General features: G+C 40.5%; 1 pseudogene; it reads right to left on the reverse strand.

The window, feature by feature from the left end:
• Window positions 1-21,621: 21,621 nt before the first annotated feature.
• Window positions 21,622-33,297, reverse strand: LOC148146130 (uncharacterized; annotated as a pseudogene).
• Window positions 33,298-72,089: the final 38,792 nt, after the last annotated feature.

Raw genomic sequence — 72,089 nt, forward strand, 5'->3', positions numbered from 1 at the left:
ATAGAAGATCGGTTGTCTGACAGAAAGCAGAGTGGGGATAAAAGGGTCCTTCTCAGAATGGCAGTGGGTGACAATTGGTATTCCACAAGGGTCAGTGTTGCACCACAAACGTTTCACTTTTATACATTAATAATCTAGCTGAAGGAGCTGAGGGCATTCTGGCTAAGTTTGCAGATGATACAAAGATAGGTGGAGGGACATGTATTATTGAGGAGGCAGGGAGGCTGCAGAAAAATTTAGACAGGATAGGAGAGTGGGCAAAGAAGTGGCAGATGGAGTACAATGTGGGAAAATGTGATGTCATGCACTTTTCCAGGAAGCATAGACATCTTTCTAAATGGGTAGAAAGCTCAGAAATCCGAAGTGCAAAGGGACTTGGGAGTCCTAGTCCAGGATTTTCTTAAGGTAAACTTACAGATGGAGTTGGCAGTTAGGAAGGCAAATACAATGTTGGCATTTATTTTGACAGAACTAGAATATAAAAGCAGGGGTGTACTCCAGAGGCTTTATAAGGATCTGGTGAGACCACATTTAGAATATTGTGAGCAATGTTGGGCCCCATATCACAGCATGGAGAAGGTCCAGAGGAGGTTCACTAGAATGGTCCCAGGAATGAAAGGCTTAACATATGAGAAATATTTGAGGACTCTGGGTCTATACTTGATGGAGTTTAGAAGGATGAGGGGATATCTAAGAAAAACTTACAGAACACTGAACAGCCTTGACAGAGTGGACGTTGGGAAGATGTTTCCATTGGTAGGAGAGACTAGGAACTAAGAGCACAGCTTTGTAGTAAGGGGACAACCCTTTAGAATGGAGATGAGGAGAAACTTCTTCAGCCAGAGTGGTGAATCTGTGGAATTCATTGCCACACAAGGCTGTGGAGGCCAAGTCATTGAGTATGTTTAAGACTGAGATAGATAGGTACTTGATTATCAAGGGGATCATATGTTATGAGGACAAAGCAGGAGAATGAGATTGAGAAACCTATCAGCCAAGATTGAACAGCAATTGGGCAAATTGGCCTAATATCTGCTCCTCTGTCTTGTGGTCTTCTGAATGACAAGGGCAACAAATGCACGGGACCAACGCCTGTAAAACTTCTCCAGAGTACTCACCAGCCTGATTTGGAAAAGTCTCACTTCTTCAATGTCATTGGGCCCCAATGCTTGACTTCCCTCCCTAACAATATTGTGCGCATTCATACACTTGCTGTCTCCTTAAAGGCAATTATGCAAGCCCAGTCTGTGAAATATACATTCCCTGAATGAAAGAATAGAAAGTCTTATGTAAGGCAGTGACCTGAATAATCCACACCATCTAGAGATAATGCAATCTAAAAGGAATAACCTCATCAGTGGGGCCCAGGATAATACCTCAAGTGCCCATACCAAATGGTAGTCTAATCCACCAGGCTTGATCAACTAAATGATGTATCAGTGAAAATAGATCAATTCAATTAACATTTATTGCTAAAAGAGGGATGTTTTAACTCGATGTGATGAGATTTAATTTCATATTAATTGTGTTTAATTGTATGCAGATGGTGGCCATTAAGTGAGAATTGACATGTGACCTTAAACTAGACCCAAACTGAAATTGTAATTGTTAGGCTAGGTTCGTGTTTGACATATAATTTGCAGCTACATGAATAAATACTTCAAAAATTTGTATAAAATATTCTCTCTGCTTCTCTTACCAAATGGCTTTTTGGAATAACAATTGCTATTTAAGGAGTTTAGTGTGTACCTGTATGCAAATAAAGCAATTTCATTGTACTCCGTGTAATTCAAATATAGACAGGAAGATGTTGTTTTTGTATGTGCATTGGAGCAATTGGACAAGATTAATTCAAACAAATGCATCTTGTATGAACTTGTTGTATTTACACAAAAGTAACAACCAAGTCTGCTAAATTTAACAGAACCCAAGTCCTTTTGTTGGAAAGTAAGCTCAATTTTGCAACTTGCCATATGCTGGACTGCTAAATCAGGACCTTTGCCATCAAATTATTGGCTTGGAGTGTTACAATTTCCTCAAATACAGGAATAATGAATGTACTTGGTTTAAATCTCAGGTAGTTGAATCTGTACTTGTTCAGACAGATTCTTGACAAAAAAAATACTGAAAAAAACACTTCATGTGCTGAGTATCATTCGATAGATAATATTTATGATTTGGATTATTAGTCCAGTGATGAAACTTTACATTCCTGTCAGTATGAACAACCGCACTGGGTGAGTCTTCAATTCTGGTGTTAAATTGTTGTTATTGTTTGGATGATTTCTTGAACTTTAAATGCCTCCATGCCCCTGCCACACTTCTGATGCAGCTCTTTAAAAAAAATGGTATTTCCTCTGTCTGTGACAAAGATAAACCAAAAAATAGAAAAAATAATTGGCCAGATAATTCTGCACAGGCATTTTGAATAAGGTGTAAATAAAAAGAGAGAAGTTTTCCTTTTCCATTGTTAAGTTCCTAGCTCGATGTCTTTTGAGGGGTGGCACATGGTGTCTCGTGTTCTCGATGCCTTTAGAGAGAAATAGCCACCACGGGCAGATACAATTCTTTATTTTTCTCTCCAACTCCAATTTGGTTTAGTTCCCTCTCACTCTCCCTCCCTCCCCCTCACTTTTGATGGTTTGCATTGCAACTAATGAGCTTTGCTTGTAAATATGTCATTGGCTACATGGGTGTTTTACAGGTGACAATTCGTAGTTTAAGAAAAAGGTCATGGTGATTTGGTGGAGGCAAAATCACTCAGTTGAGACACTTCTGGGTATAAAAAGAAAAGAAAAAAAGCAGAGGGAATTTTTGCCTGCCCCGCTCAGTTTTGTTGGTTTACATTAACCATAATGGGCTTTGCAGGTAAACTTCTAACTGGCTACACAAGTACTTTATTGGTGATGGTTAATGCTTGCAAAAAAAAAAGTCATGTGATTTGGTGGTGGAAAAGCTATTTGGTTTGGTTGTGTGTGATAACACTACTGGATACACGAAAGAAACAAAGGTGGGAAGTTAGAACTCTTGTGGCGCAGTGTTAGTGTCCCTACTTCTGACGTAGGAGACCGTGGTTCATGTCCTAGAGGTTGATTTTCAGAGGATGAAAGTTAATAGAAGGGACACAGTTGGACTGAAAAATAAATTTATGCTTATCTTGAAGATCCTGGAAACTCCTATGCCTAATTTAAATTCGCCAGACAGGTGTGTTCCCTCCCAGGTGACCCGAAGATGCGAGTGTCCATCCTCCAGGTAGACCGTGGGATATGCAACAATGCAGAGTGACTGAACAGAGGCAGATAGCAAAGTTAAGTACCCATGATGGGAGCCTCAACCAGAACCTTTGGTTCATGTCATACTACAGGTGACTCCACTACACCATACGCACACACTCTTACATACTCACGCAGACCCTCTCACATGCACATGCTCTCTCTCAGACACACACACATCCCCCACACTCACATCCATATACTCCGTCGCACTCATGCACAGACTCTAGCACTCTCTCTCTCATACACACACACATAAGTCTGTGGGGTGAATTTGCATGTACAGAATTGTATTTGCAAATACATTGTATTTTTTTGCTCAAAAAGCACACAACCTGCAGGCAGTCAATCCATGTAACATTTTATAAATTCCTACTTTGGAAATACAACCGGTCTGCTTCAAAATTGGGATAACGGCAGACTCTAATCTCACACGTTTAATACATTGTTTGAGCTGAGATGTCACTTTTTTTGTAGTAAATCTTAAGTTATCTTGAGAATGTGACTTAAAACAAGTTCTGGGATTTACATATTAATGAACCAAAATCTGCAATCCACTCTGAAAGATGAAAGACTTAATAGAAATCTAGGTTTGTCCAATATATTGTTTTAATTGTATGATACTGTTACCTTTTACCATAAACTCTGTGTCTTATGATCCTGGATTAGTGGTGCTGGAAGAGCACAGCAATTCAGGCAGCATCCGAGGACAGGCAAAATCGACGTTTCGGGCAAAAGCCCTTCATCAGGAATAAAAAAGCGTCGATTTTGCCTGTCCTCGGATGCTGCCTGAATTGCTGTGCTCTTCCAGCACCACTAATCCAGAATCTGGTTTCCAGCATCTGCAGTCATTGTTTTTACCTCGTCTTATGATCCTGCCTGAGTTACCCTGATGGAGGAGCAGCATTCTAAAAGCTAGCACTTCCAAATAAACCTGTTGGACCATAACCTGGTGTTGTGAGATTTTTAATTTTACTTTAGTTTACGAACTGGCCAAATCTAGAAATGAAAAGCCGATTTCTTATTTTACTTTGAAAAGGGTAGCTACCATATACAGAAAATGTACATGATCCACTAAGAATCAACTGGAATAAGTGTGGACCAATCTTTTTTTTTATTCAAAGTGTGAGCATTAATGTATCATTTGCTTCCAACAGGATGTTTTACCTGATATGGCAATGTTATTGTTCATGGTATTGAAGAATCCAACAGACATTATATACAATTTAACTATTACATTCAATCAAAAGATTACAAGTGAGCAGTATGTTTTGAGGAAAGTCACGTGGTGATTTGATTGCTGCAGGATTCGTAGCCCCCGATCTGCTTTATAGCTATCGAATTTATGGCTAGTCCAGTTCAGTTTCTGGCCAATACTAAACCTCCCCACCTACCCAAAGATGTTGATAACAGGAGAGGCAGGAGTGTGGTAGAATATCAGTGATTTCAATGCCATTGGAATCCAATGGGTGGTGTTAGATTTTCTTTTGTTGGAGACAATCATTGCCTGGTACTCATGTGATGGTGTGAATATTACTTGCCAATTTTCAGTCATTGTCCTAGTTTTGCTGCATATGGCCACAGACTGCTGAAGAGTCATTCATGGTGCTAAGCATTGTACAGTGAAGATCTCGATTTCTGAACTGATGATGGAATGATAGATAATCGATACCTGAAGATATTTGGGCCTAGAATTTGATCATGAGGAATTCCTGCAGAATTAAGTATTTGGCTAAAATTGGTCTCCAAAATCCACAACAGTCATCCATCATGCTAGCTATGACTGCATACAGTCCCTTTATTCTCATCCCATGTTCCTATTGACTTCAGTTTTTCTTGATACTAGAAATCTTGATATTGGAAATCAAGAGTTGAATAGTCCTGGCAGAATTTAGGTTGAGCAACAGTTAGTAGGTTATCATTGAGCAAATGATGCTTGAGAACATTTTTGACAACCTGTCCCATCAATTTGTGAATGATCCAGAGTAGACTGATTGAATGTTCATTGTCTGGGCTGGATTTGACTTGCTTTGAGATGAGGAAACACAGGGACTATTTTCCACTTGGCCGGTATTGTAGCTGTTCGGGAACAGCTTAGCTATGGTGTGGCTAGTTCCTGAGCACAAGTCCTCAATATTGTTGCCATAACATGGTCAGTGCTCCCACATCACCTTTGTACCATGCAGAACCTTCAACCATTCCTTTATATTAAAGTGGAGTGACTGAAATTGGATAAAAAATGATGTATGTTGCTGGGGGCCTCCAGAAGTGAGGTATACTATTCATTGGACACTCTTGACTGAAAATATGTGAAAATGTTCAAAACATTTAGTCTTTCTTTTTGGACAGATATGCTAAATTCTTGCACCAGTGACGATGGGGAAAAGGACATTTGTATAGCCACTTCCTTCTGAGAATTGCTTACTTCCACACATATCACAGGAAGATTTGGCAGGGCTTTGGTGTAATCCATTATTTGCGGAACTATTTCTCTATTATATGTTACATCCATTGGTTGCCATGCAAATGGTCCTATCTTGCAATTTCACCAGTTTAGCGCTTCAATTTTAGATAGATCTACTCCTAGTATACTCTCCATTGAACTAGGGTTGCTCTCCAGACTTGATGGTACAATATGCAGTTTCTGTGACAGTGTATAAAGCTATGATTTTGTTGTGGATAGGTAGGTGGTGTTTTATTTTCCTAGCTTTGTCAGTCTTTTCTTCCTCCCCATTCCTCATTATTCATTCATGGGATGAAGGCATTACTGGCTAGGTCAGTATTTATTGCCCTAATTACCCATAGTAGACAGGTAGGAGGCTGGAAGAACACAGTGTCAGGAGGTGAAGAAGTCACCGTTTCAGATGTAAATCTTCAGGACTGGGGGACGCTGCAGGTAACGGGAGATGGTGGGGGCAGGGTGGTGAAGTAGGGAAGGTGAAGATAGAGCATGATGCTAGAAAGGTGCAACAGGTCAGGCAACATCCGAGAGCTAGAGAATTGACATTTTGGGAAAAAGCTCTTCATCAGGAATGAAGGGCTTTTGTCTGAGACGTCTATTCTCCTGCTCCTCGGATGTTGCCTGACCTGCTGTGCCTTTCCAGCACCACACTCTTGACTCTAATCTCCAGCATCTGCAGTCCTCACTTTCTCATAGGTGACGATAGGTAGACGGTAAAACCTGGTTGGTCAATGGGAAGAATGAATCTAGTAGATGGCTGGGAGGAGTGGAAGGGAGAGGGAGGGGATGGGAAGGGAAGGGAATCAAGGGAAGAGAAGGGAGATCATTTGAAATTGGAGAACTCAATGTTGAGTCCTCCGGGCTGTAGGCTGCCTAGGCGGGAGTTGAGGTGTCATTCCTCCAATTTGTGGTTTGGTTCAGTGTAGAAATGGAAGAGGGCAATGATGGTCATATTGGAAAGGGAATGGGAAGGATGAGATGTTCGGCAATCCATTCCCTAAGTTTACGTTTGGTCTCCCCAGTGTAGAGGAGACCACATCAGGAGCACCTGATACAGTAAACTAGGTTGGAAGAGAGGCAGGTGACCCTCTGTCTCACCTGGAAGGACTGTCTGTGGTGCTGGATGGAAGTGGGTGGGGTGGTGTACCAGCAGGTTTTGCATCCTTCCCGGTTGCAGGGGAAGGTACCTGGAGGTTTGGTGGTGGTAGTAGTGAGTGGGAACAGTCCTTGAGGTAGCCAGAGAGGGGTGGGAAGGGTAAGATGTTTTTTGGTGGTGGAAGGCAGTTAAGAATCAACCACATTGCAGTGGGGCTGGAGGTATATGTACGCCAGACCAGGTAAGGATGGCAGTTTCCTTCCTTAAAGGATGTTCGTGACATTATGGTCATCATTAGATCCCATTCCAGATTCTTATTTCATTCAAATTTCACATCTGCCATGGCGGGATTCAAACCTGGGACCCCAGATATGACTTGGATTTCTGGATTAACAGTCCAGCGATAAATCCACTAGACTATCGCCTTTCCCAGAGTCTCCACCAGCCCACAAGATGCACAAGGGCCGGGAGCCAATGATGGTTCAAGGCTAGAAAACGCCAACAAATGCATTCAGATAGTGATAGAAAGATGATATCACAGGGAAAAAGTGCAATTGATTGGCTGATGGGCATTTTGGTCATATTGTTGGAACTCAGAAATTTTAAGCATTATAATTTTTTTTTAATTGTGTAACAGATGATTAATATACTAATTTATTGTGAGTAATAGATTTCATTATTTTTGTTAATTTAGAACTGCAGGATATGGAAGTTCCTAATCCCTAATGTTCCAGAATGAGCACAGCTTTCCTACTTGTGTGTAGCTCAAATAGGTTTGGCTCGGAATTTGAGCAGAAAAATCAGCATGTAGACATTGATGTATCAGGGAGGGGAGAAATGAACTGAATATTTCATTCTAAGAATGATAGGGTCTTCTGATTTGGTTCATAGTCATGGACAGAAGGTTGTGAATACCTAATGCAAGTCTGGAGACCCAAAAAGTTGAGATGGGGGAACCTCAGTATTTGTAATTGTCCAGCAAGTTCATCAATCATCTCAGCATTATTTTCTGAGCCACGAGCAAGTAGGAATAGGCAAATTAAGATTAGAGTGATGACATGTGTGGCTCAAACATTTGTGTGACAGGAGTGGATGCTGATTCTTACAGCTTTGGAGAGACAGCTATACCATTGGGATAGCCTACACTTGAACTATGGTGGAAGCAGTGCTTTGGCCAATCACATAATTAAGGTTCTAGATATCAACCTAAATATTTGTGGAGCAGGCAGGTCAGGAAAGGAGATCATGTGAGCAGAGACATAGTACATGGTGGCTCAATGGTTAGCACACTGACTTGGTGTCAGGAACTGGATTCAATTACAGCTTTGGTTGACTGTGGTGTTCACACATGTTTCCATGAGGTGATTTGGTTTCCTTCCACAGCCCAAAGATGTGCAGGTTAGCTAGACTAAATTGTCCCCATTATACAGGTGAGTGGGTTACCTATGGTAAATGTGGTGAATGGGGGAAAATTACATCTGTTATTTCATAGAATCAGTGAAATTTACAACCCCAAAAAGTGTGCTGGATGCTGGGACATTGAGTAAATTTAAAGTGTAGACAGACAGATTTCTAACTAGTAATGAATTGAAATGAAGAGTGGGCTGGAAAGTGGAGTTGAGGCCAGATGAGAACAGCTGTGATTGTATCAAATGGTTCAAGGGACTGAATTGGTTACTCCTACTCCAAACTCTTCCAGTCCTTAAGGAAAGTATCAAAATAATCATGGTGACTTTAACCTACATGTGGATTGTAATAACCTGATAGGCAAAGGTGGCTTGGAAAGAGACATTCTAGTGTCTGCAGGACAATTCCATATGGTATGCTCTCACAGTAGTCACGACATGTCAGATCAGTTTGAAAGAATAATGTGGACCGTTGACTAGTTAGGTATGAAAGTAGAGCTGACTAAGGCAAACCAGGTAACAAGGTTAATAAGGTAGATTGATACAGATGGTGGCAACTTTAATCTGATAAACATTCGTTGTTCAATAAAAAAAAGAATGTGTACACAGTATTCCAGGTGTGGCCTCAACAAAGCCCTGTCAAATTGCAGCAAGTTATCCCTGTTGCTGCACTCAAATCCTCTGCACTCAACAGGGGATGTTCTTATGGTATTCACTCTGTTCAGTTCCTTGGATCTTTACCATTTCAATAAGATCGCCTCTCACCCTTCCAAACCCAATGTTTAAAGGTTATTCATTTAATCATTTTCAGCAAAGATTATCCCAGTCTGAAAGAAAGATGATACAGCCTTCTCAAAGCTTGCGGCTAAATAAGGAAGTTAAGAATAAGATTAAGGTGGGCGGCACAGTGGTTAGCACTGCTGCCTCACAGCGCCAGAGACCCGGGTTCATTTCCTGCCTCAGGCAACTGACTGTGTGGAGTTTGCACATTCTCCCAGTGTCTGTGTGGGTTTCCTCTGGGTGCTCCAGTTTCCTCCCACAGTCCAAGAATGTGTAGGTTAGGCGAATTGGCTATGCTAAATTGCCCGTAGTGTTAGGGGCAGGAGTAAATGTGGGGGAAATGGGTCTGGGTGGGTTGCGCTTTGGCAGGTCGGTGTGGACTTGTTGGGCCGAAGGGCCTGTTTCCACACTAAGTAATCTAATTAAAAAAAAAGGGGAAAGACCAACTACCATTGGCAAATGTTAGTGTCAGTGCAATAAACTAAAAATGAAAAGAAATGCAAAAGATTAATATATATGAAGAAAAGCATAAGGAAAAAAAAATGAACAAAAGTCAATTTAATGCAAATACTAAGAATTTATGCAATTACTTGAACAGGAAAAATATAACTTCAGTTAATGTCAGTCTTCAAAAATGAGCCAGGGGAATCAATAATAAAAATCAAGGAAATGGCAGAAGATTTGAACAAATATATTGTATCTGCCTTCACAGTAGATGATTTAACTCCCCAAAAGGTAATTGGAAATCATGATGGGGAGACATGAACTTCTAAACATCACTGTCACCAGAGAGGCATTCCAGAAAACTATTGGACCTAAAGGTGCACAAATCCAGGACTGGATAGCTTGAATCCTCGAGACTTAAAATTAGCAACAGATAAGTGCATTTGCTATATTCTTTCAAAAGTCCTTTACTTCTAGAAAGTTCCAGCTGATTTTTAAAAAATATCAATATGGAACACCTTTATTCATGGAAATGAAGGAGAGCAAAACCAGCAATTTATAGGCCAGTCAACCTAACATCTGTCATCAGAAAGGTGTCAGAATAAAGTATGTTCAAATTCAAAATGTGGTCAGCCCAAACCAAAATGAGCTTTGTGAAAGGGAAGTAGCATTTAACTCATTGATTGGGGAGTTTTAGATGAGCTAACTTTCACACTGAAAGAGGGGAACTGGTTGATGGGGTGTATGTGAATTTTCAAAAAACGCATTTGATAAGGTGTCACATCAAAACCTTGCTGCACAAAGAAAGAGTTCATGGTGTAGAGGGTGACATGAACATGTAAAAAGGATTGCTTTATAACAGTAAAGAGTGGATAAATGGATCAGGTTGAATAAGTGGAATAATGTAGTGTATTGGAAATGAGGGCTGGGCCATCAACTATTTAAAATCCATACCAATTGAGGATGAATGTCCAGATGTATGATAGCTAAATGTTCTAACTGCATCCAGATTGGTAGGAAAGATGTTGAGAAGATAGAGAGTACGTAATGAGGTAGACAGGTTAAATGAGTGGACAAAATAAAAGCAGATGGATTATAATGTAGATAAAAGTAAAGTTATCCATTTAGGCTGGAAGGATAGAAAAGTAGCCTAATTAAATAGAGATCACAGAACTCAATACTAAAGAAAGATCTGAGTGTCCTGATATTACTGGGTTTAGAAAGCGAGTAGGAAAGCAAATGCAATGTGACCATTTTTGCAAGTCGAATGGAATGCGAAAGTAGGAAAATTTTACAGCAGCTGTCCTGAGTTTTTGTGACAACATATCTGGAGTACTGTTCACAGATTTGATCTCCTTCTCTCGAAAAAAGATTGAACTCCTTTTAGAGCAGTTCAAGAAAGGTTCACTCCACTCCTTCCTGGAATGAAGGGCTTGTCTTAAATGACTATTTAATGCTTCCCCTATTTTTTTAAACAGAGTTTAAAAGAATGCAATGGATCTACTGGCCTGGATCACATCCAATAGTAGCATTGGGGGTATTGGATCAGGCTTGGCAGAGGGAGAGGTGGTTGACAAGTGTCAAGGCCCAGGGTTGATGAATAAAAGGTTGGAATTAGATGTAGCTGTGACAATGAGGTAAGGATGTGGCCAGTAGAATACCATTACTCAGGAATTAGGACTATGTATTAAATAGTCTAACTTTTCTGGAGGAAATAGAAAATGTCAGGGGGGTGCAGTCACATAGAAAAGGCGGGCTGAAAATCCAGTTCCTAGCAATTCCTGACTATAAGGATTCCATAGCGTCCCCATGTGTAACTGCAACTGTGCTGGAATAAAGACTGGATGGCCAGTGGAAAATGTGTCTCATTTACCCAGTGACTTTCTTTTTTACAACTTGGATCTTTGGTTCTTAGTATTAGAATCTAAACAAGTAATCGGTTAAGACAAAATATCGTTGCAGAATTTTCTATTCCCCATATCTGGAGGGATTGGATGACTGAACTAGTCAGCTGTAGGACTATCAGAAGGGGAACGGGTTATAGTCTAAAAGGTTTTCGCTTATTTGAAGACTATGATAGAAAATTAGGTGATTCCATTTGGAGTGCATTATCAAACATAGTTGATCAAATTCAAGAACAGGAGAATTAACATTGCAAGCATCAGCCTTTCATCAGGATGGGCATAAAAATAACAAATGAAACACCATTATTCAAGGAAATGAGGGAGACCAAAAGCAGCAAGTTATATGCCAGTCAACTGAACACCTATCATAGGAAACGTGTCAGAATCTGTTATTGAACAAGCATGTTCAAACTCAGGTAAATGTCCTCACTGAATTCTATTTCATTTCATTCCTCTTTGTAGTCTTTGCTCAGCTTGCAGAAAGATGACATTTTAAAAAGCCAATTCTTGACGTTTTTAAGTGATGCTAAATGCAGACAGTTAGGCTCATTTTGAGATTGAGAGCTTGAAATGAGAGCAGTAATCATCCAGGACTGTCACATTGATCTTCACTGCTGAAAAGCAGCTCAACAACCATCAGATCAATTTTTTATGTTCCATGCCAAGCACATTTTCAAAAGTAAATGTTTTCAGTAAAAAGAAATTCCTCTTATCTTAAATGTGTTATGACCTAAACAAGAAAACGGTTTTTCAAAAGTGAATTTTACAATCTCAGTACATTAACAATGCTTCAGAGTCAATGATATGCCTTTCAAGGATTGTCATAGTCCTAGAAAAACATGGAGGACAAGTGAGCAGAAGTTTCCAGAAAAAGTAGCATGATAATAACCAGATATGTGTTTCTTACTAATGCAGGTTAAGGGACAAATGTTGGCCTGAACTTTCCTGACTTTTGTTTTTGCAATTTCATGGCTCAAAGATTAACACTGCACTGTGTGAAAAAATTAGTGATTTGTTCTAGTCAGTGGAGTAGAACCTGAATCCTTGGCTCAGCACTTCGACCAATCGACAGCTGACAGAAATAATTCAGTTTCTTTTTTCCCCTTAGCAAATGCAACTCAAAGCAAACAGTGTGACAACATTCCAAAGATTACTAGTGGTTTCCCTTGCTCCTTACCTTACATATCCATTGGAGGGAAGGAAAACAATGGCAGAAACCAAACTTGTGCTAATCAGGTAGATTGCCATCTGAATGACAACACCCCCTTAGTTCAACTCAAAAAGGTGTTTGCCATCCTGAGGATGAGCAGCAGTGTTTCATAGTGGTACAAAGCACAAAATAAAAGTTACATTTTAGCACCGACTTTGCTCAGATTGTCTGGCCTTACAAAATACACCTTTACCTCAGTTCCTGCTCCAGAACCAGCCCATCAGCAAAGCTGTGATGGAGAGAAACAAACCGACTAACTTCCTGAGAGTCCAATGGAGCAAACCAAGTCAGAACCTACATCCATCAGAAATCTGTCCAGAAACAGGATTTTGCAAGTTACTTAATTCACTCACTTGTATAAATATTCTGTGCAATATCTGCTGACCATACAGCCATAGTTTACGTGTGATGATGCTGTCACTTTAAGGGTTATTTTGTCCTGTTCTTCTTTGAAGAGTGATTCTAAGGCAGAGATGCAGAGCTATCTCTAAGTCAGTAAACAATTTGAAACCTTGGGGATTTTTTCTTTTAAGTTTGAACAATGGAAACAGCTGGATGTGGCCAGCTCTCATATTAAGCTTTCTTTAGTTTTTAGGTTTAGTTTTTAGCAGAAGCCTTTGGGGTCTCAGTTGGAAGCTTCAGGTGAATGTCTCTTAGCTGCTATTCTCTGAATCTTCTCATGTATCTTTCCTCCTGGATTGGAGAATGTGGGAATGTTGCACATGGGAGTCAGTGTCTGAAATTGCCTTTCTACCAAGGGGTTTTATTGGGACAGTTAATTAGTAATAGTTACTCTGCCTATTGTTTAGTTATGTTTTCCAATAGTTATGTTATTCTAAACTCTGTTTGAATTATAATATACTGTTTAAGTAAATTATGTTTTGCCTAATGTCAGTTGGTTTGACCAGTCGCATTAGGTCTGGAACACAGCACTTCCTATCTACCTGTAAAATAAGGACAAGTTAGGGTTTAGGCTACCTTCTTGAAATATTTTGAGGAGATTTGGTCTGGTCCATAACAAAAAATAATTTAACATGTGAGACAAATGAAAAATGGAGCCAAGGGCAGTAGGTCATACGACTAGTTTCAGCTAATTCAGAATACATGGAAAACTAATCTGAGGAAACAAAGTTTAGACAAAGCTCATGATCTATTTGATGTGGTGAGACTGGTGAAGAAGGATGAAGAAATTAACCTCTGCTATGCAAAAAAAAAGAAACATTTTGAACATGGAATGTGAAATGAAAATTCTAAGAATGAAATAGGCAGTGCAAGTTAATTTGAACATCCAACATTCCAAGCACCAGTCATGAGGGGTTGGGAAACTGAAGAATAGATTTCCCCAAACATCTTTCATAACTTAACTAGAAAGCTGCTTAAAGTTGCTCTGTCACCCATTGACAGTCTGGAGGTCTTTCAGACAGGCACCAAGAGAGCAGGGAGAAAGGAATCAGCTTACCCTGCCCTGCTATAGAGCACTTATGACGTGGATTCACCTTTGGCTTTCCATAGGTTTCAAAGGTTCCTGAGGCTTGGGAAACCTGGTGGGTTTCCTCTGTAAAAAAAAAAAACAGAATGGGTGTGCAATTGAAGATACTTAAAATTTTAATCATCAAATAACCAACTTTTATCTCAATTGGTATAGGCTGACTACCCATCAATATGCCTTTAAAACAGGAAGTGGCAGATATTGGGGTTGGGATGAAGTAGGAGAAAGTGAGGTCTGCAGATGCTGGAGATCAGAGCTGGAAATGTGTTGCTGGAAAAGCGCAGCAGGTCAGGCAGCATCCAGGGAACAGGAGAATCGACGTTTCGGCATAAACGTCCTGACCTGCTGCGCTTTTCCAGCAACACATTTCCAGTTGGGATGAAGTAATCAATCAATCAGTCATTAGTTGATCCACCCCCAACTGCTTAATTTTAAACCTTCACCAAATCCCCTGCCTCCTTTTATGCCTTCACTCAATTTCTGCAGCCCACATATGAATATTAATTTAGAATTCAGATCACAATTACATGGAAGCTCCATTAAAAAAATCTTGAAATTATAAACATTTAGAACAGATTCTCCAGCTTGCAATATTCACAAAGCCACTTCTCATTGGATTTGTGTTCTACTCAACCTTAAATTTTAAAAATCACTTTCACGATCCATTACTCCAGAAACCAAGGAGAGATGGATTCACATTTACATAACATTCTTCAGAAACACAAGAGTATTTTATCCACCATGAATTCTAAAACTTGCAATACAGAATTGCACTAACAGAACACAAGTATTATTCAAAGTAGTGACATTGCACCTTTAATAACTATTCAATGCAGCAGAAAGTCCACTGAAATTAACCTCTGCTATGCAAAAAGGAAAATTTTGGACATAGAAAAATGTAAGGAATGTACTTAATGCCAAGACTTTAAAAAAGTACTGACCCTTTTCAAACAGAATTGTCATTAGCATGTTTCTAGCCCTTGTTTTAAGTACAAGAACTCCAAACTACAGCTTTTGGAAATGCTAAATTTCTATAGGCGCACAAAGAATAGGGTAAATAGACAGTCTTTTCTCTGGGGTCAGGGAGTCCAGAACTCGAGGACATGGGTTTAAGGTGAGGGGAATGATTTTAAAAAAGGACAATGTTTTCACGCAGAGGGTGGTGTGTGTACGGAATGAGCTGCCAGACAAAGTGGTGGAGGCTGGTACAATTACAACATTTAAAAGGCATCTGGATGGGTGTATAAATGGATGGGTTTAGAAGGATATGGGCCAAGTGCTGGCAAATAAGACTAGATTAAATTTAGGATATCTGGTCAGCATGAACAAATTGGACCAACGGGTCTGCTTCTGTGCTGTACATCTCCATAATCTAACTACAGAATACAAACATAAAATTCAGTAATCTAGCATGTCTGGCCACTATTACATAAAACACACTTAAAAACCTTAATGGCCAACATGAAACCATACTGTATAATGCATTAGGTACCATTATGTGAGGATGGAAATACTGGACGTGCTTTGTGAAGTTCCAAACTGAACTCTTAACGAGAAAAAAAACTTCAAATTTGCTATGAATAAATTGTTAGCTGGGATTTCACAGCTCTAATTGCAGTAGTCTCTTTTCATTCCCTCTACATATTGGACCATGACTATATTTACATTCTGTGAATTTTATGTTGAAGTGAATATTTTTTTTAAATAAAACACTGAGGAATAGGGCACCACTAAAACAGCCAATCATTGACCATTCTTTGATGCCCTGGAAAAGTGATTGGCAAGCCTGCTTAAGCATCACTATAGAATACTGAGAGATACAGGATTCCAAATTGGGTGAATAATTATGAGTTAGAATCACAGCTCTAACAGGATGGAAACAGACCCTTCAGTCCATTTTGTTTATGCTGACCAGATATCCTAACAGTCTCATTACCCAACATTTAGCCCTTATCCCTCTAAACCCTTACTATTCATGTACCCATTCAAATTTCTTTTTGATGTTGTAATTGTACCAACCTCCACTCCTTCCTCCGACAGCTCATTCCATACATACACCACCCTTTGTGTGAACAAGTTGCCCCTTAGGTCCCTTTTAAATCTCTCTCACCTTTAACATCTGCCCTCTAGTTTTGGAGACACCAGCCCTAGGGAAAAGAATTTGGCTACTCACCCTATCCATGTCCCTTACAATTTTATAGGCATCTATATCGTCACTATTCAGCCTCCAGGGAAAACAGCCTCAGCCTGTTCAGCCTCTCTGTGCCTCAAATGCTCCTGTCCTGGCAACATCCTTGTAAGTAGTTTCTGAACCTTTTCCAGTTTCACCACATCCTTCCTATAGCAGGGAGACCAGAATTGAACACATTATTCCAAAAGTAGCCTAACTCAATGTCCTGTGCAGCTGCAACATGACTTCCCAACCTCTACACTCAATGCACTGACCAATAAAGGCAGGCATACCAAACACCACCTTCATTATCCTGTCTACCTGCACTCCAAGATCTTTGTTCAGCAACACACCTGAGGATCTTACCATTAAGTGTATAAGTCCTGCTCTGATTTGCCTTTCCAAAATGCAGCACCTCACATTATCTAAATTAAACTCCATCTGTTACTTGTCAGCCCAGTGGTACAACTGATCAAGGTCCTATTGTGCTAAGGTGACCTTCTTTATTGCCAACCACACCTCCAATTTTGGTGTCATCTGCTAACTTATAACTGTACCTGCTATGTTCACATCCAAATCATTTATAACAAAAAAAGGACAAAAAAAAAAGTGGATCCAGCACCACTATCTTTTGTTATTTATGGCACATCGCTGGTCACAGGCCTCCTGTCTGAAAAGCAACTCTTCACCATAACCCTCTGTCTTCTTCCTTCAAGCCAGTTCTGCATTCAAGCATGCACAATATGGTGTCAAAGTTAAGACAGTGTAGCAGGTTATACAGATAGGTTCTCCTTACTGGTAGAAGCTACTAATGTTGGAGGGTCAGTAAGGGTAGTGAAAAAAAAATCACACATTTTCTCCATTGAGAAAGTCTGAGACACTGGAACAGGTGTTTCCTAATTTTAGACATTTTACAAACAGAGACCATCCAGACATCCTAGTAACCACAGAAAGCCCAATCATGTTCAAAATAAAAGTGGCTTATGTACATCTTGACTTTTATCCTTTACAAAAAAAAGTTCAAATTATTAAGATTTTCCATAGGATCTCTGCAGTGTGGAAACAGGCCATTTTGCCCAACAAGTCCACACCAATCCTCTGAAAAGCATCACACCTAGAGCCATTCCCTGATCCTACAACCTTGAATTTACAATGGCTAAAAGACCTAACCTACTCATCCCTGAACACTCTGGGTATTTTCATGTTGCCAATCCATCTAATCTCCTCCAGGGAGGAAACTGGAACACCTAGAGGAAACCCACATAGACACAGGGAGAACGTGCAAACTCCACACAGACAAATGCCCAAAGGTGGAATCAAACCCATGTCCCTGGTGCTGTGAGGCAGCAGTGCTAGCCACTGTGACTGTATTGGGTTCTAATATTTCCTAATGGAGGGATCAGGTTTGGTTTTTCTTAGATAAAAGAGTCTCAGAGCTCCACTTGCATTAAATGTTTGAAAGCTTGAGAACAATTAAGAGAAATAACTGACTAATACAGGGGCTTCTTAGCTCAGTGTTACTGCTAAAGAGTTCATGGTATAAGTTATTATTTCTATGAAGGATAAATGTATGACAATGATACATTTCAGATAGTGAAAATTTGCAGAAGAGCCTCACTACCTGATGTAAACCCAGCTGAATCAAATCGTAACACATGAACACTGAATATGATCCCACTAACCTGTGCTGAGCTTCATCAGAATTCCACAGTGGAACAGCAATGCCCAACCCATTTGTTCCTAGGCCTCTTCACATTATGTCTTTGATAGCCAGGGACAGTGTTAAAATGTAAAAATCTGCATAGCTCCTCCATACAATCAGACAGGTCAGCAATTGTGCAGACATCCATCCCAAACATGGATCCAATTTACTTGTTCAGCAGTTTAAATCAGTTTGGCCTTAATTATATCAATCAGCATCGTTTATGTTTTATTCCTGATGAAGGGCTTTTGCCCAAAACGTCGATTTCGCTGCTCCTTGGATGCTGCCTGAACTGCTGTGCTCTTCCAGCACCACTAATCCAGAATCTGGTTTCTAGCATCTGCCGTCATTGTTTTTACATCATTTATTTGATCCAGGTTTAGTTTCAATCAAGCATTTTGGAGTTAAATGCATTGCAGATTACTGAAGGGAAATACTAGTACATTATAAATGATTAACTTATATTGATTGATTTTTAATCTTCTTTTATTCATTTTCCAAGTTCTTTTCTTCTAAAGTAATTCTATTGCTTTTTAATGTTATCTTTTACATGATTCAACAATTTCCAGTTATACACTTTGTAGTTCTTTCAGCTTATTACCTGCTTCTCTGTGATCTGAGTTGTTCCAGTCTTCTGAAATTGATGGCTGCTACATTGCCAGAGGTGATGTTGGCGAGGTAGGCCCAATGGCAAAAGATGGCATCTGAAGATTGGCCACTTTGTTGTTGGTTGTGTCCAGTGCTGGTGGCACCACGGGAATCATGGCAACATTAAAGAGGTGGACCCAGCGGCTAGAGACACGACTCTGATGTTGGTTGACCTGGTGTGGGCAACAGGGAGGCGGAGTATCAGCCCAGTAGCAAGTATTGCGCATGAGGATCAGTGACTTTAACATTTGTTGGGTCCAGTGTATACAAAGCAGTGCCAGAGGGATGGTGGAGCAGGTATTATTGTGTTGAGCTGGCTCAGGACTGATGGACTCTCTTCAAGCTACAGTGTACTTTCTGTTTTCCATTTCCTTAAATTATTTAAAACGGCACCATTTCAAGGCAACACATGAAGGCTTTTCACTGCATCTGTAAAATGCACGTATCAATAAAATCAAAATCAAATCAAATAAAATGATCTGAGCAATTAAAGAAAGCATGCAAAACACCTTTTGCGCCACCCTGTACACTTGTGATGCAACTTTCAAGGAACTATGTACCTGTACCCTGGGTGTCTCTCTGTTTGACAACACTCCCCAGGGTCCCACCATTAACTTGCCCTTGTTCAACTTACCAAAATGCAACAACTTGCATTCCTCAGCCCATTGGCCCAATTGATCAAGGTCCCTTTGTATTCTTAGGTAACGTTCTTTACTGCCCACTAGCCTACCAATTCTGGTGTCACCCACAAACGTGCAAACCATGCTTCCTAATTTCTCATCCAAATCATTTATATAAATGACAACCTTTATATTTCCATTTATTGCAACCTTTATATTTCCATTATTACCCATTTGTCTTCAATACTTTGTGTTTTGTTTTGACTGTCTTACTTGATTTATTTCATTTTCTTTTAAAACCAACTGCATATATGATTAATCCAGGATAAGCTAGGTTTCCCAAAAGAAGTAGCTTTGGGAGTTTTCCTATAGACAACGCAGACAGCTGAAATTCTTCCAATTACTCTATTCTTTATTCTATAATTTCAAATTCAAATACAATAAATTTATTTCTGCTTTACTTCAATGGCCAGATCTTCAATGGAGCAGCGCAGACTGGAGTTGTGCATTGGGAATGTGCATGTGGAATGCTGGATGCAGCAGATTCCTTGGGAATTGTCCAGGAAGTTGAAACTTTCAATGGTTATTTCCCTATGCCAGCAACATCCAACCTCCAAACCTCCTGTGCTTCCAAACACAACTGTGTAATACAGACTTCGGAGTTTTCTGACTTAGTTAAGCTTATTTGTTGCCCAAAAGAATTGGAGAGTTTAAACCAATTCTAACACTCAGTTAAATATTGAACTGAGTACCCTTCCCACCCCCAAGACAGGACTGACACCCTCCACAGCCATAAACCCTGATCTGACCCTCCCTTGACCCAACGCCTTTCTCCTTTTTCTGCTGCTTACTCTAACTGGCATTATCCAACACCTCCACACACCCCACAAAATGGATTCGTCAAATTCCCTCCAACCTGATCAACGGTGATGTTAGTTTACCTGATCCCAACCAATGCATGCCAGCAGCTTCCTCACATCATATGCAACACTCCCCACCCCCAACACAACCCCACCTCCAATGCCAGACCTCATACCTCCTCCTTGTCTTCACCGTCAACCTTGTCTGGGCACAAAATTTACATTAAGGGCTGATTTACTTGCCTGGCACCATACCTAACTGTCATTCTATCTACCAGACTTACTACCATCCAGTCACCCTACTCACCCAATTGAATTGCCACCCTAACCCCACACTTTGCTTGCATTCTTACCCCTCCATAGAAACTGACATTTTTAGGAAAAGGGTTCCAGGATTTTGATCTGGCGACAGTTAAGGAACGGGGATATAATTCCATGTCAGGATGATGTGTGGTTTGAAGGGGAACCTGCAGGTGATAGTGTTCTCATGCAACTGCTCCTCTTGTCCCTCTGGATGGTTGGCGCAGAGTCAATGTTGTGGGATCCCAAGATAGCTGCTTCCCATCTGCATACCATTCTTCCACTACTCTTTGTGACTCTGTCCTGACAGTGGGACAACATGCTTTACTCAGTTGCCAACACAAACACATTTAAAGAACAACTGAACTGAAAAGAAATATGGATTTTATCATTCAAAACTGGTGTATAATTCCTCTCAGAATCACCATTGCAAAAATCAGGTGTAGAGTCACAAACAATGATAGGCCCATGAAATGTGGATCGGACAGAGAACTTGATCACTGCAATGAACTGAGCAGTGTCCATTTCAGCAAAACCACCTTGCCAGCCTCAGGCTACACTTTGAGAAAGCTTGAGTCATCTCTCTCAAAATAACTTTAAAACTGGGTTTGGGCACAATTGTTTTTTTTCTTAAAATGCAATGATAACATTCATATCTCTCGAATAATTCTCATGTCCTCGGTGCCAAAGACCAGAACTGAGGTATAGTCAGTTTTGCTATAATGCGGTAGTTGTGTTCCCATGCAACCTCACGTCATAGAAAATCACGCAATAGAAATAACAGGGCTATGGGGAAAACAGAGTTGGGGTGGACCACCAAAACTATCAGGAAAAATCAAAACAAAAAATAGTGGTTAACCTAACACAAATGATAGCACCGTCTAAGTAAATGGTAAATCGTACATTTTAGTGAAATAATATAGTAAATTTAACACTTTAAGGGGTTTCTAAGTTCGCTAAGTTACAGTACTGTGTTAAGGCAGGGGCTGAGGGTCATCATCAGCATCATCATTATTTTCAGGTGAAGGTCTGGGTGCAGGATTATAATGAAAGAAAATATTTAGTCCAGAAGTGGATGGCTGTGGTTTATTGGCCTCAGATTGTTTCTTGGGGGGTTTGGCTAAAAAAGACATCTGTTTTTGCAGCTTTGCCATCTTTCTTCTTTCATGAAGAAGCTGCTCATAAGGTGCCAGATAAGACTTTCTGCCATGAACCGCTATCCTGCTGTGTTCTTCATTGTTGTCATTTTCTTCTAAGAACTACAACTGCTTCTCAACTTCCCTCAGGATAGAAGACAAAAGAGAAATTGAATGTTCTCGTGGTACTGCGTCCTGGACTTCTTCATCTTCATCTGGAGCTTCGATTTCCCCTGCAGCAATAAGGTATTGTAAATCAGTCTCCACTTCTTCAAATCCAACTTGCTTTGCAAGAGTGATGCAATGTTCTTCGATTGCCGGAAGCTTCTCTGATAGTTCAACACCTTTAAAATATTGGAGAAGCTTCTGCCAAAGACCATGCAAGCCGTCCCTACCTGTCATCACTCCAGGCTTCCACAATGATGTCAATAACATTCTTAATGTGAAAGCCCTTCCACAATTGAAGAACACTGCTGTCATTGTCCCCCTCAGTAGCTGCAATCAGCTTCCTGAATGTGTGCCTTAAAGCTGCTATTGTCCATAGGTTGAATGAGAGAGGTTGAATGAGAGAGGTTGTGTTTAGAGATAGAAATAGCACTTTGATGTTTTTAGAAAGCTCACCAATGACAGGAGGATGGCTTTGGTGCATTGTCCACAATGATGAGAGCCTTGAAATCCAAATCTTTGCTCTTGCAATAATTTCGAAAACATCCTTGCCAACATCAACAATAAGGTCAGAAAAACTTGCCCCAACATCCAACCTCTTTTGCTTGACCAGAAGTAAACACCGAGAGTGGATGGAAGGTAACCGGGATGGAATCTCGTAAAATCAATGGGAGGTTGTGTTTTTAAAAAATCGTTCCCCAATTCACCAATCATGTTGAAGCCAAATCATATTGAGGAAACGTGCACTATAGGAGACCAACCTGTAAGCCCTTCCATCTTTTGAACCAGAGAGATTTTGAAACCCCCAAAATCAAAGGAGCCAAGTTGACCTTGAACTGTCTGATTCAAGTTAGGTGCAAGTGGTGATGCAATGTCACCCATTCTGGTTGTTCCTCAGTTATAGTTGTAGTCAGTTTCAGCACAGTTCACTGCTGTACAAATACAGTATCAGTTTTGAATGGTTGAAGTCTCTTAATATGTCGGTTCCAATAATGGACATAGGTCTATAGATCCAACAATGGATATAGGATTCCACTTGTCACATTGAGGAAGAATATATTACAGTGTACCTTGTGCATTCTCAGATCAGTTCTACAACTTGTAGAAAAGAACACCAGCAAAAATAAGTTTGAAATTATCTTTGTGGGGTCAAGAGACTAGGGAGTGTTTCTTCAGATCATGAAAAGAAAATTGTTCTTTCTTCACTGCTGCTAAACTAACAGGCTGATTGTCTGACTTTCAGTATGAGGTAAGCAGAAGTTCCCTCCAACAAAATATGGGGAGACTAAAGCAATTGCATTGCCCTTCTGCCTCTAACCTGACTGCAGGCTCCAAACATAGATCCCCAGCTATAGACCTTTCCCCTTTCCTTTACAACAATCTGACATTTAAAATAATTTGTATGCCACATTGTTGACCCTGAGATGTGCTGAATGAGACTATCACTGGACTTGTAATTCAGAGGTGCACTGGGTTCAAATCCCACCAGGAGAGCTGGTTAAATTTAAATTCAATGAATAAAATTTGGAATTTAAATCTCATCTCAGTAAAGGTGACCATGATAACTATCATTGATTGTTGTAAAAAGAAAGCTGGTGCAGTAATGTCCTTTAAGGAGAGCAATATGCCAACCTTATATGGTTTGGCTTATATATAACTCCAGACATAAAATAATGAGGTTGACTCTTATTTACCCTTTGAAGCAGCCTGGTAAGTTCTAGGGCAATTACGGATGGGCAATAAGTATTGGGACACCCACGTCTCATGAAAGAAAAAGCATTTCACTTAAATCTATCTGATTTCAGCTCACCTGCTGCTGTTGTCATTACCTCGAGACAAAAGAAGACATTCCAACTGCATATTACCATAACCTCAAATTAATAAAAAAAACTGATAGAGTAAATTTGACTTGAATGTGGAACATTTGATTCTACTATCAACCTTCCACACAAAAAATGAGAGAAGTTTTTATTCTCCTAAACTGTATAAAATGACATATTAGACTTATAAAGTGCATGTCCTCATTAAGAAATGCAGGCTGGCTTTAAGTGGTGTGGGCTAACTTTTACACATGCCATCGTCTTATCATTTTGCACCCTCTGCTCAAGTGTCTAGTCATTCAACAGTGTGCCTTGTACTAATTGCTCATCATTTAAATTAGCAGGTGGCACCTAATTTACATGCTATTTGCAATTGAAATGACAGGGCCAAGTTAATGATACATCATTTTCAGGGTTATCAGGATCATAAATTCACATGTCTTAATGTCATATGACATGCTGAGAACTGATGAATTCTGCCTCTTTCTTGATTCGGCAAATTGTCTGATTTTTTATTGTCAATTTTTTTTGTTTTAATTGTTTTTATAGTCTGTAATGACAATATTGCAGTAAAAGTATCAAATAAAAAATGGAATTTGAGGGTGTTTTTTGCTGCAGGATTATAGGCTATTATTTTTTTTCTCTGAACTCAGCGTCGTCAAGCTGTGAGTCATAGAATCCCTGCAGTGCAGATAGAGGTCAATTGAGTCTGCACTGACTAGCAGTCACAGCTATCTTAAACCTACTGAGTTGTTTGAGGTAGGGATTCTGATGTGAGCATTGCGTAAGCGTTGCAGTTGGGTCCTATACAAGAGAAATCAAATATTTTTGAAGCTTGCAAAGGAGGTGCTTAGGGATTAATGGGATTATGCTTTCACTTTGAGTTTCAAACTCTTTGAATTTATGTTATAAGCAAATAGATTGATTCATTCTATTTATATCCATTTATTTTGCTAAATATACCTGTGTTTGATATTTAAAGCGAAATCTGCAACATTGCATGTTTTTGTCAGTGAGATACCACCTCGATAAAATCGAAACATGGTCTATCAAACTAGATTTCTGTCTGTGATCTGATGTGTCCAGTTGGGTCATAACAGAAGGAGGTTAAGAACATAGATTAGATTACATTAGATTCCTGACAGTGTGGAAACAGGCCCTTCGGCCCAACCAGTCCACACCGACTCTCCAAAGAGTAACTCACCCAGATCGATCTCCCTCTGACTAATGCACCTAACACTACGGGCAATTTAGCATGGCCAATTCACCTGACCTGCACATCTTTGGACTGTGGGAAGAAACCGGAGCACATAGCAAGTAAATATACTGGAGAGCTACAAGCAGAGAAACTGGAAGGTAAAGGAATGCATCCAGTGGCAGGAAGAATAATTTTTTTTTGTTGAAGAGATAAAGCAAATCACTCCCAGGAAGAGTTCATTTTTTTCTATTTGCAGAAAGCAATAAGAGGAGGTGCAAGATCTAAAGTTTGGGAAACTGTGTAAATGGCCTGCAATGCAGGGTGCATTCCTAGAAACAGTTAAACTGTGATTTCAGGTATTATTGGATGGTTAATTGATAAGAAACTTTGGAGAGCTATACCCCCAGGGCTGACATGACCCAAGACAGTGAGTTTGCTGAGGTGCATCTTAATGATGGGCGGCACGGTGGCACAGTGGTTAGCACTGCTGCTTCACAGCGCCAGAGACCCGGGTTCAACTCCCACCTCAGGCGACTGACTGTGTGGAGTTTGCACATTCTCCCCGTGTCTGCGTGGGTTTCCTCTGGGTGCTCCGGTTTCCTCCCACAATCCAAAAATGTGCAGGTTAGGTGAATTGGCCATGCTAAATTGCCCGTAGTGTGAGGTGAAGGGGTAAATGTAGGAGTATGGGTCTGGGTGGTATACGCTTCGGCGGGTCGGTGTGGACTTGTTAGGCCGAAGGGCCTGTTTCCACACTGTAAGTAATCTGAAGGACAGCACGGTGGCACAGTGGTTAGCACTGCTGCCTCACAGCGCCAGAGATCCGGGTTCAATTCCCGACTCAAGCGACTGACTGTGTGGAGTTTGCATGTTCTCCCCGTGTCTGCGTGGGTTTCCTCCGGGTGCTCCGGTTTCCTCCCACAGTCCAAAGATGTGCAGGTCAGGTGAATTGGCCATGCTAAAATGTCCGTAGTCTTAGGTAAGAGATAAATGTAGGGGTATGGGTGGGTTGCGCTTCGGCGGGGCGGTGTGGACTTGTTGGGCCGAAGGGCCTGTTTCCACACTGTAAGTAATCTAATCTAATCTAATCAATGATGGAAATTATACCTATTTGAACTCAGAGGTGGAAACTCGTCAGTTAGGTCTCCTGACCTATCTCACATGAATAAAGAACACCATACGATGTAATGGTCTAGCGACCAAAGTCCACTTGTGTACAGGGAGTTGTGTTAATTTTTGGGGTCCTGTAGGACATGGCTTTGTTCTACTGTAATTGAAGATGAAATTCATCCTTTTATTTGAAGCATAATTCATGTCTATATCAATTCTGATTTGTGTACAGTAAAAGACTTAAAATGAAATTTTGACTGCAATTTGTGTTTTAGGTGTCATTGATAAGTTTAGTCATTTTGGTTTATAGTTCTGAAAATGTGTTGCTGGAAAAGCGCAGCAGGTCAGGCAGCATCCAGGGAACAGGAGAATCGACGTTTCGGGCATAAGCCCTTCTTCAGGTTTATAGTTCCTAAAACTTTTGAATCATTTTCTTTAAAAAGAAGCATAATTAAAAACTTTTGAAATGTAACTGACAAAGCTGAGACAGGGACAAACTAAACTGATACAGACAGCGAAATTGACCTAGAAGAAACAAGTGAGACTCCGAACATAACCTTAGTCAGACCTCTGATTTTATAGTCTTTATAAACACATGGAACTGACCCTGAGAACCCAAATGTATTTTTAAATTCAGCATTCACAGACCAAGCTGAAAGAATTTCGATGAAAACTATTGCATATGGATTTGCAAAATGTAGTTGAATTGCTGCAAACAGATGTCTGGAATCTGGTCTCTCTGGTATTGTGTTTATGCCACGTGTCTAGTGTCAGATTCACATTGACTCTATACAGGCAGAACAAATTCATAAAGCTGGACCTAATGTGACTGCAGGACTGATTGGAGGAAGACTTAAAATACTAATAACAGTAATAACAACTAAAGCATGGGTTTATATCACATCTTTAATGTAATGAAACATTTGAGGCACCTATCAGGAGTATTATTAAAGATAATTCAAAAGTCAGGAAATAGATAGTGGCACAGATGACCAAAATCTTGCTCTCAGAGATAGTCTTTAAAGAGCATCCTATCGGGCAAAAATGAGGTAGAGAACCGGAAAGGTTTAAAGAGAGAATTGTAGAGCTAAGGGCTCAGGCACTAAACGTATGGCTACCAAAGATAGAAAAATTAGACTTAGGAATACTCAAATCTCTGAAATCAGTGGAACACAGGCATCACACAAGATTGTAAGGTTAGTAGTGAGTACTGAGATAGGGAGGGCCAGGAGATGGAGTAATTTAAAAATACTTATGGGATCTGGATGTAGGTTTGCTCGCTGAGCTGGAACTTTAATTTTCAGATGTTTTGTCACCACACATGGTAACATCTTCAATGAGCCTCTGGATGAAGCACCACTGATGATTCCTGCTTTCTATTTATATGTTTGGGTTTCTTTGGGTTGGTGATGTCATTTCCTGTGCTGATATAATTTCCTGTGGTGATGTCATTTCCTGTTCTTTTTCTCAGGGGATGGTAGATTGGGTCGAAGTCAATGTGTTTGTTGATAGAGTTCCGGTTGGAATGCCGTGCTTCTAGGAATTCTCGTGTGTGCCTCTGTTTGGCTTGTTCTAGGATGGATGTGTTGTACCAGTCGAAGTGGTGTCCTTCCTTATCTGTATGTAAGAACACTAGTGAGAGAGGGTCATGTTGTTTTGTGGTTAGTGGTTGTTCATGTGTCCTGATGGCTAATTTTCTGCCTGTTTGTCCAATGTAGTATTTCTTACAGTCCTTGCATGATATTTTGTAAATGACATTAGTTTTGCTTGTTGTCTATCTAGGGACTTTCAAGTTCATTAGCTGCTGTTTTAGTGTGTTGATTAGCATTATTCCTTTGATCCCAGCAATATCTTCTGGCAGTCATTTCCGAGCTGTCTTTGATGTAGGGGAGAGTGCCTAGGGTTTATGGACGCGTTTTGTCTGCTTTTTTGAGTTTGTTGCTGAGAAATCTCTGGACTGTGTTTATTGGGTACCCGTTCTTTTTGAATACACTGTATAGGTGATTTTCCTCTGATCTGCAGTGTGTGGTGGCTCGTTGGAATAATGTTCTGATGCAGCTTTGTTTGTGGATATTGGGGTGATTGCTTCTGTAGTTCAATATTTGGTCCGTATATGTTGTTTTCCTGTAGACACTGGTTTAAAGTCCCCCATTGGCTGTTCGCTTTACTGTGACATCTAGGAATGGCAGTTTGTTGTTGTTTTCCTCCTCTTTAGTGAATTTTATGCCCGTAAGGGTGTTATTGATGGTCTTGAATGTTTCCTCTAATTTCTTTCATTTAGTGATAACAAAGGTGTCATGAGCTTAGCGGACCCAAAGTTTGGGTTGGATGGTTGGCAGAGCTGTTTGTTCAAGTCTCTGCATTACAGTCTCTGCTAAGAGCCCTGATATTGGAGATTCCATGGGTGTTCCGTTGGTTTGTCAGTAGGTGTTGTTGTTGAAGATGAAGTAGGTGGTAAGGTTGATGATACTGTCCTTGCTGGTGAATTTGGTGGTGTTTGGTGTATGTGTCTTTGGGTCTTCTAATAGTGTAGTCAGCGTTTCCTTGGCCAGGTTGATGTCAATTGATGTGAATAGGGCTGTTACATCAAAGGAAAACATTATTTCATCCTCTTCTATTTTAGTATCTTTGATGTTCTTCAGGAATTCTTGGATGGAGTGGATGGTGCGGCATGAGTCTTCTACTAAGTGTTTTAGTCTTTAGTGTACCTCCTTGGCTAATCTGTAAATTGGTGTTCCAGTTAGTGAGACTATGGGTCTGAGGGAGCCTCTGGTTTGTGAATTTTGGGTAATCTGTAGAAGTGTGATGTGTTGGATTTGTCTGGTTTCATGTTTTAGAAGTTTGCCTTATTTATTTCTCCAGATTTCTGAAGTTTTTTAAGTAGGGCTGTGATTCGGTTCTCTAGTTGTGGGGTCGGGTCTATCACCACTTGTTGGTAAGTGTTGGTTTCTGCAAGTAGTGCGTTCACTTTTTCAATGTAGTTTCTTTGATTTAAAATGACTGTCAAGCATCCATGGTCCACAGGTAGGACAACAATGTTTTTATCTTCTTTAAGTCTTTCTAGTGCTTTCCTTTCTTCTGCATTGAGTGTGTTTCCTTCCTTTTTTCTGCTTAATGATGGTGCGACTACCTGTCTGATGGTTTGCTGAGCTACAAATCTTCTCAAAACTCGCTAATACTAATGGGAATTATAAAATGGTTGCATTGATTAATCAGGAGCTAATAATGGGTTAGCAAGCATAGGGATTTATAATTAATTTAGCTCGTATTGACACTGAACAAGTCAGATTCCAGATGTTAGTTCCTGAACTCACTCACAAGAAGTTTCCATTGTGCTCATTACATGAAAAACAAAATGTTTAATAAACATGGAAAACATATGAATTATGTTGTATTAAACAAAACTTTTGGAAAGATGTCATTATAAACACCATAAAAAGATTCAAACTAGCATTACTCCTTTGATCCCAGCAATATCTTCACAAGCATCCAAGCCTGAGTGAAATATTACCATTATCTTCAAACTACAGCTTCTTGTTCAGTTGGTAACTTATTACCTTTCAGTCAATTTCTGTGCAACCTGCAGATGCTATTTTCCTTCAGCAGATATCTCTCCCTAAAACAAACTGTAAACTAAATTCACCATTGCCTTGACTTCAGATGAAAAAATAAGTTTGCTCAACCCAGTGTCTAGTTGCCTTGCCTCGACTCTCTTATGCAAGAGCATAACATTTCACCTTCCACTTTCGGAAATACGTCACAATGGCTGATTAACTTTCTGCATTGTTCTGTCTCTCTGTGTCACTGGATTCCTGTTAGAAAGCAATAGCACTTTCTTTTCCCCTCTTGTACCTTTTTAGTGCATGGAATTGTCTATCTAAAGGGTTTAACACCACATTGTAATGCATGTAAACAAAATAAACCTCCAGATGTCTTGGTACCAAATCCTCAAGATCACAAATGAAATTCTAAAAATGAATAACCATATCTTCCTGTTCTTCACACATAAAATATAAAATAAATTTAAAGTTTTACATTGTTTTTAATATAGTAAACAGTACTTGGTACATGTTAAGGCATGAGAGGTTGAGTTTTGGATGGTATTGAGTTTGTAGAATGTAGAGTATGGGAGTTCAACCCAACATGCATTGATATAACCTTATCTAAAGGTAGCAAAGGCAGGAATTGAATGGTTCCATAATGGATGAGCTGAGGTGGGATTGGGTGTGGAGATGGGGTTGTGGGTGGTGGGGATGGAGGCATTGTCACTTGCCTTGTTATTACAGAGGTGGAAATGTCTAAATAATGGCATAGATACATAGACAGAAGTGTCACAAAGTTAGTGTGTAAAAATGGTAGAATTGTAAAATGGGGGAAAACTTTTCATCATCACTTTAAGATAAAGTGCTTGTTATGCTTAGAGATTTAAAAATGAAAATCTGTGAGCATCAGCTGCAGGTGCTTGAACTGACACAATGTATCAGAAAGCCATTCAATTAGCAGGCCCAAGCAACATATTTTACCCAGACAACCGTTTAAAATCAGCCAATCATTTTAAAAAGGCACTTGGCAACTAAGGAACAACTAAATTCAAATCTGATGGTGTTGACAACCTGAAACCAATCATATAAAATATGATGTGTCATGAGGGTATATAACTGAAGGGCAATCGGATCGAGAGGGAAGAGCTAACTGCCATCTGATGGTGTGAGAGCAAAGTGACATCTGTGAAAGAAATGCTCGGGTCTCACCTGAAATCTCCATGCTTTCTAAAAAGCACTATCTATCTATAAATGTACTCGGCAGGTTTAACGAATATTCTTGACATCAGAAAATGACTGAGAAGGCATTTTGGACAGAGAAAGATGTTCAGGAGAAACCATTATGTGTGAACTTTGAGAAACTAAATTTTAATGTATAGTTTTTATTAATTGGATTTACATAATGGGACCTGTGTTATTAAAACAGCATACCAAATAGAATATGGGAATAGTAGTTAGATGAGAGTTATTATGTTTGTTTGTAATTCTATTAATTTGTTCACTGTTGAAGTTAGATAAATAAATTGTTACTTGTTAATTAGAGTAGGTGAAAGGATTTAATTTCATTTAACCACTCCTTTATAACAGATTGGCGATAAGAGGTAGGTTATACCACTTATCACACTTCTTTTATCAGATTACGAGGTGACGCAATCTTTTAATAGTTTTTCAGTTTTAAGTACCAGAGCGGTGTTTACCTCTACTTCGTAACAGAAGGGTCTGACACGGTCAAATATGACGCCAAAGTTACACACAATCTGATTCGGTTTTAGAGAGCTTGTAAGGAAGGAGATGGAATTGGTTGCTTGGGAAACAGTCAGACAATTTAGAGGCAGTAGTGTTATTTCCTGATGCAAGTGGTTTTATATCAATTTTGTTTAAAATCTTATGGAGGAAAAACATGATGTGGTGTTAGAACTGGCCAGTAAAACCTTCAGGAGAGTCAAACATATAAAATTATAGGACCTCGTAGAATTCTGGTGGATCTCTTTTATGAGAGCTGACAAGTGGTGATGAAGGTTTGGAGTGTGGAGCTAGTAATTTGATTCATATTTCTGATTCATATTTCTGATTCATATCAATGACTAGAGTCTTGAATATAGCAAACCGCAGAAGAGACGGATCTCATTCAATGGACAGCCTTACAAGTACTGTGCTGTGCAAGAGAGGTTAGTTCAACTGCAGCTTGAAGCAACTCCACCTTTATACTATTCCCAATAAACTGACTAGAGAAATATTCATTTTAACATTGATCAATTTTAATACTGGCACAGTCGAGACTTCCCCTAAGGTAATGTCCTCACATTACTAACAGCCAAAAGAACTTGCAAAGATATGGAAAGCTCATTTATCATTAGATAAAGTGCATTGAACTACACATCACATTGCACAGGTTGTTGGCTTGGGATCAATGATGGCTGTCATATAAAAAGATGCTGGCAAATGCTTTATGAACAATGGCTCCTCACATTTTGACTTCAATTAACTAACAATTAAAGGACTGGATATTGCATGTCATTTAAACATCCAAAGCTCGAGTTTTAAAATTGTTCTTTACTTCAGTCTTGACCACTTATGAACTGAGTCTTGCTGTTTTCATTGCAGTCCACCCTTCATCAGTTTGTTCCTTTTAAATAAGCCTATTTCTAATTTTGACAGCACGGACTGAATGTCACAGCATGCTGTATTTTTGTTAAATAAATAAGAATGCTATAAACTTGGCTCTGACCAGCAAATTGAATTATTATGAGGATAAATTGTCATGATAATTTATATTTGCTTGTGAAGTTATTTTGTCAAGATCATCGGAAAATGGTGTTAATCTAAAACTCAGATGGGATTCATATCATGAATCGGTTCCAATTCACCACTGAATCTGTTGGGAAAAATCGAACTGAAACAGAAAATTAAAAGACCTCAAAGGGGACTGCATTTCAAATCTATTGCATTGGGCCAGTTCAAATAGAACTAAATAATCTATTGGGCTGTATTCATGCACATTGTGTCACTTATGGTACATCACATATACCGTGCTCCTTTGGTATTCTCTGAAATCCTATCTCTATGAAGTCACAAAGGCATAAAACAACTACATGTCTCATGGCTTTGCCAGCTTGCATTCAGAAAGGTCAATTAACTGTGCTTCACACTTTTACTTTGGTGAATTAACAGAGCATCAAGGTGACTGCAGAAATAGTCACCACAGAAAATAAGTTTCTATTTTTTTTAACCTGTTCTTCTAATCAATCTGTTCAGAGATATTATTGTACACCTGTGGAGCAGCTGCCTCTTAGTCCACTGTGCCACAAAAAGGCCTTTTGGTTTATATATTCTAGGCTCTATTAATGTTGATATACAACATTTTAATTCAATGGATTACACCTGATCATATTAGGTCGTCAATTATTTTCAACGTTCTCATACTAAACATTGGCAAGTACAAAGCTGTGACTTTAATTTCACTCCCAACTTTACACCTCTTCTCCCACCAGACATCCAAAGTTAAATAGATTGTGCAAAATCTTGGCTTTAAATTCAGTTTCCTGTCACCAATATTTACTTGCGCTTCCACAACCTTATGCACCTTTCCCCCACTGTCACTGGAACTTTTAAACCTTCAATCGTTATCTTAAGGTTCATTTGGATAAATGTTCCAATTGTCTTCCTCCCTTCCGACTTGGTCAAAGCTAAAACAAAACAAAGAACTGCGGATGTTGGAGATCTGAAACAAACAAAACAGACAAAAAAAACAAAAGGAAATTGCTCGAAAAACTCGGCAGTTCTGAAAAAATAAGGTCACTGGACAGAAAAACCTTAACTGCTTGTTTTCTCCACAAATGTTTCCAGACTTGCTGAGTTTCTCCAGCATTTTCTGTTTTGATTTGGTCAAAGCTAAGTTGTCCAGTTCACGTCTGGTTTGCTTGTTGTCCATATTTTCACTAATTTGTGTTGGATTTCTCCCCATAATGAATGAAATGGACAAATACTATCATTCTGATTGGAGAAGGGGCGCTAAATATTTTTTAAAAAACAGCAGAAATACTGAATGCGAATGACACAAGTGACAACAGAAATTAAATAGGCAATTAAATATGGCCTATTCATTCCTCGGTAATATTCCTCAATCATTTTTTTAATAACATAGTTTGCCTCCATTAAATAAGCATGCGAATCAACAAAAGTAAATCTCACAGCTATGAGGAGGTAAAATGGAATAACTACAAGAGAGCATCATCTGGTCCATAACTTTCATGACAGTACCATAACTGACTGGGCCCAAAAGGAACAGATGTTCTTGTTGTTGAAGGAAAAGCAAAACTGCACTCACATTGAAAGCTGTTTTTTTAGGATGAGGTGATCAAATGTTAAAGCTGTAAAGATTAGTACAAAGAACAAATTATTTGAAATTAATGATAGCATGATGCAACTTGATAACAGCAGTTGCAGAAGAATGGACTCTACCTTCAAACGTGTTACTTTTGCAAAACCTTGCAATTAATGAAGGATTTTGCAGTCCAACACGGTACCATAAACACTGCACTTCTTTTTCTGATGCAGGATTTCAAAATGATGGTGTTGCATGCAGGTAATGTTTTGCATTTTCCCTTTCACGCATGGAAAAGCGAGTCATCCTTTGTATACAATCTCTCAACTATTCATTCTGCAACAGCTTGAAAAATACCACAACGCCAATGCGACTCTGATGTGATTTCAGTCAGAGTTTATCGTTGCAATTATAAAGAAGGAGAGAATAGATGTTGGGAGGAGCAGAAGCTATGAAGGCAGGGAGTGAGGGGACAGGATTTGTGAGAGTGAGGAGTCAGAGCAAAGCATGAAGGGGTGGGGAATTGAAGTGAGCAGGAGCTGTGAGGAGATGGAGACAAGGAAGGGAAGTGATGAGCATATGGATTGGTGATGGGAGCTATGAGGTTTGGGAGTTGGGGTGTGGAAGCCTTCAGAGTAGTGGGGAGTCAAGGATGCAGTGAGGGTATTTGAAGATGAGCAGTTAGGGTGGGTATTTGAAGAAGGGGTAGGGTTTATAGGAGATGGGCAGTGAGGAGGAAGCAGGAGCTGGGAGGGTGGGAAGTGGAGGGGACAGATACTGTCTGGATGAGTTGCTGGAAGGCTGAAGGTGTCTAAAAATAAAAATCAAATGAGTTGGTGAATACAACGTTCAAATGGATTTTGGATCAGAGCACTTACAGTGATGAAGATTCAGTATAGAGTTCACTGGAAAATAATGCGAGCCTGCATTGATAAGTCATTGAAATTATTGGTGCCAGATTTCTGACCAGCAGAAATACTGAATGCGAATGACACAAGTGACAACAGAGGGATACAGACAGATTAAATGAGTGTCAGTGTCAGGGCTTTATTTCAAAAGGAATGGAGTAAAAAAATTAAGAAGGCTTGACCAAAACTATACAAGGAAGTCATCAGACCGCAGATGGGTTATTATGAGCAGTTTTGGGCCCCTCAACTACTGCATTGGATACAGTCCAGAGAACGTTCACAAGGCTAACACAAAGTAGGGAGGGATTGTCCTATGAGTAGAGGGTGGGTCTATACTCATTGGAATGGCCTTATTGAAACATCCAAGATTCATAGGGGACTTGACAGAGTGGATGTGGAAAGGATATTTCCCAATGTGGGCCAGCCTTGAACCAGAGGGCATAATCTCAGAATAAGGAGCTACACATTTCAGAAGGAATTTCTTCTCTCAGAGGTAGTGAATCTGTGGGGTCAGTGGGAAGGTTCTTGAGGTTGTATTGTTAAGTATATTCAAAGCGGAGATAGACAGATTTTAATCAGTAAGTAAGTGAATGGTTATAGGGAAAAGACACAAGGTGGAACATCGGTCATGATCTCATTGATTGGCATAGAAAACTCAATGGGCCGAATGGCCCATGGTCTCATAGTCTTATCATCATCTTCAGTAAGATCCAATCAGATCAAAACTACTGTACACCAGTAAACACCAGTAGATTTCAAACAAATTTCATTTGGATTTCATCTTGGTCCATGTGTTATTTTTGTCACTCTGTGTCATGGACTAAAACCTGTTAGGATGGCTTGCTTGCTCTCTGGGGCAAGTCTGGTAACATATGGTGAAAAACCCTCCAGAAAAAGTTGACACAATTGACACTTCACCAAAAACAGTAAGATTCAGACCAAACTATGTAAGTTTCTACGTGAGCACAAACGCAATTTCTCCTTAGCAGTAACCATTGTTGTAATAGTACTAAGGCTGCGATTTTGCTCTTGCACGATCCTTACTCAACCTCATAGTGGTGTTGTCCATTAACAGAGCCTTTCTTTCTTGCCTATCTAAATAATGCTGCCAAATAACTTAATCAAATTCACTGGAATGAATTGGGTCGCCGTTAACAGCCTTTAATTCAAATTGAAGTTCACAAATTTGTTCCAGCTGGAATAGATTCAAGTATAATTTCCTGTTGAAGAGAAGCAGTTGAAGTCTTATGATTCAGTTCAAGGCTCTGAATGTGCAAGGTTTATTTCATATCAAGTGTGACTATGGATAGAACTGTTTAATTTCAAAAGGTTCTGACACATTCTGTGAGTCAACACATTGCATTGCACTTTCTGATCCACAGTATTTATGATAGTTCTTTAGGTGAGCACCAGGGAAGTCAAAACATTGTGACCTTGATTAATTTGCTTCTCGCTTCAGTGAGAGAACCAAAAGGTTAGAAACATGCCATTTCAGTCACCGTCAAGTCACAGGTACCAGTCTTTTATTTGAAAACTACATTCCATAGCTCATAGTGATAAAGCTATTGAGGCAATATTCATTTTCTCTTTTGATTTCAATCAAAATTTCATCTTAATTTATTTTTCCACCCAAAAGTAATATGTGTGTTCTGCAGACTGGAGTAAATAAAGGTCAGCAGTTCTAACATAGCTCAAAATGTGAAAACTCCCATTTTGTACTGTACTTTTGCTTCTGAGGGAGCAACTGTCAAAACTATAAAGCCTGTGAGGCTCTTCAAAGATGCAGGCATTGCAGCTCATCCATTACAGGATGAGGAGACAGGGTACATTTCTCGTAATAGTGATCTGTTCAGATATTGAGAGCCTCCCTTTAATGGAGCCAATATGATATTCAGAGCTTGCTGGTTATGAGGAGTGCAGTACTGAGATGGTGCTAATGGAAATCACCATTCAGTCAAGTGTCAAGGTGGGGATAGAGCTGGAACTTGGTTTCCAATTGAGGGGAGGTGAGCATATTGGGAAATGACAGTGCCTTGATCCTTTTGTGTGGAGCAGCCTACCTTTTTGGCGGGGTGTGAGAGGCTATTTCTATACCTGCTTCCCCAGTGTGTCATCCAGCAAATTTAGGGAAACCATTAAGCCTTTTGTAGGTGTAAAAAAGAGGCCTTATCCTTGTGTTCAGGCATTTCTGAGAGATACATATTTTCTGTCCTTGCCCAGTTTTGCATCACAGTTCTGGCCAACAGTGTGCACCATTTCCTGTTTCTTTACTATGACCTGACAGAGTAACATCTAAAAATAGGAGATGCAAGGATCGATCTCTAGTCTGATGTATCCAGAAATTTGTGCACAATTGGAGTTTTGATAGATTGCACAAAAGGAAGGAATACTTGCAAAAAAAAGTGTATAAGTCTTCATTTGAGAGAAATTATGGGTATAGCTCTTAATTGGAGCATTTGGGAAGATGGTAATATTTCAATCCAATCACAGAATTTTAAAGCAGAAGAGATTGCTCAGAGAGCAGAGCATTTTAAAAACACATCCTTTGCAAGATTCAGCATAGAATGGCAGAAATCAACAACATCCTGAAACTGTAATCCTTCAGCAATTGTATAATCTCTTTTTCAACCTCCTCCACTATCTGTCAGATATATGTTGTTTTTAGCACAAAGTAAAGTTAGGAAAATAAAAAGATAGGCTTTTTAAAGCCTCAATGGGCACAATTGGAGTAATTTTCACAGCAGGGTCCAAGGGAATGACAACTCTGGTACAACAGGCACTTGTGACACATTTTTGTGAAAAGATGCTACTCATTTAAAAACTTCAGCCACAATACAGAGCTCTCACATTCACAATGTCACAATGTACTATTAGATATATTATTGAGCACACAAGGATAAAAGAAAGTTCTAAATGGCCAGATATAAGTCTGTTGGGGTGATATCCAAGGCATCCTGCAAAAATGGATTGCTATCATTTTAGATAAGGCCACAAAAATTGCAATGCTGAGGTACTGCAACCAGATCATGTGACTCTACAGCTCATCATGACAATTTTTAAATTCAAGAATGATTTTCAAGCCTACATTATATCAAAATGACCCAAAATAGTTCTCCTCCACCCATTTATAGAAACTCTTAATTTGACTGCTGCTAATAAATATGAAAATTAATGGTTCGATCAGTGTACTTTCTACAAACAGGAAGGACCATTGTGGTAGGATGGAGATGGGAATCTGTGATTCTAAGCTGGATAAGTCAAGCTTGAGAGAGTCCTGCATGCCAAAGTCGAGCAAAGGTCAATAAATTTCCTCACAAATAGGAGAAGTTTCACTAAACTAACTATTTGAGACCATTCTCAACTCATCCAGTAGATGATTATGGAAGAGAATTAATGATCGCGTTGCATTGTTGACAGAGTCATGGCAAATATAATGAGAGCAAAAGGATAGGGAAACAAAGAGGTTAAAAATATTGTTCATTATAATATCAAAGTAGTGCGCTTGCACATGAAGAACAGGAAAAAACAATAACACATTGAGTTTAATAGTGAAAATAGAATCAAATAGATTAGAAACTTCACAAAATTTTACTCTTACACTTTTCAACTCCTCAAATCTGACCAATTATGACAACGCTGAGTTACAAATTGCAATTTGTGTCAAGACTGCACTTAGTTGGTCTCCTCAGGAAGAATCACTATCATTACTTTGGGTTGTCATTTTTGCTAACTAACTGCATCATTATGATGAAGGTGGACTAATCATATTTATGAAACACAGTGCAGCAACACACAAGGAGTTCCTCAGATGCATCTCCCAAACCCATGATCTCTCCAATCTAGAAGAAAGAGCACCACCTTAGCTTTAAACAGATTTTAACTATATCACTGTCACTGTCCAGTGACATGTCAACAATGGGTTCCCATAAACACAACCCACTATCAAGTAATACTCTCTGATTTTGTAACATAATTAATCTAAGTGAGCAGGTGTTCAAAAGGCCTCCAGCACTCCTGCAGTTATTCTTGTTGCTTTGATCAAATTATGGTCATTTTTTTAAAGTGTTTTTTTTGGTGATGTGCAAATTAATAGTTTTTCAACAATTTGTCCATGTTTATGAGTTAATCTCCAATAATCACATTGGAGTCAATTTAGTATCAAGCTTATTTATCTGGTACAGTTTGACTGTAATGAGTAAGTCATCCATTGTTACATTTTTATAAAATTTGGAAACACTTTAAGAACAGTTTTGTTAACGTTATTAATAAAAAGTGAAATATATAGCTCAAAGAAATAATCCACAAATTGCGTACACTTAAGGTATGGGAATTGAACTGAGAAAGTAAATGTTCCATTATAAAAATGAAGTTGTTAAGATTGTTATGTTTTGGGACTGTGTCTTTAGTTTAGGAAGAAGTGGCGGAAGTCAAGTGACCTCTTTTGAAGTCTGCCTAGTAACAGGTTGGTGTCAAGTAACTGCTCAAAATTAAAAGGTGGTCTTTTCTTCACACACAGAGGCAATGACAATGGCATTTGTGTTTACAGTGGTTCAACTGCTAGTTCCTAAAGTCCCAAAGAGGTGCTGAAAATGTCAGGCTGCAAACAGTTATGTTTTAATCTGTCCACTTACTTTGATGATTAAAAAGAAGATTTAGAGGTCTCAAAGATAGCTAATCAGCTATCACCGTCTAAAATTAAAAACTGGCAATTCTGGAACGTACTTGACAGGCCAATCTTAAGAAGCTCACAGAAAATGAATTCATTCTGAATTCAAACATCACATGACACTGGTTATCATCCAACAGTTTCAAATAAATGATCCAGTGTCGTGTGATTTTTGACTTTGCCCACCCGGTCCAACACCAGTACCTCCATACCATTCTGAATTGTGATCAATAAATGAGACCAGCAATTACTTGTCTACAATAATATTCTCCAAATGGCATGAAGCTAGTACACATTTATTTCTAGATATGATGCATTAGCTGAGGCAAACAGTTTAGTTAAGAGACTTAGAGATTTCAAACAAACATAGAGAAACTCCACAGTTCAAGCAACATCAGACAGAGAAAAAACAGGGTTCACTTGCATTATTGCTCTTGTTCAGAGTTGGAGATCTTGTCTGTTTTTTTTTGGATAATTGCCATTAGATCAGTCGGGGTCTCAGTTTATAATCTAATTCAAAAACTTGTGTGCTGTAACTGCCTCTTATTGTGATATTGATTCAAGGTACATCTCAGAGTAGAGCTGGAACACAGCATTCCAATCACCAGTTAGAGTTTCAACACTGAACCAAATTGAGGCAATGGGCTGAATTTTCCCAGCTGGTTCATAAACCTCACATCAGCCTCAGTTCTGGCATTAGGTGCCTTTATCTTCAAGGCATCAGCTACCATCTTCCCTGAAGCTGTCAACTGAGAAGGCAACACTGGATTCCCATCAAAGAGGGATAGCAGGTGAACGAGGAAGAGGAATGCAGGAGGCCCAGTAAGAGCTTTGCCAGTATATCAAAACAAAGGACTGCAGAGGCTGAAGATTTGAAACAGAAACAGAAATTGCTGGAGAAACTCAGCAGGTCTGGGAGCATTTGGGGAGAGAAAATGGAGTTAATGTTTTGTGTCCACTGATCCTTCTTCAGAACTGGAGAACTTCAGTGACAATGATAGAGAAACAAATTTCATTAGAAAACTACGGTCATGATTGGAAGCCAAGTTGTATTTCCTAATTCTATGATTCCAGACTTGGATCTTTTTTCTCATATTCAATCTGATTCTGTGTACACTGTACTGCTAATTAATTCTAATTTAATTGCTAGACTGACTGGAAGAAGCAAAGTCAATATTTTGGCTGAAGAAAAGATATTATACTCATGCCATATAAATTGAAAGACAACTTTTATTACACAGCGCGGAACTATTAGTTTTAGAGACATTAAAATGACATGATTGTATCATCAAAATTTACAAGGCCAGTATTTCCAAAATTAAATCAATTTCTCATTGTAGTTATGTGCAATTTTCCACTTGCTGCAATGCAGATTTTCTTATTTTTCTGCGGAGAGACTGAGTTTGCTCAGTTAGTTAGCTGGTTGGTTTGTAGTGCAGAGCGATACCAAGAGTATAGATTCAATTCCCACACCAGCAAAGGTTGCCACAAGGGACTCTCCGTTTTAACCTCTCCCTTGCCTGAGCTTGGTGACCCTTGGGTTAAATCATCACTAATAGGTTCTATCTAATGAGAGACTGGAACTTTGTCAACTTTGCGTTGTATCATGTTTGTTTGCAGGCATGGTGGAGGTTGGTGGTGGTGGTGGTGGTGTTGGTGGGGGGGGTTGATAGGTAGGGGAGAGTATGCTCTCCTAACTGAAATTGAAAGTAAACTGTTATATGGCTGGAATAGCAAGGGAGTTTTGAAATTTGGTGAAATTAAGAGATGTGTATTTTGGCTGTGTCACTCGATGTCCCTTTATGAAAAAGCAAGGGAGATGATTTAAAAATGACCAGCATGGAGAGTCTTTTATATGAAGGAAGTTCTGGCTTATCACAGCCTTCCCATTGGTTCAGTTGAAGATGGTCACAAATCTGGAAAATCGACATTTAATGAGGAATAGAAGCAGGGAGCCTCCAGGTTGGAGAGATAAATGGGTGTGGGGATGGGGTGGGGGGGGGGGGGGGGGGGGGAGTGCTTGTGGAGAGAGGGAGAACTTCTTCAAGGTAGGCATCCTTGCAAGAGGATTCACAGTAAGGTTAAAATCAACTCGGCAAAAGTGAGGACTGCAGAGTTTAGATCAGAGTGGTGCTGGAAAAGCACAGTAGGTCAGGCAGCATCCAAGAAGTATTTAGATTAGATTAGATTAGATTAGATTACTTTACAGTGTGGAAACAGGCCCTTCGGCCCAACAAGTCCACACCGACCCGGCGAAGCGTAACCCACCCATACCCCTACATTTACCCCTTACCTAACACTACGGGCAATTTAGCATGGCCAATTCACCTGACCCTGCACATCTTTTGGACTGTGGGAGGAAACCGGAGCACCCGGAGGAAACCCACGCAGACACGGGGAGAACGTGCAAACTCCACACAGTCAGTCGCCTGAGGCGGGAATTGAACCCGTGTCTCTGGCGCTGCGAGGCAGCAGTGCTAACCACTGTGCCACCGTGCCGCCCATTCTTCCAGCATCTGGTTTCCAGCATCTGCAGTCCTCACTTTTGGGTGATGCCTACCCTGAAGAAGTTCTCCTCCTCTCTCCACAAGCACACCCTCCCCCCTCCCCATTTATCTCTCCACCCTGGAGGCTCCCTGCTTCTATTCCTGATGAAGGGCTTTTGCCCAAAACGCCAATTTTCCTGCTCCTCGGATGCTGCCTGGCCTGCTGCGCTTTTCCAGCATCACTCTGATCTAAACAAATCTGTCAATGCAAATGTAGCCAGGAAACATCCAGAACCTGCAAACCTGAAATATCTGCCTCTCTCTCCCTCAATGCGGGAAAGATAGAAAAGTCAAAAAAAGATATTGAAGAGAAAGATCACCAGTTTGGAAAAATGGAAAAATGCCATCAATGTTAAAAATTAAAAAGAACTGTGTAAGACAATTTAACTCAACTTTGAAATTTGGCTTTTGACCTTCAGAATAAAATACCTGTGTCAAACTTTTATTTTTGTCTGCCTTAATTGTGAATGCATATAGATTCATACGGCATTGAAATAAACTCTTCAGTCCACCTCATTGTTGCTGACCAGACATCCCAATCTGACCTAATCACACTTGCCAGCATTGGGCCCATATCCCTCTAAACCCTTCCTATTCATATAGCCATCCAGCTGATTTTAAAGTGTTGTTATTGTACCATCCTCCATCACTTACTCTGGCAGTTCATTCCATACACACACGACCCTCTGTGTGAAAAGGTTATCCCTTAAATCCTTTTTAAATCTTTCTCCTCTCTCCTTCAACCAATGCCCTCTAGCTTTGGACACCCCATCCTCAGAAAAGAAACCTTGGCTATTCACCCTATCCATGCCCCTCATGATTTTATAAACCCCTATCAGGTCACCCCTAAGTCTCCGACGCTCCAAGCAAAAACCTCCTAGCCTATTCAGCCTCTTCCAATAACTCAAGCCCGACAGCCTCAGCAACATCCTTGTTAATATTTTCTACACCTTCTCAAATTTAACAGCATCCTTCCTATAGAATACGACCAAAATTGAATGCAGTATTCCAAAAGTGGCCTCACCAATATCCTGTACAGCTGCAAGATGACATCCCAACATCTGTACTCAATGCAGCGACCAATGTTGGCAAGTATACCAAACACAACTGCACCCCTAGCTCCCTGCGTGCGATAACACTCCCCATTAACTGTATAAGTCCTGCTTATTATTGCATTTGGGATTTTTTTGTTCTGTCTCAAATCATCTCCCTCACTGCTTCATAAAGGGATATTCTCTGACACACCTAAAAGTACATGTCACTTGATTTTACCAAGTCGCAAGACTCTCTTAGTATTCCAGCTATAGTTAGAATTATGCAGTAGTATATTTAAAATCATTTTTTTCCTAAAGTGTTTATTTTTGTCAAATTATAACAATATAAAGTATCATTATTTTCTGCTAATGAAGAAACCTGGTGTGAATTGTTTTTGACCTAAATAGCAGTCAGTCATGAAAATTAGCCATCATCGTGATCCATTTAGGTTTTTATACATTTTGTGAAGGCTGTGGAAGAGTGGGGATATGATTACTGGTGCTTTCTTTCGAAATAGGCTGTGACTCAATGTGTTAATAAGTCTTCTTTAATTTCAATCTCTTTATATCCAGAATTACTCTTACACAACTGAACATATTTTTTCCATCACCAAATCACCCATGGTTTATTTTTTCCCAACTATTAACCACCACATGTGCTCTAATTGAATAACTTACATGCAAAGCCCATTAAGGGCAAGACAAACAATCAAATGTGAGATTAATGTGTCTTCATGTGACTGCATCAACAGAGAGCCTACAACAAGGACGATTGCTGATGGATTCAATTTGCTTTAATACTTCTTTTGGAGGATGATTTAAATTCAGAGATGGCAAATGTGTAATTACCTGAGATCTGCCTTACACCAACAATACATCATGCTAAAAGGAAAGAACCAATGAAACAGTGGTGAACTCAATGGATGCATAACAACATATGGAAATAACTGAGGGTTCGGAAAGTGGATACACTAAGTACACAGTAATGCATGTTATAATGGTTACTTTTACTTAAGAGAGGCAAGTGTGTAATAATAAAGAATAAAAAGAGATTAAGAGAAAAGAAGAAAATAATTAGGAAGGCAAAATGGAACAATGAATATTAAATTATCAAGGACCATAAAATTAAATTGTAAAGTATATTACAACAGATCAATAAACCAGGAAGGCTGTAATTGGAATAAGACTATTAAGGGAGGACTGGGTGGTATTGCAGATAACAAAAAAAATATCAACTAATAGTTTCACTTTGGTGTTTTGCCAGTGTGATAGAACAGGTAAACATTCAATGCATGATAAGGTAATAAATTAGATAAGTGAATTATAAATTAAAGGAAGTGCATTTAAATATAACTAATCAAATTCAACAAGGATAAAACTCTCATCCAAATGGATTGTGTCCACACACTTAAAAAAAAATCCAGGGAAGAAATAACAGACAGTGATGCTAATATTTAATAATTATTTTTAAACATAAGCTGCATCAGATGACTTGTGGATAGCTAATGGCATTTTTAGATTTATGAAGGGAGTTAGAACATGCCAAGGGAATTATAAATCAGTCAACTTAATGTCAGAAGTTGGAAAAAAAACAATAGATCACCTATTCAAGATGGGAACAGAGGAAATTCTTGAAAAGACAAAGATGGAATAACCAAAATGGATATCAAAAGGGAAAATTTTGATAGGTAAATGATTAATTTTTGTGAGGAGATAGAAAAGAGAATGGACTACGGTAATACAATAAATATAATTCATCTGGATTTTCAAAACGTTCTCTGCAATGTCAGAGAACGTAGAATCAGTGGACAAGTGCAGAATGGATTGCTAACTAGTTTCCAGTCAGAAAGCAGAGAGTGAGGATAAAGGGTAGATATTCAGAGAGACAGTAAGCAAGAAGCTGAAGGATTAAGAATTGGAACACAGATGGTCATAATCTATGTCAACAATTGAACTTTGAATTCAAAAGCTAAACTTGTAGACAGCACCATGTTGGGGTTGATAGTGGTGGTCATGATAATTAATACTAAGGAAGACTGTAACAAATCAAAGGGAGAACATTAATGGACATGCACAATGGCTAAATAATTGGGAATTAAGGTTCAATGCAGATAAAATAAAGTGATATGTTTTGGTCAGAAGAATAGTTAACAGTAATATTAACCTCAATACTTGGAAGTTGAAAGTTATATTGGGCAATAAGTGATTCTGAAGTTCAAAAATACCAATCCCTAAAGGTTGCATCATACATTAGCAAGGCCGGTTATAAAAAAATTTGGCTTTATTTCTTTAAAAAAAATTTGAAACTTAGCGACAATGTGTTGAACCTCATTATGGTATTAGCCAGGGCATAGTTTGAAAGAAAAACCAAGAACTGTGAACGCTGTGAATCTGAAGCAAAAATGGAATTTTTTTTGTTCTGCAAGGCTGACAGCATCTGTGGAGAGAAAGTGGAGTTTCACGTACAATGACCCTTATTCAGAACTGTTAGTAGCTCGGAAAGGTTCATATATGTGCTGAAGTCAGGGGTTCCGGGTAATGGACGGAGAAGGGAAAGGAGGAAACAAATAGGGAGAGATAGAACTCCAAGAAAGACAGTTAGGGAGACAAAGGGATGGATAATAGTCAGCCAGGGAAAAACAAAAGCTGATAGGAGGAACTTATGTAGGTGAAAATGGATTGGCTGTGCTGAAAGCCACCCATGTTATAACAGGGCCTGCAGTGTGGGCGTGGGTAAAGGACATGGAGAAAGGTGTTCAGCTTTTAAAATTATTGAACTTGATATTGAATCCTTAAAGCTGTAAGATTACAGGTGGAAATGAGATGTGAAAAAGTGCTGAGCCTTGCTGGAGCACTGCCGTGAGACAGAGATGTTGGCCTGGGAACACAGTGTGTGTTAAAATGGCAAGCAACTTATGTTTTACAGACAGAACATAAGTGATCTGCAAAGCGATTGCCCGGTCTGTGTTTCATCTCCCCAGTGTAGAAGACACCATATATGAGCAGTGAATACAATAGATTAGATTCAGTGAAGTGCAGGTAAATCGTTGCTTCACCTAGAAGGTATATCTTGAGTCATTTTGAGAGAACATTGGAGAAACACAACAGGTCTGGCAACAACTGTAGAGAGAGAAACAGGGTTAACGTTTTGAGTCTGGTATGATCATTCTTCAGAATGGAAAGATGTTAGGAAATAAGTTTTTAAAATATTTTTGACAGAAGCAGAGGAGGAGCAAGAGGGAATGTATTAAAATTGCCCAGTACAAAAGACAATAGAGTTGCTAACAGGGGAGCAAAAAAACAAAATGTAAAAGTGGTATAAAGTATGAAATGCAGAGAATGGGGCCATGCTATTAAGTTCAAATTAAGCAAAATACAAATATGACATGGCTATGAGGAAAGGATGGAAGAGTTTGTTAGAGAAATGGAGGGCAGTCATAAAGTGATCAGTTTCTGAAGGTTTTGAATTCAATGTTGAGATCTTGAGTGCCTAAACAGGAAATGAAGTGTTGTTCCTGAAGCTTGTACTTCATTGGAATGTTGCAGCAAGACTGGAACAGAAATGTTAGCATGGAGCAAGGAGGTTTATTGATATGATAAACAACTGGGAGATTGGTCATCCAGTCTGTGTTTGGTCTCACTCATGTAAAGGAGATGGCGATGTGAGCAGCAAGTACAGTAGACTAGACTGAAAGAAGTACAAGTGAACTATTGTTTTGTCTTGAAAGTATGTTTGGGGCCTCGGACAGTGAGGAGGATGGAGGTAAATGTGCAAGTGTTACTCCTTCTGCAATTGCATGGGAAGGTGCCATGGGAAAAACAGGAAGTAGTGGGAGTGATGGATGAGTATACCAGGACATCCTGGAAGGGGCAGAATACTGACAGTGGAGGAGAGGGAATGATCCCGTTGGAGGTGGCAGAAATAAAGGAGGATAATCCTTTGTAAGGGGAGACAAGTGGGGCAGAAAGTAAGGTCAAGTGGAGCCCCACCATTCTGGGAAGGAGGGGAATGGGTGAGGAAAGAAGTGTGGAAGATAGGTTGGACACCCCTGTCAATCACAATGGGAGGGATTCCTCATTGAGAAAGGCAGTCCAGTGGAAGGTGGCATCATCTGATTACATGCACTGGAGACAGAGAAACTTGGAGAATAGAACAGAATCCTTGAAGGAAGCAGTGTGAGAGAAGGTGTAAGTCAAGGTAACTGTGCAAGTCGGTAGGCTTCTCATGGACAATGCGAGACAGCTTACCCTAGAAATGGAAGCAGAGGTGTCAAGGAAGAGAAGGGAGGAGTCAGAGATGGATTGGATGAAGGTGAGAGAAGGACAAAATAAGGAGGAAATTGATTCATTTTTCCTATTCTGGATGAGAGCATCATTGATGGAACAGAGAAGGAATTGTGGATGGGGGTTCTGAGCAGGATTAGAACAAGGAATATTCCACATACCCTGAAAAGAAGTAGGCATAACTGGAACCCATCAGATACCCATGGCTACAACTTTGACTGGGAGAAAATTAAGTTAGTCAAAGTGGGAACAAGCTCAGCCAGGCGTAAAAGGGTGGTGGTGGATGGAAACTGCGTGTTGTTTTTAAAGAAGAAATTGAAAGCTTTGGACTATCCTCATGGACAATGGATGTGTTGAGGTGGAATACCTCAGGAAACCTGACTCGAAAGGAACATTGCTAATTGTTGAACACCAAAAGGATGGCATGGTGGCTCAGTGGCTCACACTGTTATATCACAGCACCAGGGACCCCGGTTTGATTCCAGCCTTGGGCAACCATCTCTGTGGATTAGATTCCCTGTAGTGTGGAAATAGAGGTCATTTGGCCCAACAAGTCCACACCAACCCTCAGAAGAGCCAAACTCCCAGACCCATTTCCCTCTGACTAATGCACCTAACACTATGGACAATTTAGCATGGTCAATTCACCTGACCTGCACATCTTTGGACTGTGAGAGGAAACCCACGCAAACACGGGGAGAATGTGCAAACTCCTGAGGCTGGAATTGAACCAAGGCCCCTGGTGCAATGCTAACCACTGAGCCACCATGCCAACTTATATATTCTCCCTGTGTTTACATGTTCTCCCTGTGTCTGCATGGGTTTTCTGTGGGTGCTCTCATTTCCACCCACAGCCCAAAGATGTGCAGTTTAGGTGGATTGGCCATGCTAAATTGCCCATTGTGTCTATGGGTGTGTAAGTTAGAAGGATTAGTGATGGAAAATGCAGGTTTAAAGGATGGAGGGGTGGGTATTGGTGGGATGTTCCTTGGAATTGGTGTGAAATTGATGGGCTGAATGGTCTGCTTCCATACTGCAGGGATTCTACGATTCAATGATACTATGAAAAATAGAGCCATTACCACAGGTTATGCCTCACCTGGGACAGATATCTCTTCAGACCATCCTTGGCTGAGGTGATGAATTCCAGCTTGGCACATCATTGTCAATTACTGAAGGAACTCAGACTTAATGAGCTCCACAAGGAGATTAATTAGTGATATTCCCCTTACAGAGTTTATTAGGAGAAGGATTGCACATTGAAGGAGATGAGGAGGTGGCTAGGACCAGGAAACTGGAAAGCGATGACAAGTGTCAGAAGAATCCCAGACATAAGTGGGAAAAGACTGAACAAGGTCTTCTCTTCACCATGGATATGAGATTGCCTATGTGCAAATGATTATCATTTTATTTTTTAAAACATTACTGGAGAAGGTGCAGAAACGTGTACATTATGAAAAATGAATAGGCTATGACAAAAAGAAGGTTAAGGTTAGAGTAGTGTTGGAAATGCACAGCAGGTCAGGCAGCATCCGAGGGGCAGGAAAATCGACGTTTCAGACAAAAGACTTTCATCAGAAATGAGGCAGGGAGCCTCTGGGGTGGAGAGATAAATGGTACGAGGGTTGGGCTGGGAAGAAGATAGCTAAGGGTGAAATAGGTGGATGGAGATGGGGATGAAGGTGATAGATCGGAGAGGAGGGTGGAGCGGATAGGTGGGAAGGAAGATTGGCAGGTCAGACAGGTCATGATGATGGTGCTGAGCTGGCAGGTTGGAACTAGGGGAGGGGAAATGAGGAAACTAGTGAGGTCCACATTGATGCCCCTGGGGTTGAAGTGTTTCGAGGTGGAAGATGAGGCGTTCTTCCTCCAGGTGGTGAGGGAGTGGCAGTGGAGGAGGCCCATGACCTGCATGTCCTCGGCAGAATGGGAAGGGGAGTTGAAAGGAAAGGACTCTAAGTATAATTCTATGGAGATTTTGATAATTATGCAAGGTTTTGATAGAATGGATGCACAGAGAATGTTTCCATATGTGAGGAAGAACACAGTTAGAGGTCATCAACAGAAAGATGGACATTAACATTAAAATATTCACCGTGAAATACATATAAGAGAGGAGGAAATAGAGAGTCATGATGATATATTTAGATAAGGAAGGATTGGAGGAAGGTTAAGTCAAGTATCAAAGTAGCCATTGATATTTTAGGCCAAATAGTTTGTTTCTATCATATATTCTCCACCTTGGGCTATTTCTGCTTGGTGTAAAATGCATGGGCCCATAATTGTGGCTATTTCCACTGGTCACTGACTAAAGATTAAATGTTTAATATTGTCATCAAAGGAATGAGAGTAAATTGCAAGAATGTTTTTGCTTTATAGGTGATTGAGAGAAAGTTGCATATCCCACCAGAAACACTGTTGGAGGCTGAATCCATGAAGAATTTTACAAGGAATGTGAATAAGAGTTTCCAAATTAAAAATGAGAAAGAATAGGTTCAGCAAAACAGCAGTAGACTTGATGTAAACTCTTACAGAGAATTGCCATGGGCTAAGTCAGTTGAACTGTCATTATGATGTAAAATATGTGAACAACTGGAAGTCAAAACAACTAAGTCATTGGTGTATGCTACAGATCTCTCAACAATGCCAGGAATAGGTCAGACATTTTGATTCACTGCTGTGCAATTACATGCAACAACACTGAAAATAAAATCCAGCAACTTTAAGCTCACTGCTTCCCCACATCTAAAACATATATGTAAGAGTTTGGTTAAAAACAAAACATGGATGGACAAAGAAGCGTAGCATATAGTTTTTCATTGAACATTTATCTAATTGGTATATCACAGCACATTACCAAAGTGTTAGCTGTATTCATGTTGCTATTGCTTTGATGGTTTCATCGTTTTCCATCTGCGTTTTGGCAAATAGAACTCCACCCTCGCCCTGAACTCCCAACCTACCTTCCCTCAGCCAGAGCAGCATACAGGCTACAGTAAAAACAGTCTACAATAAAAGAGGAAATGTTGTCTAATTGCACACAGCCATCTGTCTCATAGACTATCCAGTTTCTATCACATTATGACCAGGGGAGAAGAGGTTTGATGACTTCCTTATTCCCCCACTCTGTTTGAAGTAACAGGTTTTTGCTTTAGAATTTACAGAAGATGTGCCTTGACAAGTCCGTAAGTGTTCCATGCATTATGTTTTCGGTCAATGAAGAATTCATTCAGTTTCCTGATGAACAACCTACATTGATTGAAACTATTTCCTAAATTAGAAAACATCTGGGCACCATACTTCATTTGTACAGTCAGACACCCTATTAGGCCCACAGACGCAGGTGTACAGGTGAGGAAGTAAGGGAATTTTCTGACAAGGATTTTGCTATGAACCGTAAAGTGAAGAATAAATAAGTTATTCACTGACATCACTGTGAGCCTGCGTTTAATACTTATCCCTCGTTGCTCTTGAGAAGGTAATGGCGAGCTGTCTCCTGGAGTCAATACAGTTCACTTGATGTGAAAACACCCACAATGCTATTAAGGAGGAGAAAGTGCAGACTGCAGATGCTAATAAGCAATTTACAATGCTGTCCACAATGTTATTAAGCAGGGATTTTCAGGATTTTGCCCCAGTGATATAGAAGGTCCAGCAACATATTTATATATCAGGATGGTAAGATGCTTGAAGGGAAACTTGCAGGTGGTGGGTTTCTTATATATCTGCCGTCCTTGTCCTTCCAAGTGGTAGGTCATGGGCTTGGAAGGTACAAGATAAAAAAAACTGGCCTGGTAATTTTTTGAAATGCAACTTGTAAATTTTACATACCATGTTACTGCCATTTTGATGGGGGGGGGCTAAATCTTTGTGGATGTGGTGCCAACCAATCAGGCTGCTTGGTCCTGGATGGTGTCAAACTTCTTGAGTATTGTTGGAGCCACACACATCAAGGCAAGTGGGGAGTATTATATCACACTCCTGACTCAATCATGATTAGGTTTTTGGGGAATTTGGAATTGAGTTACTCACTGCAAGATTCCTACCCTCTGACCTGCACTTGAAGCTACGGTATTTACATAGCTAGAGGATTGCAGATGCTGGAGATCAGAGTCGAAGAGTGTGGTGCTGGAAAAGTACAGCAGATCAGGCAGCATCTGAGGAGCAGGAGAATCAACGTTTTGGGCGTAAGCCCTTCATCATATAGCTAGTCTAGTTCAGTTTCTGGTCGATGGTAACCCCCAAGATATTGATAGATGGGAAATCAATAATGGTAATATCATTAAGGTCAACAGGTGATGGTTAGATTGTCATTTGTTGGAGATAGTCATTATCTGGGATTTGTGTAGTATGAATGTTTCTTGTCCCTTGTCAGCACAAGCCTGGATATCATTCACTTCTTGTTGCATTTGGGCATGGACCACCTCAGTGTCAGAAGTTTTACATGCTGATGAACATTCCACAGCATCAACAAATATCCCCATTTCTGACTTTATGATGGAGGGAAGGCCATTGATGAAACAGCAAAAGATGGTTGAGGATCCCACTGAATGTTAAGGGGCAATAGTTCGATTCTCTCTTGTCAGAGATGGTCATTACCTGGCATTTATGTGATGCAATTACTAATAAAATGGCTCTATCTGGAATGAATCAAACTGCTACAGACAGGCATTTGTGATGCTGGGAACTTCTGGAGGACACCAAAATTCAATATCCACTCAGCATTTCTGGCAGTAGATTGTTCCCAATGCTTCAACCTTATCTTTTGCACTGATGTACTAGACTCTCACATCAGTGAGGATGGGGATTTTTGATTCTTCTTCATTGAGTTTTTAACTGTTTACCACCTTATATGACTGGATGTAGCAGGACTGCAGAGCTTAGATCTGATCCATTGGTTATGGAATTACCTAGCTCCATCTATATCTTGCTGCTTCTGCTGTTTGTATATAGACTTCACCAGGTTGACACTTCATTTTTAGTAAAGCTAGGTGCTACTTATGACATACAAGATTATATTCATTAATGAACCAAGGTTGTTTCTCTGGCTTGATCTTAATGGTAGAGTGGGTGATATGTCAGGCCGTGAGTTTGCACATTGTGTTGGATTACAATTCTGCTATTGCTGATTGCCCACAGCATCTCCTGGATGCCCAGTCTTGATGAGCCAGATCAGTTCAAAGCCTATCTCAATTAGCAGAATGATTGTGTCACATAACAAGATGAAGGGAATTTTTAACATGAAGGTTGGGACTTCATCTTCAGAAGGACGGCATGGTGGCCACTCTTATCGAAGGGTCTGTTTCCATGTTGTACATATCTATGACTCTATTATACCTTAAAAAAAGAACACCTTTGTGACAATTTTGACTTGTCTCTATTTTAGCTTAAGCAGCTAACATAAGCTACATAAAACCATATAAATTGTGTAGGTCGAGAGGTCATTGTCACTGTAAGACAGCTGATCTGTTTTATAAACTACTTGGAAACCTTAATACAGAAATGGAACCAGATGGAGATCTGGCATCAACAAAGTAAATTACAATGGTAAACACTGCCTTCTTGACCCTGCAAAGTCCTCCTTACTCACATCTGGGGCTAGTCATTGTCAATGATGGTCATTGTATGAGATGCCCACATACAGAACAATGAAAAGACATACCACTTCCAAACAAAATCTTGTTCCCTGGCCAACATCTATGCCTCTGGCTTGCTGCAGTTCCAGTCAAGCTGATTGCAAGCTGGAAGAACAGCTCCTCATTTTTGCGTTGGGAGCTTTACAGGCTTCTGGGCTCAATGTTGACTTCAACAATTTTAGCATTTGAGGCACCTTCTCTCATGACCTCCCCACCCGGCCTTGTTATCACATGCTCTGTTACTACACACAACCCATTGTTGGCTGTTAATAGTCCCCATTAGCAGCTATTTCTTCTCCTGCTGACCCTTATTCCCTCCTTTCTCTGTCCAGCTGTTCTTCTCTCTTGCTGGGCCCAATCTCCACCTATTATTTACTCCTCCACCCTATCTTCTGTGTAAAACCCATGTTTTCCTAACTTCCATCAGTTCTGAAGAAAGGTCACTGGACCTGAAACTCTCCATGGATGTTGTCAGACCTGCTGATATTTTCCATCAATTTCTGATTTTGTTTATGAAAGAGATGCACAAGTTCGTCTAAGCACAAGAAATTTTAATTTTAATTGTGCTCTCATATTACCATCAAATGTCATTTCGCAGCTTTAGTCTCATTGAAAGTTGTATACAGAAAATCAGTATTTCTTTCTAATGAGAAAGGACATAAGAAGGCTTTCGTAAAAAAAACATAACACCAAAAGCAAAACATTAATGTCCATGCAACAATCTGCTAGATTTGAAAAGGTGTTATAATCAAATTGCTGTTTCGAACCTCAAATTTACTTTCAACGTTTGTACTTCTAATAAAAAGACAATATCATTTCTCGTTATATCAAAACAGTAGTGAACAGATTCAGCTTGATTTGCTGAGTATTAACTGTGCCAAGAAAATGTCATAATTTCAGCAAATAAAAAACATGAAATCGGGAAATGTAAAAGACTACAAAATTACACAGGTCCAAAGAGGATATTAAATCATTGTTTGCATTGAATTCTGTGCGTCATGCCACTTGGTCTGAGCTCTGAGAAGTGCTGATACCTAATTCAGTTTAGTTTTCTGAAATTAAGGTACGTGGTTTTGGAGGTAACCAGTCTAGATGAAACAATGACTGCAGATGCTGGAAACCAGAGTCTAGATTAGAGTGTTGCTGGAAAAGCACAGCAGTTCAGGCAGCATCTGAGGAGCAGTCTTGACTAGTGGAAATCAATGTAAAGATGTAAATAAATTGATGTTTCAGACAGGAGCCCTTCATCAGGAATCTGATTCCTGATGAAAGGCTTTTGTCCGAAACATTGATTTTCTTGTTCCTCGGATGCTGCCTGACCTGCTGTGCTTTTCCAGCACCACTCTAATCTTGCTGCGCCTTGTTCATCTGTTCTTAAAATACAAGAGAAGCAGTTACCCTGACACAGTCAGAAATTTTCCAGAGGGTTAACACTGCTGCAGAGAAAAAAGAAAAGTAAAATAAAATAACATCAACAGAACATCAGCCAGTGTCTGAAATAAAACAACTATCATTCTGAGTTTGACCCATCATCAAGGTCTCAAAACAGAAAAATGCCTTTTTCTTTCAGACCAACCCATCTACAATTCATCTCCTACACTTTAAAGTGGTGAAACTGTTGCCAATTCTTTGGCCTTCAAATCGTTCCATACCATCATTTTTGATTGATATACTGAACAGTTTACAAGGTATTTTATAGCAACATGAAATAACAGTTTAGCCCCTGTAAGCAATAAGCCAATTGTTTTATGATGTTGGGAGACAGCTGCTTGCTTGTTCTCAAACAAGCATTTGTGATATGGGAAGGACAAAACATTTGCAGTTACTTTTCATACAGTGATGACCACCTCTGCCCAAATTATTTTTGGAAAATAAATTTCTAACACTTCAGGATTGACTGTGACCTCAGTAATAATTGCATTCTAAAGTGGGTCTCTTATGAGGAAGGAAAGTTATGACCGAAGATGATAAGACTGTGACAGTAGGAATCAGAGATATGAAAGTAAGTTAAGGATACATAAGGGTCGACTTTAATTTCTTTCTTTCTGTTTTAGATTAAAATGCTTCTCTTGTATTTTAAGAACAGATAAGCAAGGAGCAGCAAGATTAGAGTGGTGCTGGAAAGCACAGCAGGTCAGACAGCATCCGAGGAGCAGGAAAATCGATGTTTCGGGCAGGAGCCATTCATCACGAATCTGATTCCTGACGAAGGGCTCCTGCCCGAAACATCGATTTTCCTGCTTCTCGGATGCTGTCTGACCTGCTGTGCTTTTCCAGCACCACACTAATCTTGACTCTAAACTCCAGCATCTGCAGTACCCACCTCCGCCAAGGAGCAGCAAGAGGCAATTCATGAGGCCGAGTCTGCTCTGTCACTCAATCGGATCATTGATGATCTAACTGTACTCTCAAATCCACATTCCTGCCTCGCCCTGACAATCCTTCACCCCAGTGCTTAACAAGAATCTGCCTCCCTTTGCCTTAAACGTATTCAAGGACTTGGCTACATTAGCTTTTCAGGAAAAACATTTCAAAAACTAATAGCCTCAGGACAAAAAAAAAAGCTTAATCTTTGTTTTAATTGGGCAACCCATGACTTTTTAAAATGGTTTAGAAAACATCTTCTTCACAGGTAATCTATGTCAAGACCTCTCGGGATCTTACATGTTTCAACCAAATTACCTTTCACTCTTTTAATCTCAGGTGGATAGAAGCCTAGACTGCCCAACTTTCTCTCATCAAACTCATTCCAGGTGTTAGTCTTCTTGCTATGCATTTCCATCAATCCTTAAAAAAGGTGACCAATATATCCACAGTATTTCAGATGTGCTTTGCCCAATGTCCTGTACAACTTAAGTATAATTTCCTTTGCTTTATATTCAATTACCCTCACAATAAATGATAACATTTTATTAACTTTCCTTATTCTAACCATTTGTAATTCATGCCAAAGACACCCAGAGCTCTGTAATGTCTCAGTAAAGGCATTTTTTTCACCTTCTTTCTGCCACAATGGACCATTTCACACTTTCCCATGTTATACTCCATTTGTCAGATTTCCACCCACGCACTTAAGTTGTCTATATCCCTCTCCAGCATTCTTATATCATCTTTAAAACTTACTCATCTCCTACTAATCCAGAACCAGGGGTCACAGTCACTTCGGACTGAAAAATTCCTTCACTCAGTGAGTGGGGAGATGGTGGAATTCTCTGTCTCAGAAAGCAGTTGAAGCATTGTATAATTTTCTCAAGGGGAATACACACTTAGTTCTGAAGCTAAAAGGCTTAAGGGTGTGAGATGAAAGTGGGAACAAGGTATTGAGTTGAATGATCAGCCGTGGTCATATTGAACAGAATAGTAGGCTGAACGACCAACTCCTGCTCTTATTTTATACATTTTTATATTATTTTGGTGTTATCCACAAATTATTGAATGATGTAATGAGTACCAATCCTCAAATATTGGTGTACAAAACTGATTCATCATTCCCTTGTCTGATGTTCTAGAATACATATCACTATGTTTTAAGTAAAAAAGCAAATGTACCTATTAAAATGGCTGACAAAAGAATTTTACATGAGCCCATTAAGTGCTTTCGTGCCTGATGTCAAAACACCGAAAGAGACTGTTTTCATTTGCAGACCTCAAAGCAAGCTACCGTCCAATCGAGTAGCAGCACAACAAGAGATCTCACATCGTATTCGGAAGCCAGTTCATCCTCATCCAGGAAAAGTTTCCTGGAGTGGTCAGATTTAAGAGTGATAAGTTCAGTGACCACAAAAACTGAAATCCACAATCTGAGCATAACACTAAAAGTTGTAGCTTGAAACAGATACTGACTCCCAAAACTGATTTCCATCCAAATCATTCTCAACTTATAACCACAAGTTGGTACTTGATTTTTGAGTTCTGTTAACTTTTGTAGAGTTGCTTCTGTTTCTTTTAAATGCAAATGAGCCAGTTCTGTCTAATTTCTCCTTATTCAGTTCAAAATAGATTTAAGTTGGCAATTGATCGTAAGGAAAGTGGCAGATAATTACATTTTTTCATTGTGATCTTCTATCACCCTCAGAGCTGTTTCATTGTAATAACACCTGCTCATTTTCATTAGCTTCAACTTCTTTGAGTCAGTCATCATCTTATAATAGCTGATCGCTCCTTTCGCGATGCACATGAATTTAGCAATGAATACCGTGTTTTTTTTTTAAGGAAAGCCAGATTGTAGATGACACGGGCAAGATTTCCAATCTGGAACTGGGGTCTACGTATAATGGCTCTTTCGACGTGCTGACCTCGTTATTTCCAAATGAAAATTACTTTAAAAACCATGAGTTGCATCCATCGCCCAATTAACAGCAGTGATCGGGGGAAGTGAGCCTAAGACAGAAGTGGGCCCAGTTAAAATATGGGCAGAAGCCAATCCATTTGGTGACACCCAGGGCTGGCAAAAAGAGCACAGTTGGAGCTGCCACATGAGGTCTGCAGCAGAGGAATGGTGAAGGTGAATTGCATGCAGGGCTGAAAGTGCCTCAATGACTTTATTAGATTCAACAAAGTGATCGGCACAAGGGAAATGAGGTGAAAGAAGACAACAGTCTATCTCCTGGTCAAACGTCACTGCAGTGGCAAGGAGAAGGGCATTCTGAGGTTACACACAGGGGCATTCACCATGGTAGAAGGATGTGCTGTGATGCCTCTCTCCCTCATAATTTTAGGTTGGAGGCTAGACTGTGATCTGTAATGTTTTCAGTGAGGTTGCAAAGCAAAGAGCAGGAAGGTCTTATGCTACTGGCATCATTCTTAACATTGCAGGCCAAAGGGAGATAACTCTCTCTAAGGGATAGAGATGGCAGGGAGACATGGTTCACAGCTCTGGCATAGTTTGAGGACCAGCTGCTTGATGTTAATACAGTGCCTAGACTCAGAAATGGAGAACAAACTGGAAACAGAGTGAAAACATCTCAGTGGATTCAGGGTCAGCAAGCGTGACAATGCATCTCAGACAACCAGCTGTCATTGTAGAAGCTGTCATCTTATCATTTAAAGCAGCAGAAGCATTTGTTGAATACAACAATCTCTCCTCTCTATCTTCTCAAATATCTCTCACAGGATCTGCTATAGACAGCCAGCAATTGATAACCAGGGAGCAAGCTGCTGTGAAATCAGAGGAGTATGCACCTTGGAAGTCACACAATCACATCTTACTTATCGGTGTTTGGATTATGGAAACTGGAGATATCAATGGTAGGCCTATTCAATGAAGAGAAGATCATAGAATCTCTACAGTGTGGAAGCATGCCATTCAGCCCATCGAGTTCACAATGATCCTCCGAAGGAACAGCCCACCCATATCAAACCCCTATCCTATCCCTGTATTTCCCATGGCTAACCCACCCAACCTGCACATGCCCTTGACATTATGGGCAATTTCTGCATGGCCAATCCACCTAACCTGCACATCTTTGGACTGTGAGAGGAAATCGGAGCACTCGGTGGAAACTCACACAGGCAAGGGGAAAATGTGCAAACTCCACACAGACAATCACCAGAGGGTGGAATCGAACTCAGGTCCCTGGTGCTGTGAAGCCACTGTGCCGCCCATTTGTAGGTGACTTTGAAATAGTTTATGAAGAAGCACTTTGCTAAATAGTCAAGAAAGGTATATGACTCATGAGATTGGAGGGTGGTTCACCAATAGCAGAGGACAAACAGATGGTCTGTGAAGTGTGCACTGATCTCAGTAGTGTGTGATGGTAGCAGTCCACTCTCCCTCGACAACATGGTAAAGAATTCTTCCCTCTGCTTTCCTCCTTCTGTTCTGGTCAATCTTTATTCTGTAGAAGGCGGCTGCCTGATAGGGACTGCCACATGAGTCGCTCAAACATGCAGTCATTGAGTCATAGAGATGTACAGCATGGAAACAGAACCCTCGGTCCAACCCATCCAACCCATCCACGTTGACCAAATATCCCAACCCAATCTAGTCCCACCTGCCAGCACCCGGCCCATATCCCTCCAAACCCTTCCTATTCATATACCCATCCAAATGCCTTTTAAATGTTGCAATTGTACCAGCCTCCACCACTTCCTCTGGCAGTTCATTCCATACCTATACTATCCTCTGCATGAAACAGTTGCCCCTTAGGTCCCTTTTATATCTTTCCCCTCTCACCCTAAACCTATGCCCTCTAGTTCCAGGGAAAAGACTTTGCCTATTTATCCTATCCATGCCCCTCATAATTTTTAAAACCTCTATAAGGTCACCCCTCAGCCTCCGACGCTTCAAGGAAAACAGCCCCAGTCTGTTCAGCCTCTCCCCATAGATTGAATCCTCCAACCTTGGCAACATCCTTGTAAATCTTTTCTGAACCCTTTCAAGTTTCACAACATCTTTCCAATAGGAAGGAGACCAGAATTGCATGCAATATTTTAACAGTGGCCTAACCAATTTGAAACTTTATTGCTGGAACAGCACAGCAGGTCAGGCAGCATCCAGGGAACAGGAGATTCGACGTTTCGGGCACAGGCCCTTCTTCGGCCTGTGCCCGAAACGTCGAATCTCCTGTTCCCTGGATGCTGCCTGACCTGCTGTGCTGTTCCAGCAATAAAGTTTCAACTTTGATCTCCAGCATCTGCAGACCTCACTTTCTCCTAACCAATTTCCTGTACAGCCGCAATATGAACTCCCAATTCCTGTATTCAATACTCTGACCAATAAAGGAAATCATATCAAACGCATTCTTCACTATACTATTTACCTGCAACTCCACTTTCAAGGAGCTATAAACCTGCGCTCCAACTTTTCTTTTGTTCAGCACCACTCCCTAGGACCTTACCATTAAGTGTATAAATCCTGCTAAGATTTGCTTTCCCAAAATGCAGCACCTCGCATTTATCTGAATTAAACTCCATCTCCCATTTCTCAGCCCATTGGCCCATCTGGTGAAGATCCTGTTGTCATGTGAGGTAACCTTCTTTGCTGTCCACTACACCTCCAATTTTGGTGTCATCTGCAAATTTACTAACTGCACCTCTTATTGTCATTTATGTAAATGACAGAAAATAGAGGGCCCAGCACCAATCCGTGTGGCACTCCACTGGTCACAGGCCTCCAGTCTGAAAAACAACTCTTCACCACAACCCTCTGTCTTCTACTTTTGAGCCAGTTCTGTATTAAATGGCTAGTTTCCCTTTATTCCATGAGATCTAACCTTGTTAATCAGTCTCCCATGGGGAACCTTGTCGAACGCCTTACTGAAGTCCATATAGAGGAGAAAGTGAGGTCTGCAGATGCTGGAGATCAAAGTTGAAACTTTATTGCTGGAACAGCACAGCAGGTCAGGCAGCATCCAGGGAACACGAGATTCGACGTTTCGGGCACAGGCCCTTCTTCAGGAACTCACTGGTCTATAGTTCCCTGGCTTGTCCTTACCACCCTTCTTAAACAGTGGCACCACTTTTGCCAACCTCCAGTCTTCCGGCACCTCATCTGTGGCTATTGATGATACAAATATCTCAGCAAGAGACCCAGCAATCACTTATCTACCTTCCCACAGAGTTCTAAGGTACACCTGATCAGCTCCTGGGGATTTATCCACCTTCATGCATTTCAAGACATCCAGCACTTACTCTTTTGTAATGTGGACATTTTGCAAGGTGTCACCATCTATTTCGCTACTTTCTATATCTTCCATATCCTTTTCCATAGTAAATACTGATGCAAAATACTCACTTAGTATCTTCCCCATTTTCTGCGGCTCCACACAAAGGCCGCCTTGCTGATCTTTGAGGGGCCCTATTCTCTCCCTAGTTACCCTTTTGTCCTTAATGTATTTATAAAAACTCGTTTAATTCTCCTGAACTCTATTTGCCAAACCTATCTCATGTCCCCGTTTTGCCCTCCTGATCTCCCTCTTAAGTATACCCCTACTGCCTTTACACTCTTCTAAAGATTCACTCGATCTATCCTATCTATACCTTACATATGCTTCCTTATTTTTCTTAACCAAGCCCTCAATTTCTTTAGTCATCCAGCATTCCCTATACTTACCAGCCTTTCCTTTCACCCGAACAGGAATATACTTTTGCTGGATTCTCATTATCTCATTTCTGAAGGCTTCCCATTTTCCAGCCATCCCTTTACCTGAGAATATCTGCACCCAAACATTTATTGAAAGTTCTTGCCTCATACCGTCAAAATTGGCCTTTCTCCAATTTAGAACTTCAACTTTTAGATATGACCTATCCTTTTCCACCACTATTTTAAATCTAATAGAATTATGGTCGCAGGCCCCAAAGTGCTCCCCCACTGACACCTCAGTCACTTGCCCTGCCTTATTTCCCAAGAGTAGGTCAAGTTTTGCACCTTCTCTAGTAGGTACATCCACATACTGAATCAGAAAATTTTCTTGTACACCAACAAATTCCTCTCCTCTAAACCCTTAACATTATTGCAGTCCCAGTCTACGTTCGGAAAGTTAAAATCCCCTACCATAACTAACCTATTATTATTAAGATAGCTGAGATCCCCTTACAAGTTCATTTCTTAATTTCCCTCTGACTATTAGCGGGTCTATAATACAATCCCAATAAGGTGATCATCCATTTCTTATTTCTCAGTTCCACCCAAATAACTTCCCTAGATGTACTTCCAGGAATATCCTCCCTCAGCACAGCTGTAATGCTATCCCTTATCAAAAATGCCACTCCCCATCCTCTCTTGCCTCCCTTTCTATCTTTCCTAAAGCATTTGTATCCTGTAACAAAAAGCTGCCAGTCCTGCCCATCCTTGAGCCACGTTTCTGTAATTGCTATGATATCCCAGCACCATGTTCCTAACCATGCCCTGAGTTCATCTGCCTTCCCTGTTAGGCCCCTTGCGTTGAAATAAATGCAGTTTAAATTTATTGCCCTGACTGTTTGACTTGCTTCTGTTCTCCACTGTATCAGTCACAAGTTGATCTCTTTCCTCACTATCTCCATGGGTCCCACCCCCCCCACCTTACTAGTTTAAATCCTCCCGAGCAGCTCGAGCAAATCTCCCTGCCAGTATATTACTCCCCCTCCAATTTAGGTGCAAACCGTCCTTCTTGTACAGGTCACTTCTACCCCAAAAGAGATTCCAGTGGTCCAAAAATGTGAATCCTTCTCACATACACCAGCTCCTCAGCCATGCATTCATCTGCTCTGTCCTCCTATTCTTGCCCTCACTAGCTCGTAGCACTGGGAGTAATCCAGATATTATTAATCTCGAGGATCTACTTTTTAAATTCCTGCCTAATTCTCTGTAATCTCCCTTCAGACTCTCAACCTTTTCCCTTCCGATGTCACTGGTTCCAATGTGGACAATGACCTCCTGCTGGCCCCTCTTCCCCTTGAGAACATTCTGCACCCTCTCTGAGACATCCTTGATCCTGGCACCAGGGAAGCAACACACCATTCTGATTTTTCGCTACTGGCCACAGAAACGTCTGTCTGTACCTCGGACTAGACAGTCCCCTAACGCAATTGATTTCTTGGAACCTGACGTACCCCTCATTGCATTAGAGCCAGTCTCAATACCAGAAACTTGGCTGTTCGTGCTACGCTCCCTGAGAATCCATCACCCCAGATGTTTTCCAAAACAGTATATTTGTTTGAAATGGGGGCCACAGATAGCTGCCTACCTCTCTTATCTTTCCTGGAGTTAACCCATCTATGTGGCTGTATCTGAGACTTTCCCCCCTTCTTATAAATGCCATCCTTCACATACTGTTGCAAATTCCTCATCGCTTCTATCTGTCTCTCCAACCGATCCATTCGATCTGATAAGATTCGCAACCAGCAGCATTTATTGCAGATATAATCCGCAATAACCCTTAAACTCCCACATCTGACAAGAAGCACATATCACTCTGCTAAAGGCCATTTTTGCTCCTTCACAATCTACAGACCCAGAAAATAACACTGTCTTATTCCTCTACAAAACACTGCCCCAGGTTAAATTAATAGTTATGGCTTATATTTCAAGTTTAATCAAGAGACATATCTCAAAAAACTTATAATCAAGAACAAACCCATTCTACTCACTACTGCAGACTTTCTGTAGGTCCCACTTAAAAACACTTATCTGCTTCAAACATCTTGCAGTTGACAAACTAAATGACATGCTTTGAATTCTTTGTTCCAGGTTTCGAGTCTAATTGTTTGCATTGAGAAAGGAGAGCCTGTAGAAGCAGATGGCAAAGGGGTAAGAAAAGCTGGTGGTGCTGTTGGAGGATATGTGGTGGTGGAGGAGAGGAAAAAACTTGTGTGGGATGGAGGTGGGGAGGTGAAATGAATACCTTATGGATTGAGCCCTTTCTTGCCTCCTTTTACCTGCTAACTTCTCATGGTCAGGGGAAACTGGTTTGATGTTGGTCAAAAGTAAATGCAAAAGCCTGTTAAATGGAACCTCCTCACAGTCTCTAAAAAAGATCAATGACTGATCGACCTCCTAGAGCAAACTGGTTTTCTGTCACCTGCTCCTCTCTGTGGCTCTGCTAAAGACATGACAGGACAACAAACCATGTACAGCTGCAGGGAACTTCACAGCATGCAAACCAGTCATTTACTGGATCATTCTGCACTTGAATACCCAGCAACTTCATCTCATCCTATTGATGTTTGATGTCAGTTTCAACATTTGATATGGGAGTCTTGAGTCCAAGTCAATGATGTAAATGTTGAACCACAGTTGTCATAGAAGTGATACCTGTCGTACCCCATTTTTGCCTACAGCCAGTCGATGTATTCTACTGTCTATATTGTAGGCAGGTTACTATCTGTTCTACATCATCCCAACTCCACAAGTTCTGATCTAAATCATGAATCTGTTGTATGGTGAAATATTAAAAATCCAACTATGTTATATCTGTTGGATTAGTGTTGTTTGAACATTAGTGTTAGGAGGCTGGAAGAACACAGCAAGCCAGATAGTATCAGGAGGTGGAGAAGTCAATGTTTCAGGTATTAACCCTTCTTCAGGACTAGATATAGGGTTGGGGGAGCTACAGATAAAAAGTGGAGGGTAGGAAGAGTAACAGAGTGGTGATAGGTGGAGACAGGTAGCGGGCACGGTCTGGTTGGTGGATTGGAGAGATGAATCCGGTTTGAAGGTCAGTCAGAGGATTGGAAGGCAGGAGTCGGAGCTGGTAAGGGAGTTGGGGCGGGGTGGGAAGTTATTTTTTAAATTGTAGAAATCAATGTTAAGTCCTCCGGGCTAGGGGAGGCTGCCCAGGCAGAAGATAAGGCATTATTCTTCCAAAATGCTGTCTGATTCGCTGTGGCAATGGAGGAGGCTAGGGATGGACATGTCAGAGAGGGAGTGGGAGGGGGAATTGAAATGAGCAGTGACTGGGAGGTTGCGTTGGTCGTTTTGGGCCAGGCAAAGACACTTGACAAGGACTTAACATTGTGCTCTCCATTTTCAAATAAGAATATAGAACATAGAGCAGTACATCACAATAGAGGGCCTTCAGCCTTCGATGTTGTGCCAGTCTTCTAGCCTACTCTGAGATCAGACTAACCTACATCTCTTCATTGTACTATCTTCCATGTGCCTATCCAAGAGTTGCTTAAATGTCCCTAATCCCTAATGTACCTGAGTCTACTACCACTGCTGGCGGTGTATTCCACACACCCTCTACTCTCTGTGTAAAGAACATACCTCTGCCATCTTCCCTAAACCTTTCTCCAATCACCTTAAAATTATGATCCTCGTGATAGACATTGCCACCATGGGAAAGGATCTCTGGCTATTCACTTTGTCAATGCCTCTCAACATTTTGTAAACCTCTATCAAGTCACCTCTCATCCTTCTTCACTCTAATGAGAAAAGCCCTAGCTTCCCCAACCTTTCTTCAAAGAAGTCCCTCCAGTCCAGGCAGCATCCTGGTAAATCTCCTCTGCACCTTCTCCAAAAGCTTCCACATCTTTCTTATAATAAGGTGACCAGAACTGAAAACAATATTCCAAGTGTGGTCTAACCAGGGATCTATAGAGCTGCACCATAACTTTACAGCTCTTAAACTCAGTCCCGCAGCTAATGAAAGCCAACACACCGTACGCTTTCTTAACAACCCTACTAACTTGGGTGGCAACTTTGAGGGATCTATGGACGTGGACCCCAAGATGCCTCTGTTCCTCCACACAGCCAAGAATCCTGCCTTTAACCCTGAAATCTGCATTCAAATTCGACTTTCCAAAGTGAATGACTTCACGCTTTTCCAGGTTGAACTCCATCTGCCACTTCTCAGCCCAGCTCTGCATCCTGTCAATGTACTGTTGCTACAGACAACAACCTTCCACACTATCCACAACTCGAGCACCCTTCATGTCATCAGCAAACTTACTAACTCACCTTTCCACTTCCTCATCCAAGTTATTTATAAAAATCACAAAGAGCAGAGGTCCCAAAACAGATCCCTGTGGAACACCACTGCTCATCTAGATCTAGGCTGAATTATTTTCATGAACTACCACCCTCGGTCTTCCATGGGCCAGCCAATTCTGTATCCAGACAACCATGCCACCTTACTTTCTGAATAAGCCTACTACAGGGAACCTTATCAAATGCCTTGCTAAAATTCATGTACACCACATATACTGCTCTACCTTCGTCAACATGGTTTGTCATATCCTCAAAGAATTCAGTAAGTATTGTGAGACATGACCTGCCCCTCACAAGGCTGTGCTGACTATCTCTAATCAAACACTGGTTTTCCAAGTAATCATAAATCCTGTCTCTCAGATTCCTCTAGGAGAAAGTGAGGACTGCAGATGCTGGAGATTAGAGCTGAAAAATGTATTGCTGGAAAAGCGCAGCAGGTCAGGCAGCATCCAAGGAGCAGGAGAATCGATGTTTCGGGCATAAACCTTCCTTCAGGAATGAGGAAGGTGTGCCAACCAGGCTAAGATAAAAGGTAGGGAGGAGGGACTTGGGGGAGGGGTGTTGGGAATGCGATAGGTAGAAGGAGGTTAAGGTGAGGGTGATAGGCCAGAGAGGGGGTGGGGGCGGAGAGGTCAGGAAGAAGATTGCAGGTTAGGAAGGCAGTGCTGAGTCTGAGGGTTGGGACTGAGATAAGGTGGGGGGAGGGGAAATGAGGAAGCTGGAGAAATCTGCATTCATCCCTTGTGGTTGGAGGGTTCCTCGGCAGAAGATGAGGCACTCTTCCTCCAGGCGTTGTGTTGCCATGGTCTGGCGATGGAGGAGGCCAAGGACCTGCATGTCCTTGGTGGAGTGGGAGGGGGAGTTAAAGTGTTCCGCCATGGGGCGGTTGGGTTGGTTGGTCCGGGTGTCCCAGAGGTGTTCCCTGAAACGTTCCGCAAGTAGGCGGCCTGTCTCCCCAATGTAGAGGAGGCCACATCAGGTGCAGTGGACGCAGTAAATGATGTGTGTGGAGGTGCAGGTGAATTTGTGATGGATATAGAAGGATCCTTGTGGTCTTGGAGGGAAGTGAGGGGGGAGGTGTGGGCGCAAGTTTTGCATTTCTTGCGGTTGCAGGGGAAGGTGCCGGGAGTGGAGGTTGGGTTGGTGGGGGGGTGTGGACCTGACGACGGAGTTGCGGAGGGAGTCATCTTTCCGGAACGCTGATAGGGGTGGGGAGGGAAATATATCCTTGGCGGTGGGGTCTGTTTGGAGGTGGCGGAAATGACGAATGATGTATCTGGAGGTTGGTGGGTGGTAGGTGAGAACCAGTGGGGTTCTGGCCTGGTGGTGATTGGGGGGGGGGTTCAAAGGCGGAGGAGCGGGAAGTGGAGGAGATGCAGTGGAGAGCATGGTCAACCACGTCTGAGGGGAAATTGCGGTCTTTGAAGAAGGAGGCCATCTGGGTTGTTCGGTATTGGAATTGGTCCTCCTGGGAGCAGATGTGGCAGAGGCGAAGGAATTGGGAATATGGAATGGCATTTTTACAGGGGGCAGGGTGGAAGGAGGTGTAATCTAGGTAGCTGTGGGAGTCAGTCGGTTTATAGTAAATTTCCGTGTTGAGTCGGTCGCCCGAGATAGAAATGGAGAGGTCGCGGAAGGGGAGGGAGGAGTCTGAGGCGGTACAGGTAAATTTGAGGTCGGGGTGGAAGGTGTTAGTAAAGTGGATGAACTGTTCAACCACTGACTTAAGGCTGACTGGTCTGTAATTCACTGAATTATTCCTTTTCCCTTTCTTGAACAAGGGAATAACATTTTCCACTACTCAATCATCTGGCACGACTCCGGTGGTCAGTGAGGACGCAAAGATCATCATGAAACGTTCAGCAATTTCTTCCCTCGCTTCCTGTAGTAACCTAGGGTATATCTTGTCTGGCCCAGGGAATTTATCTATCCCTACGTTTTTCAAAATTTTCAGCACCTCTGCCTTTCTAACATCAATCCTGCATATCAGTCTGTTTCATGCTGTTCTCAGAAACATCAAGTTCACTGTCAGTAGTGAATACTGAAGCAAAGTACTCATTATGGATCTCCCCTACTTTCTCTAACTCCAGATGCAAGTTTCCTCCACTATCCCTGATGGCCTTTCCCTCACTCTGGCCATCCTCTTGTTTCCTGTCCTTTCCTGACCTTCCCATCCATCCCCCGGCTCTCTTTCCAAACCTGCCTTCTCCCTTCCATTCCATCTACCGACTTTTCCTTCCAGCTACCAATCAGATTCATCCCTCCCATCAACCAACCATGTCGTTCTCACTACCTGTGTCCACCTATCATTACCACACCATTCTGCTGCTCTCCTTGCCCAATGCCCCCCTTCTTTTATCTGTAGCTCCCACACATCTAGCCCTGAAGAAGGGTTAATACCCAAAACATTGACTTCTCTACCTCCTGATGATGCCTGGCTTGCTGTGTTCTTCCAGCTTCCTGTTTGTCTACGTTGGATTCCACCATCAGCAGTTCATTTTTTTTGTCTCTAACCAGATTACTGTTGTCTGTTAATTCTGTTACCTCTTCAAAGAATTCAATAAGATTGGTCAAGCATGGCCTTCCCTTTTGAAACCTGTGTTGTCTGTTCTTTAATACATTTTTAATTACTAAATGATTTTTCTGTTAAATCTTTTGAATAAAAATTCCAATATCTTTTCTATTACCGACAGTAAGCTAACTGTTCTATAGTTTCCTTGATGTGTTCTGAGCCCTTTTCAAAATATAAAAGTAACATTGGCTGTCTTCTCGGTATCTCGCATGATTCGGTTTTCGATTGGAGTTTTATATATTTGTGCGGCAGCTGTGTTTTCTGTGGCTTTATGGGAGGATGGAATGGAGATAGAATTGCTTTTGCACCCCACTCATATTTTCAGCACTAAAGCTCTTGTTTCACATTCAAACCATGACTTGCTGTATGTTTGCAGTTCTCTGGTGCTGGCCAACTTAGTAAGAGCCCATGAAGCACACGCCAGATGTACACAGGGTCAGCAGACTGTGACAACAGTCAGTGGTGTCACTTTTTTTAACTCCAGTGGAGTGAGCTTTGGGCTGAACACTCCAGCCACTGCCTTCTCTTAACGTCACCCAGTTGAGCATAAATTCTGCAGCAGAAGGGATGCTCTGGGAGTGCAATTTAAAGGGAGAATCAATCAGATTTGGTTACATAAATAAAAACTGAAAGAATTGCGGGTGCTGTAACTAAGAAACAAAAGCAGAAATTGCTGGAAAAGCTCAGCAGATCTGGCAGCACCTGAGGAGAGAAATTGAAATTAACATTATTAATCCGGTGACCTTTCCTCTGAAGGGTCACTGGATCCGAAATGTTAACTCTGATTTCTCTCCACAGACGTTGCCAGGCCAGCTGAGCTTTTCCGGCAATTTCTGCTTTTGTTTTCGGTTACATTTCTGATTGATGTCGAATTGATGAGTTTTCAAAGCGAACGATGTTTTGAAATGCAATCTCAAGCAGTTAAAGTCTAGAGGGTGTGTGGAATGACATAGGGTGAAAGCCTTCGGTCTGAATTTAAGGGTTCTGCTGGAAACATTTGGTCCGGACATAGTTACTGAAGTTCCTTTGTCAGTTTGTCTGCAGTATGCCAGGGAGAACGAGAAGAAATGATACAGAGGAGGACAAGGTGCTTGACACTTTAGTGCCATACAAGAATACGTGCCACTGTCAGAGGTGCCACCTTACAGGAGAGAATTAACCCAAGGCCCTGTTTGTCCTCACCCGGATAAAGCTGATCCCACTATCTGGAGAACAAGTGTGTTGTTCCAGTGTCCCCTGGCCAACAGTTAATACTGTTTTTCTTTTAACCAACATCAATATTGCAGATGATGTAGTCAGGTATCACATTATGGCTGTGGACCCTGGAGTGTGCAAATGGCTTGTGTGTTTTTCCTATATTGCAACAGTGACTTCACTTTGAAAGTACTTCATTGGCGGTAAAGTGCTTTGGGATGCCCAGCAGTCATTAAAAATTGCAGTATAAATGTAAATCCTTTCCTTTATAAGGAGCATGAATCAGCTGTTCGGGGACACTGAACAATTTATACAGAGCATTTTAAGGCTGTTTATAGTCTGGGAAACAGAGGCGCCTAAATGTCTTGTAGATAATGAGCACTTACAATGGAGTGGGGACAAATTAATAGAGTAAAAAGCAACAATCGGTAAGAGGTTAGAGATAACTAGTGACATACAGGAAGCAGCCTGGGAGTAGAAGAGAGAAAAAGGGCTGAAGAGTAAATCATGGAAACTTAATGGCAGACGGATAGAAAAGCACAAAGAAAGAAAACAAAAAACAAAATTATTGGAGACATGGGACATGTTCTGTCTCTGCTGAGGAAAATGTCACAATGTTAGTGGGGTTTCAATTGCAGGAATTAAATCGTGGAAAGCAGAAAGACAATTAATACATAAAAGCAAAATACTGTGAATGATGCAAATCTGAAACAAACACCAAAAATGCTGGCGAAACTCAGCGAGTCTGGCAGGATCTGTGGACAGAAAAACAAAGCTAATGTTTTATGTTGGTATAATTCTGAAGTTCTGAACTCTGAAGAAGAGACATACTCATACTAGACTCAAAACATTAAACCATTTCTCTCTCCACAGATGTTGCCACACCCATTGAGTTTCTCTAGTATTCACTAGGTTTGTTCGATGATTTACAGAGATGCAGGCACAAGTATTGCTGAATGTGAACTCTGTGGTTGACTTTGCATTAATTGGCAGAATAAAACTGAAATAATTTCCATGGAATAAGACATAGAAGTCTCCATGAAAAAGTACCATCACTTTGCTTTGACTATCCACAATTTCATTTTTATCCAACACATTGTCAATCCCTGGTTATTTGCTCATATAGATTTAATTTGCTTTGATTTATTATTGCCACATGCACCCACGTACAGTGAAAACTTTTGTTTTGCGTAAAGTTCAGACGAATCATACTATACAAAGTGTATGAGGGTAATAGAACAGAGAAATGAATACAATGTTATGGCTGCAGAGAAGATGAACAAAGAGTGAGGTCAACATTAAGTTCAAAGCTTGAGAGGTCCATTCGGAAGTCTAATAACAGCCAGGAAGAAGCTGTTCTCGAATCTGTTGGTATATTATATCAAAATAACTATCTGCTTTCAGGAAGCAAGGCATTTTAGACTTCACTAATTGTTCATAGATATTTGAAACCCAAGATCTATTATTTTTGTTCAGTTGTATCATGCAAGGAAACTACTATCAAAGGAAAATACTATCAAACGAATTGGAGACATGGGACATGTTCTGTCTCTGCTGAGGAAAATGTCACAATGTTAGTGGGGTTTCAATTGCAGGAATTAAATCATGGAAAGCAGAAAGACAATTAATAAAATAAAAGCAAAATACTGTTAATGATGCAAATCTGAAACAAACACCAAAAATGCTGGAGAAACTCAGCAAGTCTGACAGGATCTATTTTATGTTGGTATAATGCTGAAGTACTGAACTCTGTTTTATGTTTTATGAAAATGTAGGGCAGGTTGGTGGAACGGGGTTGTGTGGTTGACTTTTTCTCCTATTTCTTATGTTTTTCTATTCTCATTAGAGTCCATTAGGGGTGGCACGGTGGCTCAGTGGTCAGCACCGCTGCCTCACAGCACCAGGGTTCTAGGTTTGATTCCAGCCTCAGGTGACTGCTTGTGTGGAGTTGCATATTCTCCCTGTGTCTGCGTGGGTTTCCTCCCACAATCCAAAGATGTGCAGGTTAGGTGAATTGGCCATGCTAAATTGCCCATAGGTACATTAGTCAGAGGGAAATGGATCTGGGTGGGTTTCACTTCGGAGGGTCGGGTTGGGCTGAAAGGCCTGTTTCCACACTTTAGGTCATCTAATCTATTCATGTTTTTGCCACGTTCCGGTATATTATGAATTTTCAGTCAATATTTTGAAATTTTGTCAAACAATTTTAAAATTACCATTACAAATCTCATGACCATTGATGTTCTGAGCTCCAGAAGGTCCTTAATCTCAAGCAGAAACCTAACTGAACAGATAGAGTCAGTTGTGAATTGACATATCCCTTTGTTTCAGCTTAGACTGTCAATAAAGAAACTAAAGCATACCAGCTGGCTCACTTTTCTCTTTCACTGTGGACAAAAGAAACTTCAAAAATTAATGTGTGTTAGATGATTACGAATGGGTCCTTCAACAACATTCCATTGTATGATATTGGCCCCTCATCCAAAGTAGACCAAGAGAATTTCAAAGTGTGTCAATCGCAACTCAGGACACATAAACAACATACCATTTTTTGGAATAAATGAATTTGAACTTGTAAAAGTCACATGGTGAGGAATTCATATTTACTATTTTAAAGAAGCTGCTTGAAAACAGAATTCCATCAAAAACTATCACAGCAGCTGCAAGTTAAATGAGTAGCAATTGTTTCTTGAAAGTTGGACACGGGCTGTCCTCTGACCTGTTTCAACTTCAACTTCACTTGAAGAGCAACCTCTGAGGAATTTCATAGTAAGATGGCTTGCAGTTTTTTTTAATGAGAATCTTTAGAAGAATGTCACTTCACCTGAAGCACTACTCATCTAAGAAGCTGCAGACCTGCCATGAAAGAGACCGAGTCCATTATACATTGTAATTGTATGAGTTTTTCCTCCATCTGTATCTAATCCTCATGCATGTGACAGCATGTGTGAGTCAAATGAGATTTTGCTATTTTTAAATAAAAATCATTGAGAGCATATGAGTGATTGTAAGTAACATTCTATGAAGAAAAACAATCATAAAAAGCTTGAAGCTGGAAAACACACAGGTCATAGGCAATTGGAAGGCACATAAATTTAGACTTTGTCAATCCAATATCTTTGCAGTTCTCATTAAACAATATTGTTTCACTACAATTAAATTACTTCAATCAAAGATCTT

The sequence above is a fragment of the Chiloscyllium plagiosum genome, unplaced genomic scaffold (genome assembly GCF_037043375.1).
Source record: "Chiloscyllium plagiosum isolate Xiang-an unplaced genomic scaffold, Cpla_swu_hap1 HiC_scaffold_21, whole genome shotgun sequence".
Lineage (NCBI taxonomy): Eukaryota > Metazoa > Chordata > Chondrichthyes > Orectolobiformes > Hemiscylliidae > Chiloscyllium > Chiloscyllium plagiosum.